Source organism: Rhipicephalus microplus, unplaced genomic scaffold, assembly GCF_043290135.1.
Source record: "Rhipicephalus microplus isolate Deutch F79 unplaced genomic scaffold, USDA_Rmic scaffold_34, whole genome shotgun sequence".
In the NCBI taxonomy this organism is placed as follows: domain Eukaryota; kingdom Metazoa; phylum Arthropoda; class Arachnida; order Ixodida; family Ixodidae; genus Rhipicephalus; species Rhipicephalus microplus.
The window spans coordinates 2,780,443-2,852,531 of NW_027464607.1; the positions used below are offsets into that span (position 1 = coordinate 2,780,443).

At 48.1% G+C, this 72,089-nt stretch overlaps 1 long non-coding RNA gene across 1 annotated transcript; it reads right to left on the minus strand.

Annotated features, from left to right (window-relative positions):
* Positions 1 to 27,175: 27,175 nt before the first annotated feature.
* On the minus strand, positions 27,176 to 54,515 carry LOC142786829 (uncharacterized). Its single transcript, XR_012889172.1, has 2 exons — positions 54,296 to 54,515; positions 27,176 to 27,242 (listed from the first exon to the last, which is right to left on the minus strand). It is a non-coding gene; the product is annotated as an uncharacterized LOC142786829 (long non-coding RNA).
* Positions 54,516 to 72,089: the final 17,574 nt, after the last annotated feature.

Here is a 72,089-nt window from a genome sequence, read left to right on the forward strand (position 1 = left end):
CACCGAGGTGTCCTGCTGTCGGATCGTCGTGCAGGGCCTGCAGGAGTTCTGGTCGCAGAGCTGAAGGCACCACATGGAGGCACTTGGCTCGAAGCGGTGAAAAGTTTTTCTTTCGGAGGAGACCGTTTCGCAGGAAGAACGACTCAAGTGCGCGCTTGAATACCTTCGGGACTTCGGCGGTCCTGCCTTCGAGGTATTCTATTAGGGCCTTAAGTTCCGGGTCGGCCCACTGTCGTTCAGCGAAGTCGTCGGTAGTTATCGTTCCCAAGAAGTACTCGTCATCCGGGTCGTCAGGTGGTGGTTGGTCGACAGGCGCACGAGAGAGACAGTCGGCGTCGGAGTGTTTCTTGCCGGAATTGTAAATCACAGTAATGTCATATTCTTGAAGTCTCAGGCTCCATCGTGCGAGGCGACCTGAAGGGTCCTGCAAGGTGGCTAGACAACATAAGGCGTGGTGGTCGCTCACAACTTTGAAGGGCCTACCGTAGAGGTAGGGGCGAAATTTCGACTTAGCCCAGATGATGGCGAGGCACTCCTTTTCTGTTGTGGAATAATTGGCTTCTGCTTTGGATAGCGATCGGCTGGCGTAACTAATAACCCTTTCAAGTCCGTGAGCTCTCTGCACAAGAACGGCGCCAAGGGCTACGCTGCTTGCGTCAGTGTGTATTTCTGTCTTGGCGAATTCCTCGAAAAGGGCAAGTAACGAAGGCGTCTGTAGGCGATGTTTTAGCTCCTGAAAAGCGTGTTGCTGCAGCGTTTCCCACTTGAACTCCACGTCGGCCTTGGTAAGGTTAGTGAGAAGATCGGCGATGCGGGCGGAGTTTTTCACGAACCGCCTACAGTAGGCGCACATGCCCAGAAATCAGCGCACCACCTTCTTGTCAGTGGGCGGCGGGAAGTCGGCGATGGCGGCTGTTTTCCGCGGATCGGGACGAACTCCAGACTTGCTAATAACATGCCCCAGAAACAGGAGCTCCTCGTACGCAAATGTGCACTTTTCTGGCTTCAGTGTGAGTCCGAACGTCTTGATGGCTTGAAGTACAGCTTCAAGGCGCCGAAGATGCTCGTCGAAACTCGAGGAAAACACGACGACGTCGTCCAAGTACACAAGGCAAGTCTGCCACTTCAGTCCTGCCAGTACTGTGTCTATAACGCGTTGAAAAGTTGCAGGCGCTGAGCAAAGACCGAAGGGCATCACCTTAAACTCGAAGAGGCCGTCCGGCGTTACAAACGCCGTCTTCTCTCGGTCTCTTTCATCGACTTCGATTGGCGAATAGCCAGTCTTGAGGTTCATTGACGAAAAGTACTTTGCATAATGAAGCCGATCAAGTGCGTCGTCTATTCTTGGGAGAGGATACATGTCCTTTCTTGTGATTTTGTTAAGGCGGCGATAATCAACGCAGAAACGTAGGGTCCCATCTTTTTTCTTCACTAACACCACGGGGGATGCCCATGGACTCTTGGACGGCTGGATAATGTCATCCCGCAGCATTTCATCAACTTGTCTCTTCATGGCCTTACGTTTTTGCGTCGAAACCCTGTACGGACTCTGACTGAGTGGTCTTGCAATTTCTTCGGTTATGATGGGATATTTCATGATTGGGGTCTGCCCAATTTCTGATGACGACGAAAAGCAATCTTCGTATTGCAGGAGCAGGGCCTTGAGCTGTTCTTGCTTATCGTTCGGAAGTATGGCACTGACGTCGAAAGCTATGGGAGGGGCTTGGTTCCTCTGAGCAGGTTCCGCAGAATCGGCGAGGGCGAAAGCACTGGTGGCTTCGACAGTTTCTTCGATGTATGCGACCGTTGTTCTTTTGTTCACATGTTTGTACTCATTGCTGAAATTCGGGAGCATAACCGCTGCTTTGCCTCCCCGCAGCTCTGCAATTCCTCTTGCGATGCAAATATTTTGGGTGACCAACAGATGCTGACTGCCTTCAACGACACTTCCCAAGTCAAGTGATTTAGGAGCGCCGACTGAAATAATGACGCTTGAGCGAGGCGGAATGGTGACTTGTTCTTCCAGCACATTCAAGGCATGGTGTCCTGACGGCGTGCGCGGCGGTAGTGCTTCTTCTGTGGATAACGTTATCGACCTTGTTTTTAGGTTGATGACAGCACCATGGAGGCATAAGAAGTCCATGCCAAGGATGACATCTCTCGAGCAACGCTGTAGGACTACGAAGTCTCTAGGATAAATACGGCCGTTAATGGTGACTCTCGCTGTGCAGATACCTGCAGGCGTTACGAGATGACCTCCGGCTGTGCGGATTTCAGGGCCTTCCCAAGCTGTCCTAACTTTCTTTAACTTCGCGGCGAACGACCCACTGATGACGGAGTAGTCGGCTCCAGCATCGACGAGAGCAGTCACACTGTGGCCGTTTATAAGAATGTCGAGGTCGCTAGTTCGCCGTCTCGCATTACAGTTAGGGCGTGGCGTCGGGTCACGGCGGCGTCGGCTTGTTCCGCTGCTCTCAAGTTGCGTCGTCAGGTCACCTTCTATAAGTGAGATTTCGCCATCAGGGCTTTGACTGGTTGGCGTTGTGTTCGGAAAGCTCCGTCGCGGCGTCGTCATCGTCGAAGGATCTTCGGTAGTTCGTCACACAGCAACCGCACCTCCATCGGTTGCTGCCCTTAGTTTCCCGGATACGGGCTAGGAGACCAGCCCCGCGTTGGGCCAGAGTACTGCTGGTAGTGCGGTGACGTGCGGCGGCTGGGCGACGGCGAACGGGAAGGACTTGGTGGTGTATACTAAGTCCCTGTCAGGTAGTCGGCGATGCCACGTGACCGTTCTCCTCACTGCGGACGATGGACATTGATGGCGAATCCACGCAGTCCCATTTGGCAACGGCGGTATGTGTGTCCGGCCTGGCCGCAGTGGTAGCAGAGTGGGCGGTGGTCAGGGGTGCGCCAGACATCAGTCTTCCTCGGCGCACTGCGCTGGGCCACTGGAGAACAGTAGGACGTCGGAGGGGGTGGTGGCGGCGGTGGCGTCTGGCAATGAAAGTGCGATGGGGCAGCGTTTTGGCGAGTGCGTGGAGGAGGGCCGTGGCGGCGGGCTGCAGCAGTATAGCTCATGGCTTGCAGCTGAGGCTCTTGAGGCTGAGGAACGCCCAGCGATTGCTGGATCTCCTGGCGTACGACGTCTGCGATGGATTCCACGTGAGGCTGCGCTGAAGGAAGCAATTTTCGCAGCTCTTCTCGCACGATCGCTCGGATCGTCTCACGCAAGTCAGTGGTTCCAAGCACTTGAATGCCGGCGTAGCTGGCAGAGGAGAAGCTACGGTTATATTGCCGCGTGCGCATTTCGAGTGTCTTCTCTATCGTAGATGCTTCTGAAATGAATTCAGCGACCATTTTCGGCGGGTTTCTGATCAGCCCGGCAAAGAGTTCCTGCTTTACTCCTCGCATGAGCAGACGGACCTTCTCCTCGGACATGTCGGAGTAAGCGTGGCGGAAAAGTTTAATCATATCTTCAGTGAATAGCGCCACGTTTTCCTTTGGCATCTGCATGCGGGTTTGAAAAAGAGCTGCGGCCTTCTCCTTGCGCACCACACTTGCGAAAGTGGTGAGGAACCTGGCGTGAAAGACGTCCCACGTTGGAAGGCTTCGCTCTTGATTCTCGAACCAGGTAGCGAGCAGCATCTTCTAAGGCGAAATACACATGCCGGAGCTTGTCATCGTCTGTGCAGTCATTGAAGGTGGCGACGCGGTCGAACCTTTCGATCCAGCTTTCCGGGTCTTCCAGTGGCGAACTGCGGAAAGTTGGCGGCTCTTTGGGTTGCCGGAGCAGGAGTGGTGCAGGATGCACGGGGGCGGTCATGGTTGCAGTAGTGGATATCGGGATCCGAGTCTGCCTGGCTGCTTCAGGAAGGTGCCCGTACTCTGGTTGTAGTCCCCTCTGCCTGCGGCTTGTTTGATGTTCAGGGTTAGCGTCCGTGTCTTCTTTGACACTTGGGCTGGGGTCGCGGCCTGAAGGAGGCGTCCGGTATATGGAAGAAGCAGCACCTCCACCAGATGTCACAGGGTCAGGATGTAGCCGAAGACAGGAGACTTTGTGTTGGAATTTAACTGTTCATTTGGGCAAACCTGTGCCCTGTAAACGGAAAGTCTGATTACACTAGAAGTCTTGGACTGATACAAAGAGAAGTTTATTAACTTCGAACTCAAAAAAACTCTTTACATCGTTTTATACATACAGTGCTCGTTTAGACACCCCTCTTGTGCACTATGGGGCATAAAAACTCCATTATCCATAGAGGAAACTAGCAGCACATGCACAGATAATATATATATATATATATATATATATATATATATATATATATATATATATATATATATATATATATATATATATATATATATATATAAGGGAAAGAAGTGTATACCCAAGGGCTCGTTTTTCCGTGTTTTAACACAATATTACTGTCTGTTATACCTCATATATATATATATATATATATATATATATATATATATATATATATTTGTGCTAAACTACGCATACATTCGTAAAAAAATCCACAAATATATATTTACAATAGATCCTGTACGTGGGTAGGCATATTTAGAATACTTCGACTGGCGCTATACATACACTTTTAACACAATGTTTTGGGGAGAAGGGTTTAGTAGAGGATTGTGGGGGTACGGAGTTTCGCACCTCTGACGAAAAAAAAACTGTGTGCCAGCGGCGAAAGAACTGGTCTTCCCCGCCAGCTTCCAGTTGCTTGGCCAAGTACTGCACCATTTTCTGCCTGATCATGGCTAGTGCTGGGTAGGCCACTCTCATTGGGGTGTTATATACCTCAGCAAGGCACCGGCGTTTCCAAATCACAAAGAATGTGATGGCAACCACCAGCCTTGCGAAGCAGCCCCTATTCCTTTCGAGGGCCGGGGGAGGGCAGATGCTGAAGCACCTCACAACCAGGTGCCATACCGAATTGGCCGCCCCGCATTCTAACAACGCGTGGGAGATCGTTTCTTCAGCGTGGCAATTAGGACACTGGCTATTCGGCGCGATGCCGAAACGGTGCAGGCGTTGTCTCGTGGGCAAAACTTGCCACTTGCGCTTCCACACGAAGTCATGTACTTCGCGTGGTCGGTACTTATTGCTTTTTTGTTTGCACAGTCCTAGGATTTTGATCTGCTCCTTTTCTTCTTCGGACAACTGGTTTTCTGTTATCGCTTCGACGATTCGGGCGGGTGGGTCCTTGTCAATGTCGCAGTTCGGGGCTTCTTTTTCTATGATCTTTGTCGTAGTTGCCGCCATCCTGTAAAAGTGAGAGAGCACTTCCGCGCGCGGGCCAGTGTGTTTGTGGTTTTCCAAATAGTGCGTGATGGTGCTTGTCCAATAGTTGATTAGATTCTTCCCAACGCGACTCGCTGCGTAATAAAGCTTGCGGGTAATCTTGAGGGCCAGTATCTGGCTGGTCATTTGTACGCGTGGGAGGCCGCGGCCACCTTTGTCCTCGGGTAGTTGAAGGAGGTGTCGCTTGACTGGTGCCGGATTTCCTTCCCATAGCAAATCGGTGATCACGGCGTTCAGTTGGCTCACGGTTTTCCTAGGGATCACCACTACCCTACTGGCGTAGAACGCAAACGCGCAAACGGTGGTCCTTGCTGCCAGCGCTTTTTCACGTAACGTGAGGTTTAGGAGGCGAATGCGGTCGGCTGCCTGCTTTACCCTCTCGAGGGCTCTCTGCCACGTGGCTGGTGCCCCCCTTCACTGGAGAAGTATATTCCCCGTACTTTAACGATGGACACCACTTCGATGTTTCCTAGGGCTTCTCTGGGGAAAGTCCAAATAGCATCGCCTTGCTCTTGTCCGCATTTATCGCCGCTCCGGATGCCTGCGCGTATCTTGTGAACGTCGCACTGAAGGCTTGGAGGCTGCTTTCATCCCGAACAAACAGGGAAATTTCCGCGTATGCCAGCACTTTCACCTGCTCCTGGCCCGTCAGTGGGAAGCCCCGAATGCCTTCATGCGCAATAACGCGTGTGATCAGAGGCTCGCACGACATGGCAAAATAGGTCGGGCCCAATGGGCATCCTTGCCTTATGCCTCTGCTATACTTGAATGCCGGCGTCGTGACTCCGTTTATCACAATGATGCAGGTTAGGTCCTCGTACAAAGTTTTTGCCAGTTTTATAAAACTTGCCGGTAAGCCAAACTCCTGCATCACGTCGAAGAGGTAATGGTGTCATACCCTGTCAAAAGCTTTAGCTTGGTCTAGGGAAATAAAAACACCATTGAAACCTCTTGTCGTCACGTATTCGAAAGAGTCACGGATCACTGTGAGATTCACAAAAAGCGACCTTCCTGGAATTGCGCACGTTTGGTACGGGCTAATGATGTCTGGTAACAGGAGCTTGAGCCTGTTGTTCAATATAGTGGCTACCAGCTTGTAATCGGTGTTCAAAAGCGTGATTGGACGCCACGCGGTGGGCGCCTTTGGTTGTGCACCCTCTTTCTGTAGTAGGATAATTTTACCCGCTCCGAAGGAGTCGGGTTTCTTAAAGGACCTGAAGATCGCATTCACTATCGCGAGCAAGGGTTCTTCGAGTCACATAGAAGGCTGCAGTCAGACCATCAGCGACTGGGGCAGATTTGGGGGTCATGCTTTTTATGGCTTCGCGAAGCTCTGTAAGGGAGTCTTCAGCGCTAAGGGTTGCTGGCTCCTCCTCCTCCTTAATTCGCTGCAGATGTTTGCAAAGTTCTTTGACATGATCGGGTCCCCGATTGGTGTCTATTGGTTTGGTGTTTTGGAACTGTATGCTGAAGTACTCTCTGAAGATGTTCTCAATTTCTGCTGGGTCGTCGGTTACAGAACCGTCTAAGCGCATTGCCTCCGTAATTCGCAAACAGCCATTTCCACGTACTTCCCTCACATCAACTCTGGTCGCCGTGCCCAACAGTCCACGCTCACTTCTAGGTCGCCTCATGGTATCTCTGAGGAGTTGGTTGTATTGCTCCTCGAGCGAGGTCAGGTACTCTGTTGTACGTGAGGTCAACGTGTCGGCTGACTTGATGATCTGCATCCGGCGAAGAAGTTCTTTCATCTTTTGTGTATGACGTCTTTTTCTGGCATTGCCTTCTTTTTGTAACAGGGCCTTCCATTCTTCCTTAAATTTATCCCACAGAGGGGGGGGGGGGTAATATGTCCGGCATTTTCTACTGATGCGCTTATGGCAGCTTTCAAGTTTTCTACGCAAGTCTCATCTCTCAGCAGCTCAGAGTCTATTCTCCAGCTATTGTTATCAGAGTGCGGGCCGGGGGATCCCTTTACCATCGTGACGAGCGGGGCATGATCCGTCTTCTCTTCCAGGTTGGCCGGGAGCGCGAGTACTTCGCATCCTTCAACCAAAGGGAGGAGGAGGTCCGGAAAGTACATCCGGTCTATTCTACTTCCTGTTGATCTAGAGGTACGGGTTGCTACGAAGCGGTCTTTATAGAGGTGTACCCATATGTCCGAGAGGTTTAGGTGGCGAAGGGTTTTCACCAACTCTTTTGCATTGTAGGTTGATCTTCCTTAGCTTGGCTCCCTCAAGTCCCAGTTAGAATCTACCACGCAATTAAAATCACCGACCAGTATGTGGGGAATGGGCTCTAGGAGGAGTTGGTGCATCTCTTGAAAGAACTTATTCGCATCTTTTCTTGTCACGGGGGCATAGACGTTCACAATGCGTATCTTTTTGCCTTCGATGAATATGTCAATCATTATGTACCGACCATTCGCCCCGAAAATACAATGATTGATTTGATTGATTGATTTGTGGGGTTTAACGTCCCAAAACCACCATATGATTATGAGAGACGCCGTAGTGAAGGACTCCGGAAATTTTGACCACCTGGGGTTCTTTAACGTGCGCCCAAATCTGAGCACACTGGCCTACGACATTTCCGCCTCCATCGGAAATGCAGCCGCCGCAGCCGTGATTTGAACCCGCGACCTGCGGGTCAGCAGCCGAGTACCTTAGCCACTAGACCACTGCGGCGGGGCCCGAAAATACAATGGGATTTTGATCGAAATCTGCCTGATACGAATATTACTCCGACCCCGCATGCTCTCGTGGTCGCCAGAGAGAAAAAGGCGTCGGTCTGATGATCTCGGCGGAAATTAACCACATCCAGCGGCGTTCGGAAACTCGCCTCTTGAATAAAGAGGAGGTCTATGTTCTGGTTCCTAGCGAAACCTAGGATGGCTGCTTGTTTCACCCTATCTCTAAACCCTCGGATATTCCACGTAGCCAATTTCAAAAAGGCCATCAAAAACCTTAAAAAGAAAAGAAAACGCGGGAAGTATTGAGGCTAGCAAGCAGCTTGGCCGTCATCCGCCGATTGAGCGCGACGCCTAGCGCTGGAGGGGAGAAGGAAAAAAGGGTGAGCGAATGCACCGAGCAAGATAGGCGACAGTCGCGTGCCGACAGAAAGGGGCAAGGAGGGTGCTGCACCAGAAGGAGAAGAGAAGGCAAGTGGGACATAGTGCGGCCGAAGCCAACGAGAGGAAGCGAAAAGGGCCGTGAAGCCGACAGGGCAGGCGCGCCGCTTGAGTGACGTGCGTCTCGGGGCTTGGGGGCGGTTCCCCTGTGCCTACTCCGTCTTTCTCGAGCTTCTTAGCCTTCGCGTGCGGTGGAGCGTCGCTCTCGCTGCTTTGGCCTGCTGGCCCGGGTCTACGCTGCCGGGCCTCCTTGCTGGCTGCCCTCTCACCCAGATCCCGCTTATCGTCATCAGGGCGTCTTTGTGAGCGCGAGCGAGCTCTTTGCTCTAGCCCAGTGGCCATCTGTCCAGTTTTCGCATCCGATTTCCGGCTTGGGCGTGCCGAATGGGAGGCGGGGGAGGAAGTCGGTGCAGCATGGTCGCATTCGCTGTCGCCGAGTAGAAAGTAATACCCTTTACTTTTTATGGGGGCGTCATCGCCGGCTGGGTTTTGGGTGCCGGCCTCCAAGTCCAGGCTGGTCACTGGGGCCAGGATGTTGACGGGTGTGTGGGATAAAGCGAGGAGGGCCTCTCCCTGCTCGTTGGACTCGGGGGTCGCTTCAGCCGCGGTCAGCGAATCCCGCAGTCATCCCGGCTCGCCGAGGGTGGAGGCTGCTTAGGGGGGGGGGGACGATTGCGCCGAACCCGTATCGATATCGCTCGACTCTGTTTCGGTCGACCTGGTGGTAGTCTCGTCGAAACTCCCGGGCCTCTCCCCCTCTTGGCGGACGGATCGCCCATGCCACTGCCTGAAGTCAGATCGGAGTCTAAGTCGCGGTCCCCGGAAGGGGATCCCCTCTCGGTTGTGCGGGATGCGGACCTGGACGTAAGGACCTGCATACGGGGCGAGTTAGTTGCTCGGGCAGAGGCGGGGCCGCTTGACTGAGAGTGCGACGAAGCGGATTCAGATAGCGAGGGGAAGCCGCGGGTGGCCGAAGCGTATGAGGGCTTACGAAAGCACTCGCGTGTTCCGTGGTAACCCCCGCAACGTTTACAGTCTGTCGAGCAGCCATCTGTATTGTGGCCGAAGGTGCCGCACCGCTTACTGCGGTGCGGCACCTTCGGCCACAATACATGATCGGGTCCCCGATTGGTGTCTATTGGTTTGGTGTTTTGGAACTGTACGCTAAAGTACTCTCTGAAGATGTTCTCAATTTCTGCTGGGTCGTCGGTTACAGAACCGTCTAAGCGCATTGCCTCCGTAATTCGCAAACAGCCATTTCCACGTACTTCCCTCACATCAACTCTGGTCGCCGTGCCCAACAGTCCATGCTCACTTCTAGGTCGCCTCATGGTATCTCTGAGGAGTTGAGAGTCCAGAGGAGCACGCCGCGGTGCACGCAGTCGCCATATGCCCGACTTCACCGCAACACACGCACACCCGGCACATGCCTCTGTACTCGCACATGACTTTGTGCCCCGCAATAGTGATGAAGTTGGGGACTGGGCGGCATATCTCAACTTTAACCACACGTACCCCGTTTAACTTGGTCTGGCGAGTGGCTAGGGTGGCGAACAAAATGCCCTTCACTTTACCAGACTGGGCTAAGGCGTTGCTAAGGGCCTCGTCTGATAGAAAAGTGGGGTAATGGTAAACGTTCACATATGTAACCGGCGGCCCGAGTGCCTCTACTGGCACCCTCGCCCCGTTCACCTCAAATCCTTCCGCCACCATTAGCCTCGTCACCTGACCAGCATTGCGGGTGCATACAAGAAATTTTGCGCCCCCCATATGTTTGAGTACTAATACGCTGTCGTCACCAGCTGTCTCTTCAATAGCGTCAATTATCTCATCGACAGAGACATCGCCCTCGGGCGCGGAAAACATGAAACAATTCTCCCTCACCGGGAGTTCAAATGGCGTGGCCATTCTGGTGGGCGACCAACGGTTGGGCGTGGCTCGTGGGTGACTTCTAACGTGCAGTCGAGCTGCACTCTGGTAGGAAGCGGCTCAGCCGAGGCGGGCGCCGCGCAGGTCTTGGTGGTACCAGGTGGACCGCAGGGGGACTCCGGGACGGCGGGCGTGAACCGGGGACCTTGCACCTCCTCCTGGCATGGGGTAGGTGGGCTCCAGGCAGCAAGGCCCGAGACCCAGGGGCGTTGGTCGCGCGTACAAAACGCTGGTGCCGCGTAGACTTCTTTTGTCGACTTGAACCCCTGGGGTCGACGTCAGCGTGACGTGACCCCGGGTCTCGCGCGAGGACTCGAAAAGCGACAGCTAAATCGGTGAACGGAGCGTCGGCTGTCGATCAACTACTGACAAGCGGCGAAGTGCGTCGGCATTTATACTCTTGCCATCGAATGTTCTAGCGTTATCGCTGTCGGTGGCGTAGGTTTCAGAATAATCTGTACAGTTCGCAGAGTGGGCGTGATCTTATCGAAATGATCTACTAAAGTCCGGAAGCTTCTCGAAAACTGCACGCGTGTTTTGCGCTCAGAATTGTGTAGTGTTTTGGGGTGATAACAAAACTTGAGAAATGGAACGTGGCATTATATATATATATATATATATATATATATATATATATATATATATATATATATATATATATGAGACCTAACCGACAGTAATGCTAAGGAATGTATAGGGGAAGTTATTAGAACCAATGGAATGTAAATAAGAAGAAAGAAAAGTGGGTGAAAAAATAACCAGCCGTGAGCAGTTAGTTTCTTTCTTCTTATTAACATTCCATTGGTTCTAATAACTTCCCTTATGCATTCCTTGGCATTACTGTCTGTTAGATCTCACTAATATTGTGTCAAAACACGCAAAAACGAGAGCCCTTAGGTATACACTTCTTTCCCTTATATATATATATATATATATATATATATATATATATATATATATATATATATATATATATATATATATATATATATATATATATATATATATATATATATATATATATATATATATATATATATATAATGTTACGAATAACTTGTTTAATGATCTATTTACAGCGCACAGAACCCGACGAGCAAGATGGCGTCATACCAGCATCCAACGGAAAACCCACTTCGTCCTCCTCTTTCATGCAGTCGTGTTTAGCGGCTGTTTTGTAGCATAACCCCCGGCGGTATAAGTACCGTCCAGGTGCTAAATTTACGCAGATGATGTCAAAGGGGGGTAATAGGACTTTAGCCGAGCCACGTGAACGGTGTCGCTCGGAGCTGACGATGACTTTGTTGGATCGGTTGGAACAATCTCGTACGTGACGTCTGTCACTTGGCGAACGATACGGAATGGTCCAGTGTAGGGCGACAACAGTTTTTACGATAGTCCCACACGCCGAGTAGGTGACCAGAGGAGCACGAGAGAACCCGGAGAAAAGTGCGTGAGAATTGTAGAGCTGTTGTTGGCGCGTCTGTGAAGCCTTTATACGGTTACCGGCGACTTGGCGCGCGTGGTCGGCGCGGGCAATGGCTTCACCAGCATATTCAGTGGCCGCAGGTAGTAACGTGTCTAAAGGTAGAGTTGGGTCCCGGCCATATAGTAGATAGAAGGGCGAATATCCGGCAGAGTTGTGACGAGATGAGTTGTAGGCGAACGTCACATACGGCAAATGAATGTCCCAATCATGGTGGTCTGGCGCAACGTATTTGGCAAGCATATCGGTTAGGGTCCTGTTAAGGCGCTCCGTGAGGCCTGGGGATGTTACGAAGTAGTAAATTTGTGCTTGGTATGGCAAGACCTCAGGATTTCTTGAACGACAGCTGATAAGAACGTGCGGCCACGGTCGGTGAGAAGTTGACGGAAGCACCGTGCACTAATAATATGTCGTACAGCAGAAAGTCCGCAACGTCGGTAGCGCAGCTGGTCGGCAGTGCTCGTGTGATTGCGTACCGCGTCGCGTAGTTCGTGGCAACAGCAATCCATTTATTTCCGGCTGTGGAGAGTGGAAAAGGGCCCAACAGATCGAGACCAACTCGAAAGAAAGGCTCGTTGGGAACGTCGATCGGCTGAAGGTAGCCGGCTGGGAGGGCAGACGGCGTTTTGCGACGCTGACAGGGCTCACAAGCGGCGACATAGCGTCGAACAGAGCGGGCAAGTCCAGGCCAAAAAAACCGACGTCGTACCCGATCGTATGTGTGAGAAACGCCCAAATGGCCCGTCATGGGAGCGTCATGAAGTTGATGCAGGACAGTGGAACGCAGGTGCGCTGGGATGACAGGAAGTAAGTCTGATCCGAAGGAATCAAGGTTGCGGCGATATAGGATCCCGTCTTTCACCAAAAACATTCATAGGGATGGGTCGCGAGGCGTTGATTCCAGTTTGTCAATGATGGCTCGTAAAGAAGCATCCCAACGTTGCTCTACGCCAATGTTTAACAGCTGCGACACGGAAAAAACGTCCGTGATAGCGTCAGTATCGGTTGCTTCGTCAGCAGGGTGGCGGGATAAACAATCCGCATCCTGATGTAATCGCCCTGTTTTGTACATTACAGAGAACGTGTACTCTTGAACGCATAGAGCCCAACGAGCGAGACGTCCCGTGGGGTCCTTCAGGGAGGCTAGCCAGCAGAGCGCGTGATGATCCTTGACAACACGGAATGAGCGCCCGTACAGGTATGGGCGAAACTTGGCGACTGCCCATACAAGGGCGAGGCACTCGCGCTCCGTGATGGAATAGTTGCACTCGGCTGGATATAGCGGTCGACTTGCGTAGGCTATAACACGGTCGTGTCCGCGTTGTTGCTGCAATAGCACAGCTCCTATGCCGTGTTCACTGGCGTCCGTGTGGACCTCGGTTGTGGCTAATGGATCAAAGTGAGCCAAGATTGGTGGCGTTGTAAGCAATGTCGTAAGTTGCGAAAACGATGACGCTTGGTCATGGCCCCAGGTAAACGAGGCGTCTTTCTTCAAGAGGTCTGTGAGTGGGCGTGCAATGGTCGCAAAGTCCTTAACAAAGCGTCTGAAATATGAGCACAACCCCACAAAACTGCGGACATCCTTTGTGGTCTTCGGAACGGGAAAGTTCGTGACCGCGCGAATTTTCTCTGGGTCTGGACACACGCCTTGAGCATCGACAAGGTGACCGAGCACGGAAATTTGACGATGAGCGAAGCGGCACTTGGAGGCGTTAAACTGGAGTCCGGCTCGGCGAAAAACGTCCAGAATAGCTGACAAACGATCAAGATGCGAGTCGAATGTGGGCGAAAAGACAATAACATCGTCTAGGTAACACAAGCAGGTGGACAATTTCAGCCCTTGGAGCAATGAGTCCATCATTCTTTCAAATGTGGCTGGTGCATTGCAGAGTCCAAAGGGCATCACCTTAAACTGATAAAGACCATCAGGAGTGATGAATGCGGTCTTCTCGCGGTCCATCTCGTCGACGGCTATCTGCCAGTAGCCTGACCGAAGGTCAATAGTTGAAAAATAAGTGGCACCATACAGGCAGTCGAGGGTGTCGTCGATGCGAGGTAAAGGATAAACGTCTTTTTTGGTAATTTTGTTAAGGTGACGGTAATCGACACAAAAGCGCCATGTTCCATCTTTCTTTTTAACAAGGACGACTGGAGAAGCCCAAGGGCTGCATGAAGGCTCGATAATGTTTTTCGCAAGCATTTTGCCTACTTCATGTTGTAATATTGCACGCTCCGACGCCGACAGACGGTAGGGGCGTCGGTGAATGGGGGTTGCATGGCCAGTATTTATGCGATGGGTGACAATGGTCGTTTGGCCCAAAGAGTTGCTGGCAAAGTCGAAAATGCTACGATAGCCCTCAAGAACCTGGCAAAACGCTGCAGCTTGCTCAGACGTGAGGTCTGATGACACCACCAGCTCGATGTCGGCGCCCCAAGAACGTGATGGAGTGGAACCACTGACTGAGCTGCAGCAATCGTCAACTCTGAAGGGCTCGACATGGTCATCTTGGAGAGCAGTAATTTTGGCCAGGGAGATACCCTGTGGCAGAACTTGGGTGGTGAGTGAAAAGTTGACCAGTGGAAGGAAGGTGCGGTTTCTCTTAATCGTCAGAATCATATGTGGCACAGCAACCCCATGCGTAAGCATCACTGCAGGAATCGGGGCCACCATGTAATCACCATCAGGTGCTGTCGGCGTGGAGGATAAGTCGACATGTGTGACAGAGTTAGGAGGGAGGCGCGTGAAATCAATGCAGCAGAGGCTGGTTTGCGGTGGGCTGGTCGGGTCGGAAAAGAGGGGTAAATCGAGATGGAGAGAGCCAGCTGAACAGTCTATGAGGGCAGAGTGCGTGGCTAGAAAATCCATACCGAGAAGGAGTTCATGAGGGCAATGTTCGATAACGGCGAAAAGAACGACAGTGCTTCTCTCCCCAATAGACACTCGTGCAGAGCACATGCCAAGAATTGCGGCAGTTCCTCCATCCGCGACTCGTACAGCTCGGTTGAGGGCGGGCGTGACAACTTTTTTAAGTCGGCGGCGATGGTTAGCACTCATAATGAACACATGCGCGCCAGTATCTATCAATGCACTGACACGAACATTGTCGACAGTAACGTCCAAAAGGTTCCGGTTCGTTGTTAACGTTAATCGAGAATTTCTTACGAAGGTCGTCTACGCAGCTCCATTTCCAGAAGCTGCACGGCCTAGTTTTCCGGTAGGAGATGCTGCGAATAGGTCGGGGAGGCAGCACGGCGTTGTGGGGGCGACCGGGACTGACGACGAGCAGGGGACGGTGACCGGTCGTAGCGAGGTCTGCTCAGAGGTGCTGTAGGAGCGGAAAATGTGGTCGGCGTTGATGGAGAAAGTGGTGGGGACGACTGGCGAGCAGAAGTGCTGTGATACTGAGGTGCGTAATGGGACGGTGGAGCCCAGCGGCTGCGGCAGTGACGAGCGACATGACCAACGCGTCGACAGTTAAAACATATGGGCCTGTCATCAAGAGTACGCCATTCGGACGGATTGCGTTGTATGCGAGGTGCAGAAGGGGTACGATAAGAAGGCTCAGCAGAGTATACGGTAGGAACAGGATGTAGGCCGACATTCGATAGCTCTTGACGAACGACCGCTTGTATTAAAGAGATCGTGGTCGGGGAAGGCGCAGGCGTCGGTAATGGCGTCGCTACCGGTTGTGCGGCCTCGACCTCTCGACGAATGATGCGTGTAAGGTTGTCACATCGAGGCGCCTGGTGGAAGGCGTCGTCACACGAAGAAGTGGCCGCTGTGTTCGGAAGGCGCACGATGCTTTGGGCTACGCGGCGGGCTTTAGCTTGTTCGAGACGCCGGCATTCTTTAAGGATTGTGTCGATGCTCGAGACGTTGTTAAAAACCAACAGGTTGAAAGCATCGTCAACAATGCCTTTTAAGACGTGGTTAACCTTTTCGTCTTCCGACAAGGACTGGGCGGCCTTGGAACAAAGGGCCAAGACGTCAAGAATTTAACAGACGTACGATTCGGTAGAAGACTGGGCCCGTGTGGCAAGAGTCTTCTTCGCAGCGAGCTGATGACCAGATGAATCACCATACAGGTCACGTATCTTTTCTTTGAAGAGATCCCAGCTCGTTATGTCGGCTTCGTGGCTTTCAAACCATGTTCGGGGAGTGCCGTCCAGGTAGAAAAGCACGTTGGCGAGCATAAGCGTGGGATCCCATCGGTGAGTAGCACTGACGCGCTCGTACCGCTTCAGCCAAGTGTCGAGATCGATCGTACCATCACGGGAGAAAGTGCCTGGATCCTGGAGGTGCGGTAGTGTGGCGTAGGTGGTGGCTTGGACTGATGAGGGTGGCGTAGAGGAAGTACCAGCAGTCGGAGCAGTCGAAAGGTCGCCCATGGTGTGACCACTGCGCGTCTCCATCAAGGTACGGGGGTCGTCCACCTCCACCAATAATGTTCAAATAACTTGTTTAATGATCTATTTACAGCGCACAGAACCCGACGAGCAAGATGGCGTCAGACCAGCATCCAATGGAAAACCCACTTCGTCCTCCTCTTTCATGCAGCCGTGTTTAGCGGCTGTTTTGAATCAATAATACATATATATATATATATATATATATATATATATATATATATATATATATATATATATATATATATATATATATATATATATATTATAAGACTAGGTCCGGTACGGCGGTAACCAGGTTATCTTTTTAATCCAGACGCACGAGCCAGAGAGACAGCCCGCGTGACAAATGATGATGATCACTATAATGGTTTGGTCATACAGATGAAGATGAAATACATAGTCAGCGCTCAGGCTATTTTACCCCCCTTTACGAAAGAGGGCAGCAAGTTAGAAAGGGTTGGGACGCTGAATATATCGTTTCAGTCGAGAGACGTGGGTAATCTCGGTGTGGCGACGACGGTGATCAGGAGCCCCGTTGACAGAAGCAACGTGATAGTTGACTTCAAATGTTAGTTCCAGGACGGTGTATAAACCGAGATAGCGGTGAAGGAATTTTTCGCAGAGCCCAGGTACACGAACAGGTGTCCATAATAGGACTTCGTCGCCTGGGCTGAACACAACTCGAAGCTTCGCATCAATGTCGATTTTTCTCTTGTCCTGAATGGTAGCAGTGTTGGCTCGGGCGATTTCACGGCAGTGGGTGACGGGAATGGCGAACTCTTCCGGGAGAGATGAAGATGGATTGGAAGATGTGGACAAAAAGGTGGTGTCCAGAACAAAAGTCGGTACACGGCCATACACGAGAAAAAAGGGGCTGAAATTCGTCGTACGCTGTATGGCAGTATTATATGCGAACGTGATAAAAGGAAGTATTGTTTCCCAGTTTTTGTGATCCGGTTGCACGTACATAGAGATCATGTCGGACAAAGTTTGGTGAAAACGCTCAGTCAGACCATTAGTTTTTGGGTGATACGCTGATGTGGTCTTGTGGATGGTGTTAGAGGCCTGTAAGACTTCAGCAACGAATTGTGAAAGAAATGTCTTGCCACGGTCACTAAGGAGCACACGCGGTGCGCCATGTCGTGAAATAATGGCGTGAAGGAAAAAAATCAGCTACTTCAGAGGTAGCACCAGATGAAAGAGCTGCCGTCTCCGCGTAGCGAGTAAGGTGGTCTAAGGCAGTAACAATACAATGGTGACCGGCTGGCGTAAGCGGAAGAGGTCCGTATAAGTTTATGCTCATATATATATATATATATATATATATATATATATATATATATATATATATATATATATATATATATATATATATATATATATATATATATATATATATATATATATATATATGAAAGTAGATGCGCTTTCACATAACAACTGTTTATTGTGCCGACGGGTTCCTGTCGAAACGTCGGCACAATAAACAGTTGTTATGTGAAAGCGCATCTACTTTCATATTTATAACCTTGCGGCAACCGAAGTTATTCTTCTGCATATATATATATATATATATATATATATATATATATATATACCAAAAACAAAAGTGATGCTGGGTCCGGGAAATATTATTCGTATAGGAAAGAAGACGCACGTACGAAGTTATTTTATTGACGTTTCGGCCGTGGGTCCGGCCTTCATCAGAATCATGATGAAGGCTGGACCCTCGGCCGAAACGTCAATAAAATAACTTCGTACGTGCGTCTTCTTTCCTATACGAATATACATATATATATATATATATATATATATATATATTGTGAAGAAGAAAGAGCATCGTTGGCAAGCAACATCGCCACCGCTTGGGTACTGGGTGCTGGGCTTCGCTCGCTCGGCTCGTGCTGATCATCGCCGGCATCTGCTTGACCGTTGCTCTTGCACGATCGTGTTTCTTCGTAGGACCACCGTCGCAACAGTCGTCAATAAACCCTTTTTAAATTGGTGGAGGTGCTGACATTCCCCGTCGCCTGAACCTGGGTGCTGCCATTCGCCGTCGCCTGAACCTGGAGCTGCGCAACCGAACGCTACCTCCCATCATCTGGACTATCGCTTCGTACAGCTAGCGCACAACAAGTTCGACCTCTTCGCACCTGTGTGACGAACCTTTGCACGAAACCCTTGAGCGGTCGCCGAAACTTGTCGTGCGTGAGGACACTGAAATTCCGCCAGCCTTTCTTGCCGTTGTCCCGGTTCGCTGCGATGACTATAACGATGCTACAGTAATGTTTACACCTTCCGACATTTTCATGAGCCGCAGAGCCGTTTCCTTGCCTTTCGCTACACTCGACGTCACTGCGGGCCGAAGCAATATTTTCGTCCACAACCCCCTTTCTGCACCGCTTACGCTACTTGCCGGCGAATGTCTCGGTCGAGTGGAGTACCTCGATTCCTGTTTATTCCTTAACATGCCAGACGAATAGTGCAGTAGCGCCTCGACCGAACTTCATGCCCTTTCCCCACTGGAGTGCTCATCGAGTGACACCTTCTCGAGTTCCATCGCCGACACCTTAAGTGTCCATGAACGCACCGAGCTTCTTAATCTCCTCCAGCACTTCGCGAATTCATTCGACGTTTCTCAGCCGCAATTGGGTCGGACTTCCGCAGTGCACCACTACATTGACACCGGTTCGCACCAGCCATTGCGTCAAAGACCGTACCGTGTCTCTGCTGCAGAACGTCACGTCATCAACGACCAGGTCGAAGAGATGCTACGCCGTCGCGTTATTCGACCATCGCACAGTCCTTGGGCATCTCCTGTCGTTCTAGTTCGAAAAAAAGATGGATCGATTCGATTTTGCGTCGACTACCGGCGATTAAACAAGGTGACGCGGAAAGACGTCTATCCATTACCGCGCATAGACGACGCCCTTGACAGCCTACAAGGAGCCGAATTCTTCTCCTCCTTAGACTTACGATCTGGATACTGGCAGGTTCCTATGGCAGAAGCTGATCGCCAGAAAACTGCGTTCATTACACCAGATGGCCTGTACGAATTTAACGTAATGCCATTTGGTCTTTGTAATGCTCCTGCCACGTTTGAACGGCTCATGGACAACACACTGCGTGGACTGAAGTGGTCTGTGTGTCTATGCTACCTCGACGACATTGTCGTTTTCTCTCCCGATTTTCCTACGCATTTGCTTCGGCTCCAACTGGTTCTGACGTGTTTAGCCAACGCTGGGCTCCAACTGAACCTTAAAAAGTGCCGCTTCGCCGCGCGAGAGCTGTCCATCTTAGGGCACATCGTCTCCAAGCATGGTGTTCGACCCGACCCTGCAAAACTGCGAGCAGTCGCTGAGTTCCCGAAACCTACTACACTGAAAGAATTACGCAGTTTTGTCGGACTATGTTCGTACTTCCGGCGCTTCGTGCGAAATTTTGCATCGATCATGTCACCACTGACCAACCTCCTACGCGGTGATGCAGACCTTTCATCCTGGTCTTCTGACTGCGACGTCGCGTTTGCCACGCTCCGTAGTCTGCTAACATCTCCTCCAATTCTTCGGCATTTCGACCCAACAGCTGCAACGGAAGTTCACACAGACGCTAGTGGGGTTGGTCTAGGCGCCGTCCTCGCCCAACGCAAGCCGGGCTACTCCGAATACGTCGTCGCTTATGCGAGTCGCACACTTACTAAAGCTGAGGCCAATTACAGCGTCACTGAAAAAGAGTGCTTGGCGCTAGTGTGGGCGCTTCGCAAGTTCCGCCCTTATTTGTACGGTCGCCCATTCGACCTGGTAACGGACCACCATGCACTTTGTTGGCTCGCCACATTGAAAGACCCTTCTGGCCGCCTAGCTCGGTGGGCACTGCAAATCCAGGAGTACGACATTCGTGTCATCTATCGCAGCGGACGCAAGCATTCTGACGCCGACGCCCTGTCGCGTTCGCCTTTACCTCCCGACTCGGCCTGCGGAACCACTGGTATCTCCATCGCATCTCTCGACCTCGACTCCTTTACCAGTGAACAACACAAGGACCCGTGGATCGCTTCTCTTTTTAACTGTCTTTCTGGATCGTCAACCACTGCGGTACCACGATCTCTCCGACGTCAAGCTGCTCATTTCGCCATTCGTGATCGGCTACTACACCGGCGCAACTACGCCCCCGAAGGTCGTAAGTGGCTCTTGGTTGTCCCGCGCAGCTTGCGATCACAAATCTGCGCCTCCTTTCACGACAATCCCCAAAGTGGTCATGCCGGAGTTTTCAAAACTTACGAACGCATTCGCCATCGCTTCTACTGGCGCGGAATGTATGATTTCGTTCGAAAATTCGTTATGGGCTGTCCTGACTGTCAACGTCGCAAATCACCGCCTTTCCACTCGTCCGGTGCGCTTCAACCGCTTCCGTGCCCTGCCAAACCTTTCGATCGGATCGTAATTGATCTCTATGGCCCTCTACCGACAACATCAGATGAAAATCGGTGGATTATAGTCGCTGTGGACCATTTAACACGCTACGCTGAGACCGCCGCCCTTCCAAGTGCCACTGCGCGGGACGTAGCATCCTTCATCCTTCATCGCTTCATATTACGACATGGTGCACCTCGAGAACTACTAAGCGATCGAGGTCGAGCCTTCCTATCAGAAGTCGTCACGTCTCTGCTTTCTGAATGACATGTTGTTCATCGCAAGACCACGGCATACCACCCGCAGACTAACGGGCTCACGGAAAGATTTAACCGCACCCTTGGCGATATGCTCGCCATGTATGTGACATCCGATCATACTAACTGGGATCGCATTCTTCCATTCATTACGTTGGCATATAACACCGCGGCACAGTCTACCACTGGATTTTCACCTTTCTTTCTTCTTTATGGACGCGAACCATCCCACACCATCGATACTCTCCTTCCATACCGTCCTGACGCATCCGAATGCCCATCTTTGTCCGAAGCTGCCCGAAATGCGGAAGAGTGCCGTGAACTCGCACGCACCTTTACGTCTCGAGAACAACAGCGCCAGAAAGAAAACAACGTCAACTCTTCACAAAGCCCCAGCTATTCCCCGGGATCACTTGTATGGCTGGCTGTTCCTTACCAAACCCCCGGCATTTCCTCAAAACTCGTTCCAAAGTACGAGGGCCCATACCGCGTTTTGGAGCAAACCTCGCCGGTGAATTTTCTCATCGAGCCACTTTCCCCATCTGACGACATTCGCCGGCGTGGACGTGACATCGTCCACGTCGCCCGCCTTAAGCCATATTATAGCCCTCTGCCTCCAGACTCTTAGGTCGCCAGGATGGCTCTTTTTCGGCGGGGGCAAATTGTGAAGAAGAAAGAGCGTCGTTGGCAAGCAACATCGCCACCGCTTGGGTACTGGGTGCTGGGCTTCGCTCGCTCGGCTCGTGCTAATCATCGCCGGCATCTGCTTGACCGTTGCTCTTGCACGATCGTGTTTCTTCGTAGGACCACCGTCGCAACAGTCGTCAATAAACCCTTTTTCAATATATATATATATATATATATGTATATATATATATATGTATATATATATATATATATATATATTTGGGGGGGTTAAAGTGCAAGAGAGGCAAAAAAACAGACTCCAGCGCGTGGAATCAAACTTGGGTCTTACGAATAGTGAGCGCGAAGCATTAACCACTGAGCCACCAAAGAGCACGTCTTTTACAGATCAAGCGGCGAGCTATTTATATCTACCACTTACCTCTGCTGACGGACATGTCAGGGGGAATCATTGTGTTTTCAGCATTATAAGCAAGATCGCTCAATGAGCGCGCGGAAGTGCATGCTCTAATCTCCCACGCGTACTTTGTCCCTTACAGAAGAGGAGCGATGCTCCCTCGCACGCCCTTATCTCGCAGTAGAGAAGAAGGGAGGATCATACGACTTGGGTGGCCTCGGGATATACCTGCAATGGTTCTGCTGTAGTGATCGGGCGCGTAAAGGTCACTGCAATCATTGCAGTCTCAGTTTGCGAAAAGTGCGTGCTTTTCAGACACAGGGAACAACTGAGACGCATATTCACGCACATTTGTACCTATGAGTACGTTTCGTGCGTCAAGTGTGCGTTCGAAATGAGGGGCACATTTCAATCTGCTTTCAATTCTGCGCGTGACCTTCCAATTTCTTGCTATCACGTTTATTGCTTCGCCTTTGCGGGAAAGCTGTGACTTTATTGATTTTACTTACCTACCCCCTTTAATTCCCACTACCCCAATGTGAGGTATTATCGTAAAGATATTTACGGGCGGCACTTTTCTTTTTTTTCGTTATCATAACCACTTAGAGGGCTGTGTGCCTGCTGATGACCATCGAAATGTATGTATCGTCGTCCCGACACTGGAAGTGAGGCGTTACGCAGACCAAAAAGGCAAGATGTTCAAGGAAAACTACTGCAATGGTTCCGGCCATGATACTCTGCTTGAGGAGAGCGGGGTCATGGCGGATCATAACCAGCCCTGCAAGTTGAGCGTGGCGAGTGGTAGTGCTTTCGTTGCTCCGGTAATACCAGCGTCAGATATACGACACAGCCGCCTTCTCACATAAGAAATGGACACGTTGGTGCCGTAGGTAAAGTGTGGGGACAATGCCTGGTCAAAAACATTGACCTGGGTGGGCATTGGCTCAGTGGAGACACTTTCGTCTGGTTTCATGACATGCTCGGCATGTAGCAAAATGCTTAATCTGTAATTATTCTAAATAAACGTCAATTTTCCTTCAGTATCTTCAAGCTGCCTCAACACCGTCTTTACGAATCTGCTGTGCCAGAACGGCCGCACACAACACTTCGACAACTTTTGTAACCACTGATATATCTCTACAGAGTTGAATGCCGCTTCGTAATATGTCATATGTAGGGTCATTTTTATATTTGCCAGTTTTATCAATTATTTGATTACTCGCATAACGGTGATCCATGGTAAAACACCATGTGCGATTCAAACTGTCCTTCTAATTATGTCGTACAACATGCTGAAAGGAGGTTGATCGGTCTGTATAGCTTGCGACTGAATGAAGCGAATCGGCGTAATAGATCACGTTGTGCGTTGATGTCATTTCATGTATGCGGATGATGGAAAATTATCGTGAGAAGTGGAAGGGTGTGACAAATGTTGTTATGACACTCGCGTGGTGATAAAGGTGATGGTCTTTAGCGAACTTTATAAAAAACCAGCCAAAGAGCATGAAAACTGTGATTGATCATGAAAAACAAGTGCTGGTCTAACTAAATATTTAATAAATAAGGCCCCCACTAGCATGAAACAGCGCATGCGGAAATTAGCTATCTCAGCTTAACGTAACGTTGTACATTTAACAATACAAAGCCAAAAAGTAGGCATGTCAAGGTGTTGGAGACGATGTATTTCCACAAAAAAGGCCAATATATCAATGCCACGTGCACTTGTCGACTAAAAACTGAGGGATCACTTCACATACGTCACTTTGCTTTTTTATTACTTCAAAAGTTTTGGAAACTTTTATATTCAATCATATTTATGACACCGGATTTGAAATTAGGACGCTGCTACAACCTTTTCAGCACAGATGTACGTTTTTATTATTTTGTCATGCGGCTCTGCATCAGAAGGGCCGATCAGATTTAATGACAGGCTGCGTGATCACCGCAATCTACTCCCTATACCGGTAATCGTGGAAACTCACCTCTGCACTGCAAAGGCTCTGCGTCCCTGATTTTAAATCAATAAGTGTGATTGGGAAAGAAATGAAAAACAAGCTTGAAAGTAAAGTATTTAAAGCCTTCAAAATAAAACAAAACATGAGAAAGTGTCTTCTGTAAATCATCGATCAGTTTTCCTTACAGCAGGTCGCGGGATCAAATCCCGGCTGTGGCGGCTGCATTTCCGATGGAGGCGGAAATGCTGTAGGCCCGTGTACTCAGATTTGGGTGCACTTTAAAGAACCCCAGGTGGTCAAAATTTCCAGAGCCCTCCACTACGGCGTCTCTCATAATCAAATATATTGGTTTTGGGACGTTAAACCCCACAAAATCAAATCAAGTTTTCCTTACATATGAAAAATTTGCGTTTCAACATAGTGATTGCACAGTGCCGTCGATATTTTAGTCTTTCGTGAAAATGTGCTATTTGAAGCACCTTAAACTTGTGCACGGTTAGGTGCGCAAGTATGAAATGACTCAGATAGCCTATTTATGCACACGTCTGGGTCGTGTGTGAGTGGGGTTTCTACAATAAACATTGTGTTTAAAGTCAAGTGCTTGTTGTGTGTGGTTTGTCTATTTCACTGTATTTCAATCTTTCGTCCGTTTCCTCTTCCGAATATTATGAAGCAACTCGGACAGCAAGCTGCAATAATGATAACCTGTTTCCAACGTCATTGTGACAAATCGGCGTCTAGACCTAGTGAGTCCATTAGTCTGAGATAAAAAATGGACGAAGTAAGGAGCAGATTACATGGTTTGATTTTCTGGCGAGTGCATGTAAAGTGGAGAAAAGGAAACACGAGACATTACACTCCCACACGTTAACTCTTTGTCCGCATGCATTCATGTTCTGTGCAGTACTTCATATGAAGTGTATCGTGATCCCAATCTCGCCTAATTAACGACCATGCTGAACCTGCCAACTTATTCGTTTTCTTGATTCAGCATACTTCATCTGTTGTGTTTGCTACTAGCTTTGCTTATTCTATAAAGGCTGCGTTCCAATTTCTTAACTCACTTTTTCTAAATACATATGCCACAAGCAGCTGGCTGTTGCTCGGTTAGAATGCTAAGCTATGTCAGCAATTTCTTTCAAGCGTTTAGAAGCAATTCTACATTACCTTGCGCTGGTTCCCCTTCGAACTGCAACTGTTTGTTCACTCGCTCTCACGGTAGTATTCATCGTTAATTCCATACCGACTTCCCACACATTTTATTCATACATATTGTGGGAAAGGGGGTATATAGCCTCGATCGTCAGCCAGACTAAGTTGGGGTATAGTGCTCGGCATACACAACCATTGGCTCTGTCATCAACCTGTATTCGCTTAACTACAGTGAGCTTGAAAGTAGCTTAAAATTAACGTTTATTTTTAGTCCAACACTGTGTGGAGTCGGGGAGGTTCCCTGCGTATGCGTGCTCTGACTTGCACCTTGCACGAGTGTCGCCTTTGGTTTTGGTCGCTAGCCGTGAAGTATTTGCGTCGGATACCGATGATTATTTCGCAAGCTCAAGTGGCGAACTGAAGCAGAGAGCTGCAGCCTCGAGGTAGAACGCCTCCTGTGCTCCATTCTCGGTAGCGGCCAGGTTGAACTGAGCTGTAGCAGAGATGTTGGAGGGAGTCCGGCCAAAAGCAGCAATCAGCTTGCGGCTCGACTCCGCCCACATTTGCTGCCGCATGCCTTCGTACCTGTTCCCCGAAACGGCCCGATTTTAAAGGTTGTTGATGGCTATTCACCACTTCTGTTGTTTTGTCCATAACTTGCGGTAGCGTCAGCGTCATCCGAGAAGCCTCGAAGTGGTGGTACTTCACAGGCAGCTGGCGACGGTGATACAGTTGGTGATACAGCCGGCGGAGAAGGCATATGCACCGTCCCTGGGCGAGAGGAGCCTGTTGGAAGGATGGCGTGAAACATTGCGTCTCGGCACAGGTTTCCCAGAACCACAATGAAGGCGTCAACGTTGTTTGCTGGTGGTGGGTTTGCGGTGACGCTCGTCTTGCGGGTTCCATCAGCGAGGAAGCGTGAAGGTGTTCCTCAGGAACAAGCATGAGCTCAAGCGGGCAGCAGAGGTTCGCCAAAGCCTTTCGACGAAAGACACAATTACCCGTTTGCTGAGACGGTTGTTTCTACGTTCATAAAAAATTGGATGTTTTGGGCTCAGTTTCTACAGTGAATAGATGTTAATTAAAGGACATTAGTCGTAGAATAAACAGTGGCCTACATGAACGTATACGCTACAATATAATAACAAGCGGGGTGTGGGTTACTCAACTGCCAATGTTGTGTGGTTCTATATTTTACACGACTAGCCATGGCGTCTCGCGTCGTACATCGTAGTTTGTCGAGTTATAACCAGTCCAGTTATCTGAATATGTTTTGATAATGCTGTGACACAGTGAAGGCGCTTTTTGCTGAAATTTTTCAGTGACCACAGGTCGTGAGGTTGTGATGAGTGATTACAGCCGGCTTATGCAGACGCAAGGAAAAACTATTGCCAGACTGATAGGAATGCCTGACTGGCAGCACTGCAGTGACTGTTTTTGTTTAAATGTGCCCATATGGACAATCGTGGTGCCAGGTTGTTCCGGTGCGATACGCGGAACTTCCTGAAAAGTAAAAGTTTTTTTGGTGAGGTGAACCGTATAGCTCTGCCCTTGGAACAAGGTGCGCGCGCACTTGCACTTTCCTAGAAGGAGGTTTGACTATCTGCTCGGGGGCAGACTGGAAGCGGACAATCCTATTCGAGGCACCTGAACTCAATTCTCTTCCCTCGCAGGGAATCTTGGGAAGTGAGATTGCACAAAAAGCGAGCACAGAGGCGCTCGGGGGGTGCTTAATCTGTTTCATGCTGCTACACATTACTTTAAATATGTAAATACTTACATAGACGCTTCTTTACACCTACTCTGGCTCCTCGACTCGTGTTCTTAGAGTTGGATGGCCCCAGCCAGGACCACGTTACCTGAGATCACCACAGTTAGGAACATGGTGACATGTTCCAACACCTCATTCCTAAAACCATTCTTCGCGTGACATTACACTTTGTTGATCGCTTCGCCTTTGCTGCGAGGCTGTGACTTTTTTACTATACGTGTACACAGAACCAGGCATAGACAAAATACACGTGCTAATTATGCAAGTGAAAATATCTGTCAAGCCCTGAAAAAATAAAAATGAAACGAAAACAAAGGTTTCGCGTTATATTTTATTGCGCAACATTGTCTTGCCTCAGGAAGCACATGCCGTAGGGTAGAAAATCTGCGTAAAAATAAGATAAATACAATTACTAGGGTTTCGCTGAAAGGAATCCATAAACAGAAAAGCCAGAATATTCGCGACAGATTAGATCAAATATCATCGTCATCGGAAACTTTCATGTTGCTTTGTCTATGAGAATTAAAATAATCGTATGAGGAAGCGGGGAAGTTGTGCTTGCGTAAATAGCAGATTTGTTATGGAAGGGCACATGTTGTCACGTTTTTTTTTTTTGGAACGTGACAAAAGCGATGCTCTCAAGAAGGTACCGCCACCCAGCTGGCTAATATACATAAGAAAACTAACACCGCTGTCACACGGGTCACTCTGAGAGCATGAACTTCAGCTCTTGTGTCATTTCCGAGTACACTTATCGACGCTCGCTGCAAAGCGCATTAACTGACGACTGCTCTAACCAGACACACTTCACTACGCCCAAATAGCTAGCCTCGACAGCAGTAGCTCGATAATAAAGATATTTTTATTCGAAGTTGAGTTCGTAGCATTTTTAAATTGCAGTTTTCATTATTATGAGTGATATGTGAGGTTTAACGTCTCAAAACCACTGTATGATTATATTATAGCCTACAGCAATTTCGTCTCCAACAAAACTACAGCCGCCACAGCCGGTATTCAATTCTGCGACCTGCGTGGATCAACATACGAGTACTTTAGCTCTTAGACCACTACGGTGGAGCCGTTTTTGATCTTATAGGTGTGCACTAAAACATATCATACCATGGAAAACTACTATGTCATTCTCACTCTCAGGCAGATTAAAGCTGTCAGAAGCAAGCCCAGTTTACGCCGATTAGAGTTTGGGCGAGTTCGTGAATTCACCATGCCCCACCACGGTGGTTTCGTAGTTAAGGTACTCGGCTCCTGATCCGCAGGTCACGGGATTGAGTCCTGGCCGCGTCGGCTGCTTTTTTGATGAAAGCGAATATGCTGTAAACTTGTGTGCTAAGATTTGGGCGCAGGTGAAAGAAACCATTGTGTCAGTGGCATACCAACTCTTTCGCGAGTGGGGGCCAAATCTACTTCACTCGTCAGTCAATATTATATATATATATATATATATATATATATATATATATATATATATATATATATATATATATATATATATATATATATATATATATATATATATATAGCCCCACCTTTTTCAAGGCATAATAATATTTGCACATGTTCGGTGTCTTCTTATAGCCTGCCGAGACTGGAGGAAAGGGGTCGGAAGAAAAAAAAAGAAAAAGAAACAACGAAACGGGAGGAGAAACGTTAAAGAAATATGAAAAAGTCTAGGGGAAGAAGCAAGACCCACACGGCGGAATTAGAAATGGGCAGCATCTCAACAGAGTAGAGCGGAGGTAGACGAGCAATGCCATCATTATCGACAATACCTCCCCCCCACCCACACTTCCCCAAGTGGGGAGTGTGCCGCCGTTCTTGTATTTCAGCTTCTTATGTAATCCGCTGGTGGCTCGTTCCTCTTTGAAGTTTAGGACAAGTTGATAGGGAGAGCTTAAGCGCTTCGAGTGCGTGCTGGTGGCGTCGGGAGGAATGAAAAAGGCGGTAATTGAGGCGCCACCATCGATATTCATTATATGCAATGGCTCCTGTCGGTGAAGGAACAGAAAATGTGCGTTAAAAAAGGGGGGGCGTGAACTGTACGACATTCGGAACTGCTTATCTGTGCGTTACGGCTGTGATTGAAGAGGCAAACCATTTTTTTATTGTCAGATGCATAGTCTAGAAGCTTTGTTAGCGGGTAATAATATTGTCGTAACGAGAACGGACTGATTAGAGAGAAGCGTTTGCGTCTTTTAGTAGTCGTAACGCTGACAGAGCGCCTGGGTGTTCTTTTATTCCGTATTTTATCGTGTTAAATTTGTAGATAAAATAAGATTCCCGTTGTTCCCGTTCTCTGATTGTTCGAAAATTGTTTTCTAATAGTGTAACCCTGATGTCATCAAAGCTGTGGTGTTTAAAACAACACAGCTTGGACGACATCAGGGTTACACTATTACACTTGGATGACATCAGGGTTACACTGTGCTGTGTTTTGAAAGTGGAAGGCCTGGCCGGGATCATACATGTGCCCGAGTGTTGTTGAATCTAATTCTAAACGGAGTGTCTGTCTGGCCCACGTATTGCTTGTTGCATACCCCACATTCCAGGAGGTATATGATGTTGTCTGATTCATAGTATAGTGCACCTCTTATCCTGTGCCTAAAATCCGAGTGGGGGCTTTTCGCCACTGTCGTTGTCTGCATACCTTGCATCTGCTTTTTCCGCAAGGGCAACACCCTATCTGAGATTTCACGCCTATCTTTGAATTTATTAAATGATCCTTTACATTTTTCGGCCGTCTGTATACCACACAAGGAGGAGAAGTGAAAATTTTGGATCGTCGCACGCTCTGTTCCAATATGTTAAAGTGTTTTCTTATGACCTTGTTTATGTCTGGTGGGTTGCTCGTGAAAGTTAATAGCAAGTTTTTGTTGCGGTGTTGGTCGGCGTTTTTCTGGTGGTTGAGAAGAATCTGGTGGTTTAGATTTTCAGCTTTTTTGATGGAGTCATCGATGACAGCTGGCGGGTATTCTTGATTAAGGAGTACTGCATATGTGTGCTGTTTTTGTGGAAGTCCTTGGTGTGGGAGCAGATTCGTCGGAATCTGTGTGCTTGGGAATTGGGAATGCTGGTCTTGCAATGTCGCGCGTGGCCGCTTTCGAAGTGCAGGTATTGTTGCCCGTCCGTTGGTTTTCTGTATACGCTAGTTACCTACGCACTATTGTCAACTCGAATGAGTACATCAAGGAAGTTTATTTCAGTGTTAGAGTAGGAGTGTGCAAAATATAAATGCTGGGGTGTACTTGGTTAAATGCCTGTATGAATTTGAGGAGCTCGTTTTCCGAATGTGTCCAAATTATGAATATATCATCTAGGTACCGTTTATAGAATAATGTTTTGATGAAATAAAGTTGGACAAGATGAAAAAAAGTTGGACTCTATGTGGTGCATGAATATGTTAGCGTAGTTTGGGGCCATTCTTGTACCCAATGCCGTGCCGCTGATTTGAAGGTAGTACTGGTTGTTAAATTCAAAGCTGTTCAATGCGAGTACAAGTCTTGTTGAGATTTGAATTACTTTTTTGCTAGGATATGCGACAGGGTTGTGGGTGCCATCGATGACACCATCAAAAAATCTGAAAATCTGGACCACCACATTCTTCTGTACCACCAGAAAAACGCCGACCAACACCGCAACCAAAACTTGCTATTAACTTTCATGAGCAACCCACCAAACATAAACAAGGTCCTAAGAAAACACTTTAACATATTGTAACAGAGTGTGCGACGATCCAAAATTTTCACTTCTCCTCCTTGTGTGGTATACAGACGGCCGAAAAATATAAAGGATCATTTAATAAATTCAAAGATAGGCGTGAAATCTCAGATAGGGTGTTGCCCTTGCGGAAAAAGCAGATGTAAGGTATGCAAACACATGCAGACAACGACAGTGGCGAAAAGCACCCACTCGAATTTTAAGCACAGGATAAGAGGTGCACTAGACTGTGACTCAGACAACGTCATATACCTCCTGGAATGTGGGGTATGTAACAAGCAATACGTGGGCCAGACAGACACTTCGTTTAGAATTAGATTCAGCAATAATCGGGCTCATGTACGATTCCTGCCAGGCTTTTCACTTTCAAAACACAGCACATTAAAAGACCACAGCTTTGATGACATCAGGGTTACACTATAAGAAACAATTTTCGAACAATCCGAGATGGGGAACAACGGGAATCTTATTTTATCTACAAATTTAACACGATAAAATACGGAATAAATGAGCACCCATGTACTCTGTCAGCGTTACGACCACTAAAGGCGCAAACGCTTCCCTCTAATCAGTCCGTTCTCATTACGACAATACTATTACCCGCTAACAAAGCTTCTAGCCTGTGCATCTGATAATAAAGAAATGGTTTGCCTCTTCAAGCACAGCCGGAACGCACAGATAAGCGGTCCTGGATGTCGTACAGTCCCTCCCCTACCCCTTTTTTAACGCACATTTTCTGTTCCTTCACTGACAGGAACCATTGCATATAATGAATATTGATGGCGGCGCCTCAATTACTGGCTTTTTCATGCCTCCCGACGCCACCAGCACGCACTCGAAGCGCTTAAGCTCTCCCCATCAACTTGTCCTAAACTTCAAAGTGGAACGAGCCACCAGCGGATTACACGGGAAGGTGAAATACAAGAACGGCGGCACACTGCCCACTTGGGTAAGAGTGGGTGCGGGGGGGGGGGGGGTATTGTCAACAAAGATGGCATTGCTCGTCTACCTCCGCTCTACTCTGTTGAGATGCTGCCCCTTTCTAATTCCGCCCTGTCGGTCTTGCTTCTTCTCCAAGATTATTTTATATTTCTTTAACGTTTCTCCCCCCGTTTCGTTGTTTCTTTTTCTTTTTACTTTTCTTTCGACCACTTCCCGCCTGTCTCGACAGGCAATAAGAAGAAACGAACATGTGTAAGTATTATTATGCCTTGAATAAGGCATAATAAGACGGGGCTCCCGTCGAAACGTCGGCAGAATAAACAGTTATGTGAAAGTGCGTCTACTTTCATATTTATAACCTTGCGGCAACCGTAGTTATTCTTCTCCACACAAACACACACGCTTATATATATATATATATATATATATATATATATATATATATATATATATATATATATATATATATATATATATATATATATATATATATTTATTTATTTATTTATTTATTTATTTATTTATTTATTTATTTATGTATATATATATTATCATGACCAAGAAAAACAGACGCTGGTGCTTCGACGCGCGGGTAGCTAGAGCAAAGAAGAGAAGAACGAAGTCAAAATAAGAACAGCTGGCCCAGGATCGAGTGTTGTATCTTGTTCTCTGTCTCGCTCATCACAATGGCGCAGCCGACGAAGAAGTCTTACGTCCCGGCTTCGTCATCTAGGACAGCCGTGATAAGCACCGCTTGAGGACGGCGTCAAGGCCTCCTCGGCAGCTGTTCACCTGCCGCCACTGCCACCACCGTTCGGAGACGGCGTCAAGGCCTCCTCGGCGGCTGCAGTACACGCTACCGGTACAAATTCACAAGGGACGCCGTCCACGCGTCCTTGTCTATGGATTCTGCCGTCAGCGCAGTCGACAAGTGAACCCTCTGCGGGAAGCCACTGGTACGTGTCTTTGTGGTTCGTCGGCAGTGCGGGCTTCTCCATCGAGTAACGCCGTCCACGCTTTCTTGTCAATGGGGTCCCACCCGCCGCTTCAGCTACCCTTCGAACCACCAGTGGACGGCGTCCAGTCCTCCCCTGGGGTTGTAGGGCATGAGCCTATTGACACCCTGCCACCATTTCACGGCAGGGATCCACACCGGCTCCGGTCCTTTGGGAATGCCGCTCACGCTTCGCATGGCCTACATTACCGTTGCCACACTCTTTCAACATACGAGCTGCAAGGGAACGCCTTCCAGGCTTCTCTGCACGTCAATCTCACCGGCGTGAGTGCTGCAACCGCTACTCATTCAAAGACCACCATCACCAACGCTTCAGACTTCATACACGACAGCGCCGCGAACCTGCGGCGTGCCATCGCGCTATATATATACTCCGCGTCAAGACTAACGAACTGACAGCGTCAATCTCCGAGCGAGCTTCTACAATGTTGCCAGAATTGCATGCCACTAACGCCGTGTTGGACGTAGCTGCCTCGCACGACCTTGAGGCAAGCTCATTGAAGCAACGCAGGCAGCTTTGGGGCACCCTCCTGCAGCTCTCAGACCAGCTCGACGGCGTTGCCTCAGTGATATCAGCATTCTCACGTGCCGCCCCACCATTTCCGTCCACCTATGAACTGCCGGAATTCGACGGGGTCCGGAACGACGCCGACAGCTGGGTGGCAAACGTCAACGCGCTAGCAATGCGCGCGGCCTGGACAGAGAAGCGAAAATTGTATGTGGCCATAGACCGGCTTCGGGAAGGTGCAGCGGCGTGGCACCGGTATGAAGGTTGGAAACAGCAGTCATGGGCGGAGTGGAGCGTCAAGCTTATAGCTGTTTTCGGTCCGATGCCCTGTGCCAACTGTCCATGTAACTCGACCTTCTCTCAGGACGGAACTCGGGAAAAGCCTGACCTAGAGGATGCGATTCGAGTGCCTACCATCATGACATCTCTCGGTGACCAAGATGTAGGGAACAATCACGATCATGTAACTCTGCCTTGCACAGACATTTCTGCTGTCGTATTTAGAGCTCCTGAGGAGCACCGGCCTGACGGTGCAGCTGTGTTCGGTGGGTCCCTGATGGCAAGCTTTGCGCAACACTGTGCAATAGGCCCCAACGCAGGTCGTCCGGTCGACTTAGAGGCAACGGCCCCCATCCTACTGGACATTCTACCACCTGATGAGACAGGTCTTTCCGCTGAGTCTAATAACATCCCATCCAAGCAGCTGGAAGAGAATATGCGTGCGACGCATGCACTGCCTGAATTGGTAGAGTCTCTGATTTTCGGAACAGCTTCCGTCGAGGATCTCCCGTCAGTACGCAGCGTGGCTTCAAGAATCGCTGACTTTAGAATTCCGGGAGCCCCATAGCGACAACGCTGCGTAAGTCACGGACTACGCAAGTCACTTCGCATGAGCCACGCCACAGGTCAGCACGAGGACTTCACCCCAAGTTCGTGAAGATGTGTAATCGCACCGAAAAACGTCTCTAGATCCGCATAAAATTGCGCAGATGGCTGCACAAGATGCTACTGGTTTCGTTGCCGGATCCACCATTTCCTGCCCTGTTTTCTAAAATGTGGTGGGAAAAACGGAAGCGTTCTGAGATCACACCTAATCGACGTAGCACTTCTTGAAACATAGGGCATAGGACAAGGGAGATTATTGAAGCAGAAAGGATCAGTAGATTACAGCTGAACTGCGTCAGCATTCCTTCTCTCGGTCTTTGTGAAAAAGAATTGTCGTTTTTGAGATCATAAGTTTTTAGCGCATGGAAATAGAGGGTTTTTCATCTGTTTGTCTGTTGTTTTCGAATTTCATGAGCATATATATGTACGCTCCTCGAAATAAAGTTTGTTGGAAGTAAGCGCTCCCTTCTGTCCCTTCCCTTGTCCTATGTTTCAAAACGCGCTACGTCGAATAAGTATGTCTTACCAACATGCCCAACTTTATATTCTGTGATCAACCTCCGACCACGTTGATCCAGTCGGGGCCGCCCGCCAGAATCATCTCCAAGAAAACCACACCACCGCTGGAAACTTCTACCACGAGAATGCCTGCTCGGTCCTGCAAATGAAAACCGGAGTCGAACAACTTCCTCTGAAAAGTCGCAGCGTGGCCCAGGCTGTAGACTGCCACGCGACAGTCAATGTCGTCCCGCGGAGTCATCATCAACAAAGGAACCAACCAGGACCCAGTCCTCACCACGACATGACGAATGACCCGGGCGACATAGCCAGTGTCGGCCGCCGGAGTCAATTTCGACAAACTTCCATCGTGGTCGCGGCCGACCACCACGATGCAGCCAAGCCCGCCCACCAGAAACTTTGCCGACAGATCCGCGCGCGCGCAGTCATGGCCGAGTGTCATGACCAAGAAAGACAGACGCTGGTGCTTCGGCGCTTGGATAGCTAGAGCAAAGAAGAGAAGAACGAAGTCAGAATAAGAACAGCTGGCCCAGGATCGGGTGTTGTATTCGTATCTTGTTCTCTGTCTCACTCATCACAACATATATATATATATATATATATATATATATATATATATATATATATATATATATATATATATACCGTCACGTTTTATTTCTCAAGTTGTGTTATCGCCCCAATACACTACACAATTCTCAGCGCAAACCGCGCCTGCAGTTTTCGAGAAGTTTCGGGACTGTAGTAGCTCATTTCGATAAGATCACGCCCACTCCGCGAACTGTATAAATTATTCTGCAGCACTCATCACCGCCAGCGATAACGCTAGAAGATTGGATGACAAGAGTATAAATGCCGGCGCACTTTGACGCTCATCAGTTGTTGATCACCGCCAATGCTCCGTTCGCCGCTTACCTGGTGCCGGGATGCCCGCGACCAGGCACGCTGCCAGTCATCGACCCCATCTCATCGAGCATCGCGCGAACCCCTGGACATCCCCCGGCTCTGTCCAGGCCTTCATCGTGACTCAACGCCCGGGCACCACAGCGCAAGCCGTGGGAGCCAGGGCCAGGACAAAAGTGTGATGGCTTTCGCAGTGCCACTGCCGAAAGCTTATTGCTTTAAATTCAGCACCCCAGAGGGGAGCACCGTCCATGACATCATAGATGCCCTCGAAGCCGTAACCGGCCCAGCCGGTATCAAGTCCCTCCAGCACATGGGAGGAGCAAAGTTCGACGCCGCAGCCGCAAACGTCCACGCAGCCACCAAGCTGAAGAGCCGGGGCGCCATTCACTTGAATGGCGTATCAGTTCCACTAGTCAGCGTCGGTCCTAAAATAGTCCACGTCACAGTCTTCCGAGTACCGCTGTAGGTAGGCGACGCGACCCTAGCGACTGCTCTCTCCGCCTACGGCAACGTGCAACATATCCACGAGCCAGTGTTCAAGGGCCGCCCTGAGGTAGGCACAAGTGTCCGTGTAGCGCGAGTGGAAATGAAAAGCCAAATACCGAACTTTCTGGCAGTTCAAGGCTACAATGTTATGTGTGACTACCGGGCTGTCAAGAAAGTGGGCTCTAAATGCCGAAATGCTGGCCACATTGCCAAAGACTGTGCCACGCCCCGTTGTACGCACTGCAACGTGTTGGACATGCCACAGAGGGATGCGCAGAACCATACCGCAAGTGCTCGGGCAGCCATGCAGCAGCCAACTGCGTACGTCCGAAGTCCTTCGCAGTGGCTGCAGCAGCGGCAACCGAAGAACAAGCGTGTACCGACCTCACGCCCGCATTGCAAGATGATTATCCGGCGCTCGAGCCTGAGAGCGAACCGACACAAGCGACACTGACGCCCATACTGAACCACAAGACGCAGGAGACCTGCGTCCCCTGTCTGAGAAAGCCTTGTCAACCCCTCACGACCTGTCCGAGACCAGCGACTTTTCGCCGGACGCCTATGAAGACCACAGCTCATCCAAAGTCGACGCCAGTGTGCCCGTACTTAGCAGAGACCACGAGGGCTACTGTTCCGACATAGTTGGCGCCACCAGCAGCACCGAGGTTAGATAGATAGATTTATTTCCAGAAATACAAAGATTCTGGCGGATACCATCGACTAAAAGCTGTTGTCAAACAGCTTGACGGGGTCGATGGTCCGTTACAAGGCATATGTGGCAAATGTACACAACAATATCTGAAATTATTGAAAAACAATGAAAACAAAAATTCAATGCAGAAGAAGACAGGAAATCATACACAATTTGCTCTGACAAGTGAAACATAGAAAACAATAATAGTAATACGTTAAGTCATCACATGTTAACAAAGAGAGTCCTGAGTTCCTTGGCTGAGAAGCACTTGACGTCTTTGTATTTATTTAAAATATGCGGCAAGTTGTGCTCTAATGATTGTAGCCTATAATTATTGCGAAATCTAGGAACATACCACATGTCACTGTTTCTAGTATTGGCGGAAGTGATTCTAGGTGTCAACGATGCAGTAGACGCAAGAAAATTATGAAGATATTTTTTAGAGAAATAAAAGGAATAAAGTAGGCGAAAAGTGTAAAGATGTTCTATTTTAATGATTCTATGATTTAGGAAAGCTGGCCGTGTTGTCTCTAAGAAGCCCATATTGTCAATGTGCCGAATCATCCTTTTTTGCAGTAAAAATAATTTCATAATGTTTGTTTTCCCAGTAGTCCCCCAGACTAAGCTACAATAACTTAAATGAGAAAAGAATAGAGCATAATAAATGTTAAGTTTTGCTTTCGGTGGAAGAAGATACCTACATCTAGATAAAGCACCTGTTATAGCTGATAGTTTTTTACAGATATTTTCTACGTGTTTATCCCAAGTAAGATGCGAAGAAAAAGTAACGCCTAGTAATTTATGTTCATCAACAATTTGAAGTTCTTTACCAGCAAATAATAACGTTTGTTGGCAAGTCAGAGATTTGTTTTTAGCGCGAAATAACATTACTTTAGTTTTTGTAGGATTTATTTTAAGGCAGTTAGCAATCGACCATTGAGATAACTTAACCAGTAGATCGTTGCATTGTCTTATTAATTTCTGTGAATCCGGACCAGAAACAAGAAGTGTAGTGTCATCCGCGTATATGATAAATTGAACAGAGGTGGTAATATTAGTAATGTCATTAACATAGACATTAAAGAGCAGCGGACCTAATACACTACCCTGTGGTACACCGTTTATTATGGGAAGAAAACATGATTTTTCGTCTCTTATGCAAACAGATTGTTTGCGATCAGTTAAGCAAACAGATTGTTTGCGATCAGTTAGGTGCCGAGAGCTTCGATAGGACGCGGCACCCGAACAACGGGACGTGCAGAAACTCCGGTCAACGGCCCAGTCAAGACCACGACGGTGATTATGCCACCTACAAAACACCGAGCGCCTGCGCCGGCAAATCCTCGGCCCAGACCCGTAAACTAAGCCTGTCTAACACCATTTACCAGATTACAGGTGCGACTGCTGGTGCGAGTGTCGGTGCCAGCGCCATGGAAGTTTACCGTCCAGTCACGAAACGTGCCCACCCACTGACCACGGACTCTGATGGCTCTACGGACAGTAGTAAGCCCTTAAAACTCGCTAATGCTCTGACAATGTCAGAGCAATTCTTTATTTAGTCATGTTCACTCGTAGAGCGCTCGCCCCACCCTCTGCAAGGGGTTTTGCTGAAGTTTGCGCGCACACTCCCTTTTCAAAATGGCTACGGTGCATTTTCTCTCCTTAAACGTCAGGGGTTTCAGACGCCAAGATAAGCAGAGAGAAGTCATGCACTTCGCAAGATCGCGTCATGTCGATATCCTCTTCCTACAGGAATGTAACTTTAGAACCCCTTCTGATGTAGAATCCTTTTGTACGCATTTTGGAGTCGAAGCCTTTTTTTCGCTGACCAATTCAAACATGTGTGGAGTTGGAGTTGTTTTTTTGACACCAGCGTTACGTCGAGGAGCACACTGTGTTTATGTTGTGCATGTCATTGCTTCTTGACGGTCGCACAATATCGGTAGACTTTGACCTTCACGGCAGACGAGTAAGGGCGCTCGTAATATATGCCCTAGCTCAACGTGGGGGCACGGCCGATTTTTTTCAATTCACTCGACTCATTTATGTTTGACAGTTACCCCACTTTCTTAGTAGGGGATTTTAACTGTGTTAAGGACACCGACAGAGATGCGCGCTGATGCAGAGAAAGCCGACAATGTAGCAGAGTTAGCGCATTGCGACAACCCATCCGCAACTTCAAGCTCAGGGATGCGTGGGTCGACACTTACGGAAATGACTTCGTTGCAACATGGCAACGGGGTTCCAACATGACCAGGCTAGATCGCTACTATTTTCCTGAAGTGCTAGCCACACATGTCCTAAGCTGCGAAGTCCTACATTTCCCACCAGACGCTCCATGCATTACAGACCACTTTCCAGTGTCTGTAAGACTTTTCTTTGAACAGTCCACTACCTTTAGAAACCATTGGAAAATGGACACCACACTCGTGCACGACCCGGAAAGCGTAACATTACTGCGCAATGCACTAGAGCAAGCGTGCGATAGGCCGCCTGAACCCCGCAGCTGGGACCCATTGAAACACAGTTGGCGTGCCAAGCTTATCAAAGAGGGGCGCGAAAGGAAAGCACGCCTGACGACAGAGATAAACGACACGCTACGAAAAGCGCGCATTGTACGCAGAGGCAAGACGCTGGCGTTCGCAATGCATGACTATCTCGATCAGTTAAAGGCGCGGTACGAACTTTTTAGTTCGCGCACAGCTGCGCAGTCTTTTATCAACGGACGACCGGTTTCAGATCCAGCGGTTCTTCGAATTGTTCGCAACGGCTTCTTGGGTGAACAAATGCATGTTCCTTTCGTTCAGTTGCCGAACGGCGAACAGTCTACACGAGCAGAAGACACAATGAGGGTCTTAAAAACACATTTTTTGAATCTTTTCAGGGCGGTGAACGCGAGCGACGTGAACTACACCACCATAGTTAACGAGTTTTGCGCGGGAATTTCCCGCGTACCGGAGGAGCTCCGCGATGGTCTGTGCAGGCCAGTGACGCTGGATGAATTACGCTTTGTGCTTCAGCACATGAACGCAACCTTCGCCACCGGCCCTGACGAGATACCTTTGAGTTTCTACAAAACCTTCCTTGAAACCATACAAGTCCACCTTTTGACAATGCTAAATGGGCTTCTTGCTGACGGAATCAGACCGAATACGTTTCGAGAGAGCAGAGTTATACTCTTACTTAAAAGCGAGGGAGAGCCGTCCGATCCAAGGGCGTGGAGGCCCATTTCCCTACTTAGTTCGGATAAGATATTGACAGCCATCCTTGCAAACCGCATAACTACCATTTTGCCGGAAATAGTAAGCGACATACAAACATGCTGTGTCCCAGGTCGTACGATCTATTCCTCGCTTGCGCTGACTCGCGATCTTTTTACGTACGCTACAAGAACACAAATATCTGGCATTTTTGTTTCCTTGGATCAGGAAAAAGCTCTTGATCACGTAGAATGGAACTATCTCTTCGCTGTGCTTGAGTGTTATGGCTTCCCAGCACATTTAGCCGACATCCTCCGCTTACTATACACAGACTTAGAAACGTCATTAGTAGTGAATGGCTATACATCTGAACCTATTGCAGTAAGTAGGGGCATTCGACAAGGCTGTCCCCTCTCCGCAATCCTCTTTGTATTGTCGCGAAGGCAATGTCTCGCGGAAAACCTTGTTCTTTTTCAGCTGCAGCTGGAGCTTGTTCTTTGCCAGATTCCCTTGTTGGCGGCGCCGTTTAGCTTGTCTCGAGGAGCGCGCCTTGAGGAAGAATGAGTGAACAGAAAGGGCCGCGTCTGGTCGGTCACTGTGCGCTTCGCGCCGGGGCAGGCGCCGCGCCGCGCTTTAGGCCGGACCGCAGAAATTAGGTGCCTTTCTCCTTCTTCTATCCGCTGAGCCCCCGTGCTTCAAACGAGCGAGCCGCCCCTTCGGTCCTCCGGGGACAAAGGGCACCTAAATTTGAGCGATCGTTGGCGCGTCAAGGGTGTTTCGGAGAACGCGCCCGTTTCAGAAGCCGCCACTGTGTTGTCGCGAGACAGGCTTCAGGTAACCACATGTTGATTTGATTATCCTCGGCTTGCCTGATTGGTCCACGCCACCGGGGACGCTAAAAAACCCTATTCAAGCAGCGACTCTGGCTCTTTTTGAAGTGAGTGGAGGTGGGGTAAACAGCGGATCTCACCTCCGGAGACCAGCCATGCAGGCCTAGGGGTATGCCACCATTTTCTATGTTTTGTCTTTGTGACCTAGTGCATTTTGTAAATTGAAGTTGTGTTAGCTAAATAAACCCCCAATGAGTGCTCCCCAAAATCATCGTGTTGACTTCTCATCGATTGCCTCCGCGGAGTTTCACCCACACTTATTCGTCTCCCTGGTCGTCCGATGCGCCTAACTTTGAACAACCCCGACGTTCTCGCTACAAAGTAATGGAGGTGCTGGGTAAGCACGTGTCCCGCTCTGAAATTATGCCCCGAGTCAACAACAAATATAAGAAACCTACCTCTGACTGCTCTACTATGACGGAACCCCCTACCTTCTTCTCTGCTATGCCTACCCCCCAAGCTAAACCTTTCGTCGGACCACCAGTCTTTAGAGGCGCGCCGGAGGAATGTATATCCGAGTGGCTACTTTACTACGAACGTGTAGCGTCGCTTAACAATTGGGACCAAGCCACGAAGGTGAAATTTCTATATCTGGCTTCAGACGGATTTGCGAAAAAGTGGCACACTACTCAAATTCTAACCGGTGCCCCTAATACGTGGGAAGATGCAGTTCACGTCAGCTAATAACTGTCAATCAGCATTTGCTAAGGTAACATCCGGCGTGCCGCAAGGTGCCGGTTTATCGCCCCTTCTGTTCCTCATCTACATTAATGACTTGCCGGCTAACGTTAAATCTAATATCCGACTTTTCGCTGACAATTGCGTCATCTACACCGTAATCAATAGCCCGATGTTAATAACCGATGCCGATGCTAATAAGCTACAACGCGACCTCGACTCAATTGCTTCATGGTGCAATAAATGGCTTATGCCCCTAAACATAGATAAGTGCAAATCATTATCATTTACCCGCAAGCGTGCCGTACTTGCCAACATATATTCTATTAACGCCGTGCCCATAGCTTCCGCATCATGCTACAAATATCTTGGCGTCCACTTGACTTCATCGCTATCCCGGACCACCCACATGAATTCCATCTGCTCTACAGCATCCCGTACACTCAGCTACCTTCGACGCAACCTGAAGTGCGCATCCTCCGACGTAAAAAAACTAGCTTTCATTACCTTCGTACGACCTAAATTTGAATATGCTTCACTAATCTGGCATCCTTCACAAGCCTACTTAACAACTAAATTAGAGTCCATCCAAAATCGCGCAGCTCGCTTCATATCTTCGCAATACTCACACAAAACCAGCGTTACCGAGCTAAAACACTCTCTTTCTCTTCCAACTCTTGAATCCCGCCGTTTGATCACCCGTCTATGCCTTCTGCACCACTTCTACTATCATCCACGCTCATATGTAAAGCATTGTGTATTCTTTTTTATCTTGTTCTAGTTCGTTCATGTGATTTCTGATTCCTGTCTCCTGTGTACACTTATTTGATTTTATTGATTTATTTATTTATTTACTTATCCTGTTGAACATTGTACCCTATCTTGTTACTTGTCCCCCCTTATGTAATGCCTTCGGGTCTTTAAGGGCGAAATAAATGAAATGAAATGAAAAGATATCAGTTGCTCCAATCTGCTCACAGAACTTCATCGCGCATAAATCACAGCAGGCCCATTGCACGCATAAATGGCCGGACGACAGCATTTATCATCTCATTTTTTCCTAATGCAATAGCCCTCAGGAATGCCTTACCGGATGACTCCGCTTCATGCGCCGACAGGGAAACGTTCCGCATTAAACTGAACGAACATTTTTTCAAGCCTCTCTCCTGATAATCTCAACTACTTCGTGTTTATCGCCAATCGTTTTAGAATTGCACTCAGTTTTGCTCTGCAATTGTTTAATATATGTAAAGCATTGTGTATTCTTTTTTATCTTGTTCAAGTTAGTTCATGTGATTTCTGATTCCTGTCTCCTGTGTAAACTTATTTGCTTTTATTTATTTATTTATCTATTTATTTATTTATTTATTTATTTATTTATTTATTTATTTATTTATTTATTTATTTACTTACTTATCCTGTGTAACATTGTACCCAATCTTGTTACTTTTCCCCCCTTATGTAATGCCTTCGGGCCTTTAAGGGCTAAATAAATGAAAAAAGAATGGGCGACGCTACTAAAAACGTCCTTTACGAGTCGCCACTCAGTCGAGATCACCCATTTGCGGCTACAAAACCGCACCCAATTGCCGTCCGAAACCCCCGAGCAGTACTACTATGACATCGTACAGCTGTGTGCAAGAGTGAACCCGTCCATGACGGAAGATGATCGGTTGCGGCACCTTATGCGCGGTTTGCGCCCGGATGTTCTGGAGAAGATGATAATCGCAAACCCGGAGAGCTGCGCTGCATTCCTCCAAATTTTGCAATTCATAAATCTGGCAGCTTTGATGAGCCGTGCGTCGGGGTCACAACCGATTGGCATCCAGTATTCTACCGGATCGCAGTCGTAGATGCAAAACATCGCGCATCCCGTAGGGTTCGCACCCGCCGCAGCGACAGGGCACCCTCCTCCTACGTGTGTCGCCGCTTGCGCCGCGGACGAATTGCGTTGCCCGTGGGAGGCTGCCGACCGCGACAGAGACCTGAAAACGATTGCGGACTCGATCGCCTTGCTGTCTGACCGGCTAAAAGGCATCGCGCCCCCCGATGCCTTGGCCTCAGAGAAATTCCCGTGCCAACGACGGGCGTCCCCGATGCCAGATTTGCCGCCGCATAGGTCACATAGCACAACAGTGCTGGCAGCGGTTCCGAGATGGCAGGAACGATCAGGCGGAGCTCCTAGGCAATCAGAATGTGCAGCCTAATCCTTCGGGAAACGAGGACGGCCGGGCCTAGGGGGCCAGCCCGGCCGCCCCATCGGCACATTGTCGGAAGGTCAGCTTCTCACAGTCCAAACACGAGCCAACGGTACAGAAACAAAACTTGTATTTGACACCGGCTCGTCCGTAAATGTCATCTCAGAAGAGTTAGCTAACAAAATATGTGCTTCATCCAAATCGAGAAAAGACATATTCATCCGAGGAATTGGCGGAGGCTTGCTCACCCCCAATGGTGAAGCTGAAATAAAACTCGAATTTGGCACCACCAAAGTTCACGAGACGTTTTTAGTGGTCAAGGATTGCCCGTACAAGCTACTCGGTGGTCTTCCTTTTTGTCGAGTTGCCCGGCTTGTCATTGATTTCTCCAAGAAAGAGCTGCAACTAAACGGTGAAATTTTCCGGCTGCGTATAAACTCAAGTGCCCCCGAACATAATGATGTACTTACAGTGCGGGGCCACGAGCAAATTCGCATTGAACCTCGCACAGAAGTCGCTATTGAAATAAAGGTCGCAAGGGACGGAATTCACCTCGTCGAACCAAACAGCACGCTCAGAAACGGACTTCAGGTTGCACGCACAATAACGAGGATCGTGCATGGGAGAGGCCTCATTCGCATAGCTAATCCTACCATGTCGCCAGTAAACCTGCTCAGCGGAACAAAGCTCGGATGGGCTTCATCTATTCATGACACACAGCTGGCAATCACGGCCCCCGAGAACGATCGAGTGCCTCAAGAGTTTGACATAGAAACTGGGGATCACCTACAGCCATCTGAACGAGATGAGCTGCTGTCGCTCATTAAGAAGTACCACCATCTATTTACGAGCAGTGACAACCCCATCCGGCAGACTCATGTCGCTGAACATGTGATCGACACATGCGATTCTCGACCAATTCATCAGCACCCATATCGTCATTCCCCTTTTGAAAGACACCAGATTGAGCAACAAGTAAAAGAAATGCTGTGCGATGGGATAATTAGAGAGTCTCACAGTCCTTGGTCATCACCTGTCGTCCTCCTGAAGAAGCCAAATGGGACTTGGCGTTTCTGCGTCGATTTCCGCAGAGTCAATGAGGTCACTAAAAAAGGTGTGCACCCACTGCCACGAATCGATGATATTCTCGACGTGCTACAGGGGTCAAAATAATTCACCACACTTGATCTAACATCAGGCTACTGGCAAGTGGGCATCAAGGAGGAAGATAAGCAATAGACCGCATTTGCCTGTGGACCCGGCCTGTACGAATTCAATCTTGTCCCTTTCGGCCTGTGCAACGCCCCTGCCACATTCCAGATAATGATTAACAAAGTCCTCAGTGGTCTTCTCGGGAGAGTTTGTTTGGCCTACTTAGACGACATCGTTATTTTCTCGAAGACTATGGCAACTCATTTGCAAAATTTGGAAAGTGTGTTTTCGGCTTTGGACGCGGCAAACTTACGACTGAAGTCCGAGAAATGCAACTTCGCCCGCCAGGAGATCAAATATCTTGGACACATTCTCACAGGTGAAAGCATCCGGCCGGACCCAGACAAAGTAGCAGCGATCGAAAAATTCTCCAAGCCACGAAACAAAAAAGGTGTACAGAGCTTTCTCGGAATCTGTAACTACTATCGGCGATTCATCAAAGATTTCTCTCGTATTTCTCGACCTCTCACCAACTTAACCAAAAAGGATGTCTCTTTCGTCTGGGATGCGGAATGCGAAGTGGCCATGCAATCCCTGAAAGAGAAGCTGATCACAGCCCCAATTTTGCGTCTGTTTAAGCCGGGAAAGCCGATAGGGGTGCACACTGATGCCTGTGATTATGGCATTGGTGCCATGCTTGTACAGAAAATTGGAAATCAAGAGAGAGTCGTCGCCTATGCCAGCCGCCACCTTAACAAGGCTGAGATGAACTACAGTACAACTGAGACAGAATGTCTCGCCGTTGTGTACGCCTGCGGACAGTTTCGGCAACACGTCTTTGGTGCTAAGTTCGTGGTCGTGACTGACCAAGCCAGCCTGGCTTGGCTAATGAAAGTAAGGAATCCGAACGGTCGTCTTATGCGATGGTCCCTGTTGCTTCAGGAATTCGACATAACGTTGCGACACCACCCTGGCCTCAAGAATGGAAATGCCGACACGCTTTCCCGCCTTCCTCATGATCCCGCACCTGTAAGCGAAGAAAACCACTTACAGTTGCTGGTTCTGGATCAGGTGGATGTTGGAAAAAAGCAGAGGGCAGACCCATGGATGAAAGAAATTATGTAGCACCTCGAGCACCCGGATGCGCCCGTTGTCAGGAAAACTAAAAGAACGGCACGGAGCTTTCGGTTGATCGACGGTGTACTGTATCGAAGGGTGAAAGGGTTTCAGGAGGATCGTGCGGCGCTCGTTGTCCCCAAGTGCTTGAGATCTGAGATTTTAAGGTACTGCCATGACGACACCACGGCAGGCCACTCAGGTTTCAAGCGCACATGGGAGAAAGTTCGTTGCCAATATTTCTGGCCGAAGATGTTTTCGTACGTAAGCAAGTACGTGCTCTCCTGCCCCGACTGCCAGACACGAAAGCAACCACTGGGGAGGCCGGTCGGTTTCCTCCAACCGATCCCACCTGTAGGTCAACCTTTTCAGCAGGTGAGCATGGACTTTATTGGGCCTTTCACTAAATCCAAAGCAGGGAACTGCTACATCGTCGTGATTACCGACTACCATACAAAATGGGTCGAGGCTGTCGCGTGTCCAGTGGCCACTGCCGCAGAAGCAGCAAGAGCTTTCGTCGAACAAATCGTCCTACGTCATGGTGCCCCGGAGAAAGTAATAAGCGATTGTGGACAGCACTTTGTCGCCAACTTGACCGAAGAAATATTCCGGCTCGTGGGTAGCGAGCATGCCACTACAACAGCATACCACCCACAGGCCAACGGCTTGTGCGAGCGTTTTAACCGCACGTTGGCTGACATGCTCAGCATGTACGTTTCCTCACACCACCACGACTGGGATGAATTCCTACCGTACGTTCTTTTTGCATACAATTCTTCCACCCACGAGACGACTGGATTCACTCCCTTCTTTCTTCTTCACGGACATGAACCGACACTACCGGTGGATGTAGGGTCGGGCGCGCAACGTGGACTCGACTACACCCTGGATGCAATGAAAGTGGCTCGCAGGCTGCGGCAGGCTCGAAAAATAGTAAATGAACGGGAGAGGCGTAAGCAGGAGAAGAAAAAACGCAGCTATGATGCTAGGCGACGAAGTGTTGTTTGTCATCAGGGCGACTTGGTGTACTTGTGGACTCCCTCCCGGGCGAAAGGGAAGACGACGAAGCTTCTTCACAAATATCACAGACCTTTCCGTCTTGTGCGCCGGGTAGCCGAGAACAACTGGGAGGTGGTAGACCAAATTGGGAAAAAGCGTGACGTTGTGAATGTGGCGCGTTTAAAGCCCTGCCACGTTCGATTGGGCTCCGATGCCGACGACGCGGACGATGAGTCTGATGATAATCATGAGGTGCGTGATCTAGGTGGTGATGTGCGCGAGTTCAGTGCAAGGAGAGATGACCGCAGATTGCATCGAAGTGTTGTGCGCGGGAACAGTGCAACGAGTGATGAACAGGGATTCTATCAAAGTGTTGTGTGCGAGTGCGGCTCCAATGGTGATGTGCGCGAATGCGGTTCGCGAATGGGTCAAGAACTCCGTTTGCAACATTATGAGCGCGGGACACAGACCAGTGTTCCAGTACAGCAGTGCGAAGGCTACGACACGGTCATTGAACTTTTCTCCGACTGGAAGACATTTTCAAGTGGTAACAACGCACAACAGAATGTCAGCGCTTACGACACGGACACTGAGTTGTATTGCAGTACTGACGAGTGAACCTATATTTATTTATTTATTTCTTTAGTATACCTCAAAGGCCCAAGTCGGGGTATTACATGAGGGATGGGCATAATTAGCAACATATTAACGATTCAATCACGGTCTTGAACACATGTGGGTCGGAGTGGTGCATGGCGAAGGCAGGCAAGTTGTTTCAGTCCCGGGTGGTTGCAACAAAAAAGGAGCGAAGGTGGGCAGTAGTTTGTGCTGGCGGTGGATAAACGGCTCGAAGATGGTTTGTACGGCTGGATAATCGATGAGCAGGCAAGATGGCTGGAACGTTGAAAGGAGCGTGATAAAATTTGTGAAAAAGACAGAGCCCAGATATATGACGACGTGATTCTAGGTTGTTGAGGTGGCCACGAGTTTTAAGTTCGGAAACGCTGGATTGATTAGAGTACACGGAGTAGATGAACCGGGCTGCGTGATTTTGTACAGATTCGAGAAGGTTAGATAGATTAGATTGATGAGGCTCCCAAACCGAGCATGCCTACTCCAATTTAGGGCGAACAAATGTGGTGTAAGCTAACAACTTCACTGATGAGGGAGCAAGTTTTAAATTCCTATGAAGTAAACCCAGCGCACGATTAGCGGAGGATGCTACGTTGTTAACGTGAGTGGACCAGGTGACGTTGCTTGAGAATGTTACGCCGAGGTATTTATAGGATTCTGCTGTTAAGATTGTAGAGCCCGAAATGGTGTAAGTCGCTTGCTGATAATGTTGCCTACGGTGAAATGACATTAGCGATGTCTTATTTACGTTTAAAGATATTAGCCAGTCGTTACACCAGGATTCAATAAGGCTAAGGTCGTTTTGAAGTATAGCAATATCGGTAGGGTTTTTTATTGGACGGTACACGACGCAATCATCTGCAAACAGGCGAATATTTGATGAAATGTTAGCTGGGAGGTCATTTATGTAAATTAAGAAAAGTAGAGGTCCGAGTACTGTGCCCTGTGAGACGCTAGAGATTACGGGAAAATGGTTAGATGAATGGTTGTTAGCGTACACAAATTGTTGCCGATTAGTCAGAAAACTACCAATCCAGTTGAACGTCAATGTATTAATCTTTAAGCAAGAAAGCTTGAGGAGTGGCCGTTGATGCGGAACTTTGTCAAATGCTTTTTCAAAGTCTAAAAAGAGGGCATCGGTGGGTATATTTAGGTCAACGCTAGAACTGATGTCATTGTAGAATAAGGCAAGTTGTGTGCCGCAGGATAATCCTGAGCGAAACCCATGTTGACTATGGTGAAAGAAGTTGTGGCGGTTTAAGAACTTGACGGTGTTAGAGTAGATCACATGTTCCATTAGTTTAGAGCAAATGCGTGAGTGAGCGAGATGGGACGATAGCTGCTAGGCTGGGATGGAGGGCCCTTTTTAGGGACTGGAACAATTTTACCCACTTTCCAGTCTTCCGGCACCACTACTGAAGGCAGTGATTGCTGAAAAATATGGCATAATATCACACTGACAATGAGTTGTGTGTTTTTTAACATTTTAGCGTTGTTGAAAAAACAGGTCACTGACCAATGTCAAATAAAAACAAAGACGTTTCGGGATCCGTACGGATCCCTTGTTCACAATGGGCTTTCAACAATGCCTTTACCTGACCAGACGGCATTCCGTCGAACTCTCGACTATTTTAGCGTTGATGCCATCAGCGCCACAAGAAGATGTAAGCTTTAATGAGTCGATTAATTTAGCAATGCCCTGTTGAGAAAACGTGATGTCCGGCATCATGTCGTAATCACGAGGATGGAATGAAGGTAAGTTGCCGTTAGGGTCGATAGTGAACATGGAAGAGAAAAAATGATTAAGTTGTTCGGCGGCTTCATCTTCGGGGATCGGAAGGTTATGATTATCAAACAGTGCCAGTGGTTGGGAATTTTGAGGGTTGATAACGCTCCGAAATTTCTTCGGGTTATCGGTCAGCATGGCCGGCAAAGTCTGTGAGTAAAAAGAACGTTTTTCTTTCATAGCATGCGTGCTGAATGCTTTTTCTGCAGCGTAGTAGTTGTTCCATGCAGCAATGTTATTAGATCATTTTGCTGATCTAAAAAGTCTTTTCTTTTTATTATTGAGTCGTTTTAGTGTAGCTGTGAACCATGGGGACGTCTTTTTTTCGGTGATGGTAATGGTGGGCAAGTATTTTATGAACAGGTCATGGATTTTATTTTTGAAGAGCAACCAATTAGTCTCGACAGAGCGCTGCGAAAAATCGGCTAGCAGGCAAGTAGCGAATTCTGCAAATTCATTGTTTAGGGCGGAATAGTTTCCTTTGTTATACAATGTTATCGTTTTTGTTATTTTAGACGAGCGTGTTAGTTGGCAGAGGTAGGTACCATGAATCACTGAATGGTCACTTAAGCCAGGCAAGAACGTCATCTTGGAAACCTTGTCAGGCTCGGAAGTGAAGATAAGATCTAGAGTGTTGGAGGAGGTAGAATTTTGACGTGTGGGTTCAGTGACGAGTTGCGTTAGTCCAAATGTTAGGCATGAGTTGACTAAATCGCTTTCAGGACCGTGTTTGGCGGCTGTGCTTGCCAGATTATTCCACGAAATTGCTGGAAAATTAAAACCACCGAAGAGAAGTATCGGATAATGACGGAAAGTTTTAGTTACAGAGTGAATAGCCACGTGGAAATTCGGTACAAAAAGGGGGTAAAGACCGGGAGGGCGGTAGCAAACTCCAATTATCGTGGGGGTATAAGAAGCATTGCAGAGAATGAACGTGATTTCTAAGCATGAGGACACACGAATTTCTGTACATTTTCTGTATATATTTCTGTATATATTTTTGTGCCCAATGATTTTGTTTTATTTTTCATCTATTGTTTTTCATGTAATTTTTTCAAAGCTTCTCACCTTTTATACCCATGCATAAGTGTTTTTAAATAAGCATCTCACACACTTGTTGAATGCAAAACCTTTTTGTATATTTAGTCTATTTCTTGTCGTGTTTTGCAGATAAAACGAGTGGGACACTCTTTCGTAGGGAAAGGTGTCGCGAAAAGAATGTCTCGCGGAAAACCTTGTTTTTTTTCAGCTGCAGCTGGAGCTTGTTCTTTGCCAGATGCCCTTGTTGGCGGCGCCGTTTAGCTTGTCTCGGGGAGCGTGCCTTGAGGAAGAATGAGTGAACAGGAAGGGCCGCGTCTGGTCGGTCACTGAACGCTTCGCGCTGGGGCAGGCACCGCGCCGTGCTTTGGGCCGGACCGCAGAAATTAGGTGCCTTTCTCCTTCTTCTATCCGCTGAGCCCCCGTGCTTCAAACGAGCGAGCCGCCCCTTCGGTCCTCCGGGGACAAAGGGCACCTAAATTTGAGCGATCGTGGGCGCGTCAAAGCCGTTTCGGACAACGCGCCCGTTTCAGAAGCCGCCACTGTGTTGTCGCGAGACAGGCTTCAGGCAACCACATGTTGATTTGATTATCCTCGGCTTGCCTGGTTGGTCCACGCCACCGTGGACGCTAAAAAAACCCTATTTAAGCAGCGACTCTGGCTCTTTTTGAAGTGAGCGGAGTCGGGGTAAACAGCGGATCTCACCACCGGAGACCAGCCATGCAAGCCGAGGGGTATGCCACCATTTTCAATGTTTTGTCTTTGTGACCTAGTGCATTTTGTAAATTGAAGTTGTGTTAGCTAAATAAACCCCCAATGAGTGCGCCCCAAAACCATCGTGTTGACTTCTCATCGATTGCCTCCGCGGAGTTTCACCAACACTTATTCGTCTCCCTGGTCGCCTGATGCGCCTAACTTTGAACAACCCCGACGTTTTCGCTACAGTATTATGCATAGATCTATTATTGAAACAAATCCAGAACTGCACTTCGATACGAGGTTTTCCTCTTCCAGGCTTGTGCGAAGTGAAAGTAGCGGCATACGCCGATGACATCTCGCTGTTTATTCGGAACATAGATAGCTACAGAGCCTTTCTGCGAATATTCCACACGTATATTCCACACCTGTCGGGAGCACGTCTTAATCCCGGAAAAAGCAAGACATTGTGCTTTGGATTGCTCATTGAAGAGTTCCCTGATGGCGTCCAAATCGTCCAAGGCGTTAAAGTCTTAGGTGTAACTTTCCTCTCGACTGGTGAGGTAGCCCGTACCACATGGAAAAAAATCCAACACATAGTGGACAGACGCATAGAAGTTGCCAAAACGTTCCAACTACCTTTTACTGAAGCAGCTTATCTAATTAAATCCAGCATAACAGCGCCACTGTTTTATGCAGCCAGAATTGCTCGACCACCTCGTCGGGTTCTGCTGAGAGTGGCTACTGCGTGCGGCTCCTTTTTTTGGGATGGCCACGCCGAAGCTGTTGCCAGAACCTTGGTCCGCCTACCAGTAAAATGGGGAGGGCTCAGTGTACCCAACCTTGATGTAATGTGCCGCATGTTGGCTCTCAAAAACACCTGGTCATCGTATCGAGGCACCAACCCCTACTGTATCTGCTATGAACCTCTAGAAGATTTTTCGGTTTAGTAAACGACACGGGACCAGCTGCCGAACATCTACCTATGTATTACACACATGTTATAAAATCTTTGCAACAATGGCGAAACGATTTTTCAGTTCAAGAACTTATGAAAATGTCCCCCACCGACATGAGTGAATTATTAGCATTTAAAAGCCTATCTGAAGAACAACGCTGGAAATGCCGAGCGATAAGACGTTGGACATTTACAAACACGTCTCTCTCCTCCGAGGTCCGTGACCTAAACTGGCTTAGGGAATGGGAGGCTTTACCAACGGCCAACCGCCTTGCGGCGTGGGGCGTGGCGCCCTCCGCCACATGCCCACAATGTGGTGGCGTCAAAACACTGAACCATGTCTTCCATGAATGTATAGTAGCACGCACCTTTTGGCGCATGGTTACCGAAATGTTCCAAACAAGTATGCAGTGGAAGTCTAGCCACAGGAATAACTTTGTCGTACTCTTAATGGCTATGGGAGCCTTCGTCTTATGGAAACAAAAGGGACTGGCCCGTCTGAGGGGACGCCCCCAGAGAGCCATGTTTCTCCTACTACATCGGCTAAGAAACATAATGCTTATGCATCTTAACACAGAACTAGTCATGCTGGGAGAGGAGGCTTTCCTTTGACGTTTGTCTACGCGATTTATTATCGTAAAAAACAACAGAGTGTCCATGCCTTTCCTCCCCTATTAAGGAGGTGGGCTATAGCTTGTACCACTGTAACATTAGTGTGTATTTTTCTTTTCTTCCTTAGAAACATGTCCTTTTGTGCAGTATTGTTCTTGAGCGCGTGAACAAATTGTCCTCACAAGTGAATGCAAAACATCACCCTTCATTGTGAATGACCTCCACTTGTTTGTTCATATAGCCTTACTGTTTATTTAAGTTTAATCATCTTGATGGCAAGAAAGTCCTGTCTTTGTTGAACAATTTTCGCATTGTACGTCACTGCATACACTATAAGTTCTTTCGCTGTATATAACAGCTTGCATTGTACATACGCATTGTTCACCATTGTCCATTTTTATGTGTGCACGTAGGCTGTGTATGATATATCCAGAAATAAAATTCTCTTAAACCAAGACTGCTACTGTAGTCCGACCTTCCGTTTACTGGGCACAGGTTCGCCTAAATAAACAATTTATTATTCGACTCGCAGTGTGCTCCATTCATTCACGCCCGGAGCCCGTGACATCTGGTGTAGGTGCTGTTTCTTCCATGTACCGAACGCCTCCTTCAAGCCGCGAACCCAGCCCACACCGTGAAGACACCAACGCCAGCAAAGAGCAGCGAGTTAGCCGCAGGCAACAAGGTCTGCCATCGGAGTACGGGCTTTTACTGTACAAGGCTCAGAAAACCAAGACGTTGACGTCGACCACGGCAACCATGTCAACGCCGGTTCCACCTGCACCACTCCTGCTCCGGCAACCCAAAGAGCCGGCAACTTTCTACGGATCGCCACTGGAAGACCCGGAAAGCTGGATCGAAAGGTTCGACCTCGTCGCCGCCTTCAATGACTGGACAGACGATGACAAGCTTCGCCATGTGTATTTCGCCTTAGGAGATGCTGCTCGGACCTGGTTCGAGAATCATGAGCGAAGCCTTACAACGTGAGACGTCTTTCGCGCCACGTTTCTCACCACTTTCGCAAGTGTGGTGCGCAAGGAGAAGGCCGCCGCTCTCCTCAAAACCCGCATGCAGATGCCAAATGAAAACGTGGCGCTATTCACGGAAGATATGATTAAACTCTTCCGCCCCGCTGACTCCGACATGTCCGATGAGAAGAAGGTCCGTCTGCTGATGCGAGGAGTAAAACAGGAACTCTTCGCCGGGCTGATCAGAAACCCACCAAAGACGGTCGCCGAATTCATTTCAGAAGCATCTACGATAGAAAAGACGCTCTAGATGCGCACGCGGCAATATAACCGTAGCTTCTCGTCTACAAGCTACGCCGGCATTCAAGCGCTAGGGACCACTGACTTGCGTGAGACGATTCGAGTGATCGCGCAAGAGGAGCTGCGAAAATTACTTCCTTTAGCGCAGTCTCACGTGTAATCTATCGCAGACGTCGTACGCCAGGAGATCCAGCAATCGCTGTGCATTCCTCAGCCTCAAGTGCCGCAGCTGCAAGTCATGAGCTATGCTGCTGCAGCCCGCCGCAACGGCCCTTCTCCACGCGCAAGCCAAAACGCCGCCCCATCGCACTTCCGTCGCCAGACGCCACCACCGCCACCACCCCCACCGACGACCTACCGTTCACCAGCGGGCCAGCGCAGTGCGCCGTAGAAAACCGACGTTTGGCGCACCCCTGACCACCGCCCACTGTGCTACCACTGTGGCGAGGCCGGGCACACTTACCGCCGTTGCCAGTACCGACATATTGGGCTTGGCAACACCGCAACCATGGTCACGGCAACTCACCTGCGACACCTTTTCGTATTGCATGCGCTGTTATGGTCTCTTGCTATCCCATGCGATGACGTGCGACCAGGTCACCAGCCGGAGGTCCTCCCGCTCCCGGTATGGATGCGCACTGCACGTAGCCCGACCTCGCCTGCTCAACCACATCACCAACGAACACAGGATACCTCAAGTTTTCCGCATCAGCGCCCACTACACGAGCCAGTGCACTGGATATCGTCACCAGCTCACGTGGCCGCAACAACTGCTGATCTTCAGATTACGTCCTCCTCGCCACCGGAACGCATATATTCATGCAGGCCCTGCGCGGCCCCCATTGGGCTTGGTAACACCGCAACCATGGTCGCGGCAACTAACCTGCGACACCTTTTCGTATTGCAGGTAAAAAATCAATATTCATTGTATCCACGTCGCACTCGTTATGCGGCGCTTCTGGTGTTGCCAAGCCCAAAGTGCTATTTAGAAATTGCAGTTGATTGTGCACATGTCATCAAACAGATATTAACATTGTCGCATGACATAGGACTGAACCCAGGTCCTATCACTCGTTCCGGTGAAGCGCAAGCATCCGGTGACTTACTCCTGGTTCTTAAATAACTCCAGTCTGGTCAAGCTTCCATGCTGCAAGAACTCAAATCCATTCAGCAGAAGCTACCCCAGAACGACAGCGCTATTAGAGAGATCAATAAAAGGCTCACAAAATAGAAAGTGATTGCGAATCGATAATGGGCATAAAAGAGCAAATCGGCGATATCCGGTTACTTTGTGATAAAAATGCGAAAGATATAGCAACAATCAGGGTGAGATTAGACGACTCGGAAGACCAAGCGCTCCGTTCTAACCTCGTATTTTTTGGTTTACCGGATCGCGAGCGTGAAACATGGGCAGAATCTGAGGCTTCAGTGCTGCAATTCTGCAGCAAACAACAAAACACCACTAATGAACACATGGAAATCGAGAGAGCCCATAAACTCGGGAAATAAAATTTAACCAAAGCCACCCACTCATCGTTAGATTTGCTCACTTTAATACTAAAGATAAAGTCCTGTCGTGCGCCTATAAACTGAAGGGTTCCAATTACCGAATATCTGAAGATTTCTCCCCCAACTCACTACAAACAAGGAAACATCTTGCTGAATTCGGAAGAGCTCAACGGCAATCGTTTAGACTTCGACATGACAAGTTAATTGTAGGTAGCAATACTTACACGTAAGACCACAACGCACAAAAGGTTGTAGACGCCCTTTAAACGCTTAAGCCCCTGCCATACCACTCCGCGAAGAAAGTCTTTTTCGTTTTTATATACCAACATAAGAAGCATCCTTCCTAAAGCCGACACTCTTCAAAGCCTAATTAATACAACGGAGTCCGATTTGTTCGCGATTACAGAGACATGGCTTAACCTTTCTATTACCGACACTGAGTTGCTACAGTATTTCCCAGATTTCGATGTGTTTCGACGTGATCGTACTAATAAACGGGGTGGCGGCGTAATAATAGGTAGCCATAAAGATCTTCAGTGTAGCAAAATTAAGACATCATCGTGCTTAGAAATCATGTTTGTTCTTCGTAATGCTTGTTATCCGCCCACAATAATCAGTGTTTTCTATCGTCCCTCTGGTAGTGACCCCCTTTTTGAATCTGAATTCAACGGGACTATTCACTCCTTAACTGAATCTTATCGAAATGTTCCGATACTGCTTTTCAGCGACTTCAATTTCCCAGCAATACCTTGGACTAACCTAGCATGTGTTACTTCCAAAAACAGTATAGAGAGCCATATCGTAAATTTATGTTTAACGTTTGGACTTACGCAATTAGTCGATGAACCTACGCGCGACAGTGATAACTCCCTTCATATTCTTGACCTTGTTCTCACTTTTGAGCCTGAAAGAGTGTCCCGGATGATGTTCCTACCAGGACTCAGTGACCACTTAGTAATCTATGCGTCCTATTCTTGTAAACTACACCATTCAACAAAAACAACAAAAAATATAACACTGTATGATAAAGGCAATTTTTCCGCTATAAACTCGGATCTCGAGCAATTCGCTGCTTTCTTCCTTATATACCTTTCAAAGTGTTCGGTCGAAGCTAATCGGCTGCTATTCAGAAACAAAATGTTAGATCTATTCATCAAGCATGTGCCCACGATTACCATAACCGAGAAAAAGTCATCCCCGTGGTTTAACATCACATTAAAACGCCTAAATAACAAAAAGAAACGACTCTTTCTATCAGCAAAGCGGTCCAATAGCGCATGGGCGTAGAACCGGTACTACGCTGCAGAAAAAAAAATTCGATAAACTTGCTAACAAAGAAAAACTTTGATTTTTTACAAACATTGCCCGCTATGTTAAGCAACAACCCGAAAAAATTCTGGCGCACAATTAACCCCAGTACTTTCCAACCTTTAGTACTGCACAATGATCAAAATCATCCAATTCCCGATCGCGAGGCCGCCGAACAACTTAACAGCTTTTTTTTCTTCCGAGTTTACTGTTGAACCTGTCGATAACTTGCCTTCATTTCTTAATCTCAACCATAGTGAGATGCCGGACATCACATTCTGCTCAAACGGCATCGCAAAACTAATCGACTCACTGAAACTCGCATCTTCATGCGGCATCGGTGGTATCCATGCGAAAATGCTCAAAAACACGAAATCAATTGCTATGGTACACTACTCTGTCACAATTTTCAGCAGTCACTATCATCAGGAGTGGTGCCGGAAGATTGGAGAGTGGGTAAGATTGTTCCAGTGCCAAAAAAAAGTCCTCCATCTCTTTGCGGCAGTTATCGCCCTGTTTCCCTTACTAGAGTTTGCTCGAAACTAATGGAGCATGTGATTTACTCTAACATCGTCAAATTCTTAGTCAGCAATAACTATTTTCATTCCAGTCAGCACAGATTTTGCTCAGGATTTTCATCTGACACACAACTAGCTTTATTTTATCATATCAGATCAAGCCTCGACATAAATATACCTGTTGACGCCCTCTTCTTAGACTATGAAAAAGCATTCGACAAAGTCCTGCATCAACGGCTGCTACTAAAGCTTTCTCGCCTAAACATTAATACAAATGTATTTAATTGGATTCGCAGTTTTCTTACCAATCGCCAACAATTTGTGCATGCTAACTCCGTCTCATCTAGCCGTTCCTCTGTAATCTCTGGTGTACCGCAAGGTACAGTGCTCGGACCATTACTTTTTCTCATTTACATCAATGACTTTTCATCAAACATCTTTTCAAGCATTCGCCTCTTTGCAGACGACTGCGTCGTAAACTGTCCCATAGCAAACAGCGCCGACACAAATACACTTCAAAACGACCTCAATCTAATTGTATCCTGGTGTGATAAGTGGTTAAAGTCTTCAAACATAAAGAAAACTTCATTGGTATCTTTTCATCGCAGCCCTCATCACCAGTCAGCAGAACACACCATTTCCAGCACTGCAGTCTCACCCGCTGAATCATACAAATATCTTGGTGTCACATTTTCAAGTAACATTTTCTGGTCAGCCCACGTGACAAACATAGCCAACTCTGCGAATCGCACTCTGGGTTTTCTACGTAGACACTTAAGACTTGCCCCCCCATCAGTTAAACAAATATCGTATGTCACACTTGTTCGTCCAAAATTAGTGTACGCATGTTCTGTCTGGGATCCCCATCAATCTCGCTTATCCAACATTCTCGAATCGATTCAAATCCGTGCTGCGCATTTTATCTACAATTCCAGTGTTCCCTTAAACTCGTGCTCACCTTTCTAATTTAGAATTACGATGTCACATATCTCGACTATGCCTTTTTCACAAATTTTATCATGCCCCCATCGAAGTTCCAGCCATCCTGCCAGTCCATCGCTCATCAAGCCGCAAAAACCATTCAAGAGCAGTGCATCCTCCACCAGCCCAAAGCACCGCACATCTTCGCTCCTTTTTTTGTGACAACCGCACGGGACTGGAATCGTCTGCCTACAACTACCGTGGACCACTCCGACCAGCATCAATTCAAGATTGCCCTCGAATCACTTTTTTATTCTGTAATTAATACCCATCCCTCATGTAATACCCCAGCTGGGGCCTTTGAGGTATTCTAAATAAATAATAAATAAATAAATAAATAAATAAATATAGGACTGCGTGGCTTCGCCGTCGATGCACCACGCCCGCAGCCAGGAGAATGGTCACGTGACATCGCCGACTACCTGACAGGAACTCAGTGGACACCACGGAGTCCTTCCCGTTCGCCGTCGCCCAGCCGCCGCTTGTCACCACACCACCGGCAGTACTCTGGCACAACGCGGGGTTGGTCCACTAGCCCGTATCCAGGAAACTAAGGGCAGCAACCGATGCAGGTGCGGTTGCTGTGCGACGAACTACCGAAGATCCTCCGACGACGACGTCGCTGCGACGCACCTTTCCAAACACGACGCAGACCAGGCAAAGTCCAGACCACGAAACCTCACTTACCGAAGGTAACCTGACGACGCAACATGGAAGCAGCGGAACAAGCCGACGAAGCCGTGACCCGACGCCACGCCCTAACTGAAACCCAAGACGGTGCACTAGCGACCTCAACGTTCTTATCGATGGCCACAGTGTGACCGCTCTCGTCGATACTGGAGCCGACTATTCCGTCATCAGTGTGCCGTTCGCCGTGAAGTTGAAGAAAGTTAGGACAGCTTGGGAAGGCCCCGAAATCCGCACAGCCGGAGGTCTTCTCGTAACACCTACAGGAATCTGCACAGAGAGTCACCATAAATGACCGCATTTATCCTGCAGACTTCGTAGTTCTACAGCGTTGCTCGAGAGATGTCATCCTTGGCCTGGACTTCTTATGCCTCCATGGTACTGTCATCAACCTAAGAACAAAGTCGATAACGTTATCCTCAGAAGAAGCACTAACGCCGCGCACGCCGTCAGGAAACCATGCCTTGAATGTGTCAGAAGAACAAGTTACCATTCCGCCTCGCTGCAGCATCATTATTTCAGTCGGCGCCTCTAAATCACCTAACTTGGAAGGCATCGTTGAAGGCAGTCAGCATCTGTTGGTCACCCGCAATATTTACGTCGCAAGAGGAATAGTAGAGCTGCGGGGAGGCAAAGCAACGGTTATGCTCACAAATTTCAGCAATGAATACAAACATGTGAACAAAGGAACAACGGTCGCATACATCGAATAAATTGTGGAGGCCACCAGTGATTTTGCCCTCGCTGATGCTGTGGAACCTGCTCAGAGAAATCAATCCCCTCCCTCAGCTTTCGACATATATCCCAGTCTTCCAAACCATAAGCAAGAACAGCTCAAGATCCTGCTGATGCAATACGAAGATTGCTTTTCATCGTAGTCAAAAATTTGGCAGGCGCTAATCGCGAAACAACGCATCAAAACCGAGGAAAATGCCAGACCGCTCCGTCAGGGTCCGTACAGGGTTTCAAGGCGAGAACGCGAGGCCGTAAAGACAAAAGTTGATGAAATGCTACGGGACGAAATCATCCAGCCGTCCAAGAGTGCATGGGCGTCCCTCGTGGTGTTTTTGAAGAAAAAGGATGGGGCCCTACGTTTTTTCGTCGATTATCACCACCTGAACAAAGTAAACAAAAGGACGTCTATCCTCTCCCACGAATAGATCACGCACTGGATCGGCTCCATAGCGCCAAGTACTTTTCGTCAATGAACCTCAAGACTGGCTATTGGCAAATCGAAGTTGACGAAAGAGACCGAGAGAAGACGGCGTTTATAACACCGGACGGCCTCTTCGAGTTTAAGGTGATGCCTTTCGGTCTTTGCTCAGCGCCTGCAGTTTTTCAACGCGTTATGGATACAGTACTGGCAGGACTGAAGTGGCAGACTTGCCTTGTGTACTTGGACGACGTTGTCGTGTTTTCCTCGAGTTTCGACGAGCATCTTCAGCGCCTTGAAGCTATACTTCAAGCCATCAAGACGTCAGGACTCACACTGAAGCCAGAAAAGTGTAGATTTGCGAACGAGGAGCTCTTGTTTCTGGTTCACGTGATTAGCAAGTATGGAGTTCTTCCCGATCCACGGAAAACAGCCGCCATGGCCGACTTCCCGCCGCCCACTGACAAGAAGGCGGTGCACCGATTTCTGGGCCTGTGCGCCTATTATAGGCGGTTCGTGAAAACTTCGCCCGCATCGCCGATCCTCTCACTAACCTTACCAAGGCCGACGTGGAGATCAAGTGGGAAACGCCGCAGGAACACGCTTTCCAGGAGCTTAAACATTGCCTCCAGACACCCCCGTTGCTTGCCCATTTCGATGAATTCGCCGAGACAGAAATACACACTGACGCAAGCGGCGTAGGTCTTGGCACCGTTCTTGTGCAGAAGGCTGACGGACTTGAATGCGTTATTAGTTACGCCAGCCGATCGCTATCCAAAGCAGAAGCCAACTATTCCACAACAGAAAAGGAGTGCCTCGCCATCATCTGGGCTACGTCGAAATTTCGCCCCTACCTCTACGGCAGGCCCTTCAAAGTTGTGAGCGACCACCACGCCTTGTGTTGGCTAGCCACTTTCAAGGACCCTTCAGGTCGCCTCACACGATGGAGCCTGATGAGACTTCAAGAATATGATATTACCGTCGTTTACAAGTCCAGCAAGAAACACTTCGACGCCAACTGTCGCTCTCGTGCACCTGTCGACCAACCAACCCCCGACGAAAGGGATGACGACTACTTCTTGCGAACGATAACTACCGACGGCTTCGCTGAACGACAGCGGGCCGACCCAAAACTTAAGGCCCTAATAGAATACTTCGAAGGCAGGACCGCCGAAGTCCCGAAGGTATTCAAGCGCGAACTTGCGTCGTTCTTCCTGCGAAACGGTCTTCTCCAAAAGAAAAACTTTTCACCGCTTCGAGCCAAGTACCTCCTTGTCGTGCCTTCAGCTCTGCGACCAGAACTCCTGCAAGCCCTGCACGACGATCCGACGGCAGGGCACTTCGGTGTTTCTCGCACGCTCGCGAGGATACAAGAAAGGTACTACTGGCCACGTCTTACCACCGACGTCACTCGTTATGCGAGGAAATGCCAGGGCTGTCAGCGACGCAAGACACCACAGACAAGGCCAGCGGCACTTCTGCAGCCAATTTAACCACCTTGCCGACCATTCCAGCAGATTGGTATGGACCTACTAGGGCCGTTCCCGACGTCGGCTTTCGAAAACAAGTGGATCGTGGTAGCTACCGACTACCTCACCCGCTACGCCGAGACAAAAGCCCTTCCCAAAGGCAGTGCATTCGAGGTAGCTAAGTTCTTCGTCAAAAATATCGTCCTACCTCACGGCGCCCCGGAGGTCCTTATCACCGACAGAGGAACAGCATTTACTGCCGACCTAACTCAAACGATCTTGGCATACAGCCAGACAAACCACCGCCGGACGACAGCGTACCACCCACAGACCAACGGCCTCACCAAGCGGCTTAACACGACGATCGCCGACATGCTGGCAATGTACGTCTATGTCGAACACAAGACATGTGACGCCATTCTTCCGTACGTGACCTTCGCATAGAACACGGCGGTGCAGGAGATGACCCAGATATCTCCATACAAATTGGTCTATGGAAGGAGCCCGGCAACGACGCTCGATGCCTTGTTGCCCAACGTCACGGACGAAGAAAACTTCGATGTGAGTGAGTACCTTCAACGTGCCGAAGAAGTCCGACAACTCGCGCGTCTCCGTATCAAGAATCAACAGACGACCGACAGCCGCTGTTACAATCTTCGACGATGTTTCGTGGAATACCAGCCCGGTGAACGTGTTTGGGTATGGACGCCTATACGCCGACGTGGACTAAGTGAAAAGCTTCTGCGACGGTACTTCGGACCGTACAGGGTGGTTCGACGTCTCGGCCCACTTGATTACGAGGTTGTCCCTGACGGCATCACGAACTCTCAACGACGGCGATCTTTACCTGAAGTCGTCCATGCCACGCGCCTCAAGCCATTTCATGCACGTTAACAAACTGAAACATTGTTTTGTTTTATTGCTCTATCGTAATTTATTCATTTTGTTTATTGCATTATTGTTGTACATTCATCTTTAATTAAAGCATCGGGATGATGTTTTTTTTAGAGGGGGGCAATGCCACGTCCCATTCCTCAAGTTGTGTTATCGCCCCAATACACTACACAATTCTCAGCGCAAACCGCGCCTTCAGTTTTCGAGAAGCTTTGGGAATGTAGTAGATCATTTCGATAAGACCACGCCCACTCCGCGAACTGTACAAATTATTCTGGAACACTCGTCACCGCCAGTGAAAACGCTAGAACATTTGATAGCAAGAGTATAAATGCCGACGCACTTGGCCACTCGTCAGTTGTTTATCGACGGCCAACGCTCCATTCGCCACTATCAGTCGAGGACTCCTACTGTAGTCTGACTTTCCGTTGACTGGGCACAGGTTTGCCCAAATAAAGAAGTTATTATTCGACTCGCAGTGTGCTCCATTCGTCCACGTCACGAGCCCGTGACAATATATATATATATATATATATATATATATATATATATATATATATATATATATATATATATATATAAGGGAGAGAAGTGTATACCTAAAGGCTCGTATTTCCGTGTTTTAACACAATATTAATGAGATATAACAGACAGTAATGCCAAGGAGTGTACAGGGGAAGTTATTAGAACCAATGGAATGTAAATAAGAAGAAAGAAGAAAGAAAAGTGGATGAAAAATTACCAGCTGTGAGCAGGAATCGAACCTACGACCTTCGAATAACGCGTTCGATGCTCTAACCACTGAGCTATCACAGCGGCCGTCCCTCCATCCACTTTTTGGGGTTTATATGTGAATTTAGAGGTAGGAGTGACATCCAGCGCCATCTATAAGCCAAACAACAAGTGTGGAAACACTCTTATTCGCATGTTTGGCGTCACGTAGCACGTGAACTTATTATGAGCGGGCAGCTGATTAATTGTCGCTCTTATACAACCTAAACACACCAAGTCTGCCAGTACGAGACCCTCGTTCAATGAAAATAAGGGAGAGAAGTGTATACCTAAGGGCTCGTATTTCCGTGTTTTAACACAATATTAAAGAGATATCACAGAGTAATGCCAAGGAGTGTACAGGGGAAGTTATTAGAACCAATGAAATGTAAATAAGAAGAAAGAAGAAAGAAAAGTGGATGAAAAAATTATCAGCTGTTAGCAGGAATCGAACCTGATAACAGCTGTGAGCAGGAAACGAAATCCGAATCATTGTGGAGATAAAAGATTAAATTTTTCAGATTACGCAATAATCTAATGTGGAATAACTTTTCAATTACCTTACCGAAGAAAGGCAGGATACAGATTGGCCTATAATTCTGTAAAAAAAGTCTTATCACCCTTCTTAAAAACTGGAAATATTTTACCAGCCTTAAGGCAGCTCGGAAACACACCCGCTGAAAACAGCTGGTAATAATTACTGCGAAATGTGGTGATATTAAGTTTGAAACTAGTTTACTTTAAAGGGATCAATATGATCTAAACCAACACTTGTGGTCTTTAGTGATGCGATGACTTGAAGGACTTCATCTGCAGACGTCGACTGAAGATAAAAAGAATGAGTACACCGTGGTATATCGCGTAAATGACCTGGTGATTGCTGCGTATCCGCAGATGCGCAGAAATGCTCACTGAACGTGGCGGCCACTCTTACAGGGTCGGTATACATTTCGTCGCCTTGCTTTATTTTTATTGTGGGCTCTGAGCAGTTCTTCATGTTCAAAAATTCTTTCATGATTTAAGAACTTTTGAACATGAAGAAATTGATTTAAGAAATTCTATGATTCTTTAATGATGTGTGTGTGCGTTTGTGTGTATGTATGTGTGTATGTATATATGTGTGTATGTATGTATGTTTGCATGTGTGTGTATGTATTTGTTTGTACGTGTGTGTATGCATGTATGTGTGTGTATGTATGTATGTAGGTGTGCGTGTGTGTATGTATGTATGTATGTGTGTATGCGTGTATGTATGTGTGTATGTATGTATGCGTGTGTGTATGTATGTGTATGTATGTATGTATGTATGTGTATGTATGTATGTATGTATGTATGTATGTATGTATGTATGTATGTATGTATGTATGTATGTATGTATGTATGTATGTATGTATGTATGTATGTATGTATGTATGTGTGTGTATGTATGTATGTATGTATGTATGTATGTATGTATGTATGTATGTATGTATGTATGTATGTATGTATGTATGTATGTATGTATGTATGTATGTATGTATGTATGTATGTATGTGTATGAGTCGAGACAAAAGCTTTGAGGTGGTGGAAACAAAATGAGAGGTGCATAGGTGGGGTGCTTTTCAACGAGACAGAATTCACTTCGAGGCGGCTAGGTCGTGGTGGGTTGGCGACTTGCAGGACGCGCAGTAGGTTTTTTGGAGCGCAAGCGGGCCCTTCGGCGTGCAGGATAGCTATTAACGAGGAAAACAAACAGGGAGACTCTTTGACAGGTGATATGGACAGATACGATTCCAAAGTGGCACCAGTATCTAAGATAGGTAGGGTCCGGGGCAGAAGTAGACGTAGCCACGAGCGCCGAGCCAATTCAGACACAGGGTATATTAACATGCAGGGTGGTAGGAACAGGCTGAAGTGGGAAGAGATAGAAGAACAGCCAAGGGAGGAGAGGCCAATGGTATACAGCTTTTTAGAAACACATCTTAGGGACACGGAACAACCTCCTAACAATGTGGACTACGCGTGGGAATGTTGTAATAGAACAGAAGGCAGCAGAAAGGGAAGTGGTATTGGAGCACTCATTCATAAAAGTACAGACTTGCAAAGGGTCAAGCAGGAGTGCAAGCAACATTAATGGCTAAAAGGGAAAGTGACAGGGCAAATGACACTCCTGGGTTTCGTGTATTGTAGACGGAATAATGGGCCGGAGAGGAAAATCAGGCAATGGTAGAGTGTATATCAAATGACCTTCGGGAGTTAGGAGGAGAGTGCGAGATAATTATACTAGGAGATATGAATGCGCACATAGAAGATATAGGTGGGTATACCAACCCGAAATGCAAAATGATTATGGATCTGTGAAAGGTTTGATTTGATCATTTCCAACAGTACTGAGAAGTGTAAAGTGCCAACAACATGGGAGGTAGGAAGGCTGCAGTAGACGATAGATTATGTACTCATGTCACATAGGATGTATGATAGGCTCAGGGGAATGCACATAGATGAATGTGGCTCCAGAAGTCTAGGTAGTGATTACAAACGTATCAAGATAAGTTTTGGAACAGAAGTGAAAGTGGTAAGGAGACAAGATGAGCAACTACAGAAAAAATTTTATCCAGAAAAGCAAATAGAAATAGCTTCTAAAAAATGACAGTAATCACTGAGGATAGTAAAACAGTGTGGACATACACGAATCTAATTAGACTGTTTCAGCTCGAGCTTGCTAAGGCACGTGACAAGTCACCCCGGAAAAGAAGACACCAACCCAAAAGTTGGTGGGATGAACAAGTTAAGAGAGTCATAGCAAAACGTAAGGAAGCCTCTAGGGAACACAGACATGCTAAGCAGCGGGGTGAACCAACAGATGATGTTGAAAGAAAATGGGAAATCTTTCTAAGCTATAGAAGGGATGCATCCCTTCTGATCGATGAAAGGATTAGAAGAAAGGGAACTCGGTGGCTGGCAGAAGTACATAAAAAATATAGAAAGGCACCTGCGAAATTTCGGAACCATCTAAACTCCCTGAGAAATGAGACGAGCCTAAAGCAGAGGTTTATAACTACAGCTCAAGGTGCTAGGATAGAAGGAGACGAAGCTATTGAATACAAAAGAACAAGGGTGACAGAAAATTTTCAACAAAGAGGTGCTTCATGCACCATAAAAGACAAGGATGAATCAAGTGGTGCAATGGCTCCATTTTCACAACGAGTGTGGGAAAGGGTGCAAAAAAGGGTTTCTAGTATTACATCAACAGGCCCAGATAGCATTCCAATTATGCTAATAAAGACATTAGGTCCGAAGTCTTAGCAGGCTTCGAGAGAGGCAGTGAGCAAAATAATAATCGATGGTAAGTTCCCGATTGATAGAAACTTAGCAGGATGAGCATGATCTATAAAGAAAATGGCGACAAGCTGACATAATCAACTACCGTCCCACGACAGTGATATCAGTGGTCTACAGCCTGGCAATGCAGATTATAAAGGAAAGACTGCAGGCATGGATAGAGGATGAGGGGTTACTGGGGGAACTGCAGAATAGGTTTCAGAAACACGGGAGGTTGGAAGACAATTTGTTTCTCACGGACGCAGTGCATCGAAATAGCAGAAAAGGAACACAGGCCCCTGTGACTAGCACATTTGGATATGAAGATATCGTACAATAGCGTGGTTCAAGAGGAATTGTGGGGAATATTGGACACACTAGGCGTCGAAGATGTAGTCACTAATCTTTTAAAGGATATCTATAAGATAACAAGGTAATGACAAAGTAGAAGAAACGTATCCAAGCCTGCACAGGTAAAACGTGGGCTTAGGGTGGGGTGTCTCCCGTCATCTTTATTATTCATGATGTACCTACAAAGATTACAGACCGAATTTGAGAGAAGTGGACTGGGCTTCAACCTCTCTTTTGTCAAACAAAGAAAATTCATTGAACCGGCACTACCAGCATTGATGTACGCAGTGGATATAGTGCTAATGGCCGACAACAAGAAATATTTGCAGAGATTGGTGGACATCTGCGGAAATGAGGGAGTTAGGTTAGATTTCCGATTCAGTAAGGAAAAATCAGCAGTCATGGTTTTTAAGACAATGAAGGTAGTGAGCTTAGACTACAGTAAGTCACGCTAGAGATAACAGATAAATACAAATCTCTGGGCGTATGGATAAGCAATGGGGCCGAGTACCTAAGGGAACACGAAATATACGTGACGGCTAATGGTAACAGGAATGCAGCGGTAAGGAAAAACAGGGCAGTGTGGAAATACAATAGGTATGAGGTTGTAAGAGTAATTTGGAAAGAGGTCATGGTTCCTGGTCTGACGCTCGGCAAAGCGGTTTTGTGCATGAGTTCAGAAGTTCAAGCAAGATTAGAAATTAAGCAACACGGAATAGTTAGGCTTGCTTCAGGAGCTCACGGGAATACACACAATCAGGGAGTACAAGGTGATATGGGATGGACATCATTTGAGAGCAGGGAAGCTAGCAGCAAGATAAAACTTGAGAAGCGATTAAGGGAAATGGGGGAAGAGCGTTGGGCTGGGAAGATATTCAGCTACTTGTGCATGAAGAATGTCGATACAAAATGGAGGAAGCGAACCAGAAAATTGATTGGTAAATACTGAGGAAAATGCAGGAAGGCAAACCAAAATTGATTATCGGTTAAGAAGGTGGTGAAGGAAGCTGAGACCGATATGTGGAGAATCGGCAGGATAAAGAAGTCCACACTAGAGATCTATTGAACGTTTAAGCAGGAAATTGCCAAGACAATTAGCTATTACAATACTCGGCGTAGCTCTCTACTGTTTAAAGCCAGGACGGTGGTATTGCGAACCAAAACATATCGGGCCAAATACGAAGGGGTAGACACGGTATGCAGTGTGTGTGGAGAGGAAGAGGAAACTGCTGGAAACTTGATAATGTTCTGTAATTGGCTTCACCCTATAGTTCAGAATGATGGCGCAGAGTTTTCAAAGCACAGGGGCTTAGGGACAGAGAAGGCAAAAATAGACTTTCAGCGGGTAGAACAAACTTGAAGGAGGTATCTGATTGAAAGCTAAAGTAAAGCCACGAGTGGAAATTAAACTTTTCACTGCAAAGTACGAATCCTCAACCTCACTATTTGAAGGAAAAAAAATTAATCTCGTTTTTGGTTCAGTAGGTATTACGGCTTGGTGTCGCTAGCCAACGCCCGAGTACAGCCACATCCATCCATCCATCCATCCATCAATCCATCCATCCATCCATCCATCAGTAGACTCATTCATCCATCCATTCATCCATCGATCCATCCATTCATCCATCGATCCATCCATTCATCCCTCCGCCGTGTAGCAACACGGCCGAGCTAAGTCAGACGTAAGCTATATTAACATGCAGGGTGGCAGGAATTGGTTAAAGTGGGCAGAGATAGAACAGAACTTGAGGCAAGAGGAGCTGATGGTATATGGTGTTGTGGAAACACATCTTCGGGACACGGAGCAATCACCTTGCAATCTGGACTACGTATGGGAATATTGCAATAGAACAGAAGACAGCAAAAAAGGGGTGAAATTGGTGCATTCATACATAAAAGTATGGGTTGGCAAAGAGCCAAGCACTGATGCATGAAACATTATGGCTAAGAGGGAAAGTAGCTGGGCAGATTTCACTCCTTGGTTTGGTGTACTTGTGGACGGGAGCAAAGGCCAGAGAGGAAAACCAGGCAATGGTGGAGTGTATATCAAAGGACATCGAGTGATTAAGAGGAGAGTGTGAGATAATTATACTAGGAGATATGAATACTCACATACAAGATATAAATGAGTATACTGACCCAAGAGGCAAATTGATCAAGGCTATGTGTGAAAGGCATGATTTAATCATTTGCAACAGTACTGAGAAGTGTGAAGGGCAAATAACATGGGAGGTAGGAAGGCTTGAGTCCCAATGGTTACCGCCGGACAGCGCTTAAAACACCACCACGACTGATGCTTCATTGTGTGCCATGATCCGGGCGATTATACGGGAAGAGCTGCAATCTTTCGGCCGCTCAATGAAACCGAGTCCACCTCCCCCCTCCAACACTGTTTTGCGCGACGTTATCAAAGAGGAGTGGGCGTCCATGACCGGGCCAGCGTATGTAGACTCTCCAGTACCTCGACTCCAGCCGACTTATGCACAAGTGCTCGCTGGCTCACCACCCGTCGTACAACCGATGCCAGCACACTCGATGCCTGTCCCACTGGCTTCGTTAACTCCGAGTGCGCCTAGCCAGTCCTTTCACCGGCCATGGTGGCCGCCTCCTCCGATCTGTTATTACTGCGGCTATCGAGGCCACATTGCACGCGTCTGTTGGAAGCGTGAGCAGGACGAGCGTCGTGGATTCGACACCCACGGACGGGACGATGGGACAAGCTGGTACGCTGACCAACGTCGTCCTTATGATCCGCCGGTACGTCGCTCACCGTCCCCAACTGCGACATCTGAGCCAACCACTTCATACCACTCTACTAGATTCCGCTCACCCTCACCCCTCCGCCGCTCCACGTCTCCATTGCGACCTGTCTCGCAATTCACCAACCAACGCCCGGAAAACTAACCTCTGCAGCTTTTGGAGGAAAAGCTGCATCGAACAAACTCTAGTGCGTCCATATAATACGATATCTGTTTTTATAGAAGGTATGTACGTGGATTCTTTAATAGACACTGGTGCTTGTTTGTCTGTGATTGATCGTTCCTTGTGCTTACGTCTGCGAAAAGTCACCACCCCTTATGATGAACCTACACTGCTCGCTGCTCAAGGGGACGCCATTAGACCTGCCGCTATGTGCCCCGCTCGTGTTTTTATAGCTGGTCTTCTTCACTTTGTGCAATTTGCTGTGCTGAGTTCGTGTGCCCACCAGCTTATATTAGGTTGGAATTTTCTGTCTACGGCGAACGCTTCCATCTGCTGTCGAGAAAATGTTGTTCACATGATGAAAACTGACCATGCCCTGTATGCGGATGACAAGCCCGTTCGCTTGCTCGCTGCTGAAGATAGCGAGCTACCGCCTGGTCATCAGCGAATAGTTACCATCACTTCTAGTGTGATCGACTCTGATGACGTGTTTGTCCAACCATCTGCACGCTGTCTCGCAAGAGGTATAGCCCTTGCTTCAGGTCTAGCGCGGACCCACAATGGCTCCGGACTTCTCTACGCTACAAACCAGACGTCTGAGAAAATTATCATTCCCGAAGGCACCACAATGGCTTGTGTTACTGAATCCCAACCTGTCTCTGTTGTCCCGTTTATGCCAGCGTGTTCTGACCTTCCTTCTATCGGACGTTCATCAAGCATTTCTGTTCTTGCTGCGACTATTAGTCCAGAACTGACCTCTTCACAGACAGATGAGTTGCTTGCCTTGCTACAAAAGCATAGGAGATTCTTTGATGCTCCTTTAACCATATGGTGTAGTAGCGCGAATTCGACGGGGACGAAGAGGACAAGAAAACATTACACTCGCTTTTCTTGTCCTCTTCGTCCCCGTCAAATTCGCGCTACTACACCATATGGTTAAATGATGTCTTACCAACTAGCCCAGCTATCAACCCTACTGATCTTTGATGCTCATTCCTCATCTCTGGGACAAACGTCCATTATTAGGCATCGTATCCAGAGCAATGGCACTTCCATCGTACGGCGTCGACCATATCGCGCCTCTTCGTCCGAGCGTGAGGTCAATGAACAAAATGTAGCCGATATGCTGCAACGGAACATTATAAGTCCCTCCACGAGTCCTTGGTCATCCCCTGTTGTTTTAGTAAGGAAGAAAGATGGCTCCGTGTGACTTTGCGTGGACTACAGATCACTTAATAAGATTACCCACAAGGATGTTTACCCCATGCCGCGCATAGACGATGCTTTGGATTCACTGCAAGGTGCCGAGTACTTCTCAAGCTTGGACCTGCGTTCAGGTTACTAACAAATACCCATGCACGAGGATGACAAAGAAAAGACAGCGTTTTCAACACCAGATGGGCTGTACGAATTCAACGTCATGCCATTCGGCCTTTGCAATGCTCCAGCAACATTCGAGCAGATGATCGACACAGTTTTACGAGACTTGAAATGGAAGACTTGCTTGTGCTACTTAGACGATATCGTTATTTTCTCGTCAACCTTTCCTCAGCACTTTCAACGACTGGACGAAGTTCTTACGTGCCTTGCAAACGCAGGCCTTCACCTGAACACCAAGAAGTGCCGTTTTGCGAGCAAGACGATTAAAGTGTTAGGCCACATCGTAAGCAAGAATGGTATTCGTCCCGATCCAAACAAGATTTCCGCGGTCCAACAGTTCCCACGTCCTCAAAAAGCCAAAGATTTGCGCAGCTTCCTCGGCCTCGCTTCTTATTTTCGCCGATTCATTCGAGACTTCGCCTCAATAACTTCACCATTGCACAAGTTGCTTGGATCAGGCGTCGCCTTTGTGTGGTCTCCTGAATGTAAAGCGGCGTTTGCCGAACTAAAGTGTGCACTCACATCCGAACCAGTCCTCTTCCATTTCGACGAAACCGCGCCTACGCTCCTGCATACAGACGCTAGTGGTCGAGGCATTGGTGGAATTCTCCTACAGCGAGGCAAATCTTCACGTGAGAAAGTCGTCGCATACGCGAGCCGTGCACTGGCCCTTGCCGGAAATAATTATACCATCACCGAACAGGAGTGCCTAGCGGTCGTATGGTCGATACAAAAGTTTCGACCTTATCTCCACGGCCGCCACTTTACTGTGGTTACGGACCATCACGCCTTGTTCTGGCTCTCGACAATCAAGAACTTGTCCGGCCGCCTTGTCGCTGGATTCTTCACTTACAAGAATACGACTTCACGATTACGTACAAGTCAGGAAACAAACATCAAGACGCCGACGCACTTTCGCGTTGCCCGCTCTCTTCGGAGCCACTTAACAAACCCGCCACTGCTGCACTCGAGAAGCTGTCGGCCGTCTCTTCTCTAGATGTTACGTCATTGCTACTGTGGACCCAACTTCTCCAAGCGAGTGTGGTTTGTTCTTATTTCACCAACGTGCTGACCCTT